This window comes from Haliotis rubra, unplaced genomic scaffold (assembly GCF_003918875.1).
Source record: "Haliotis rubra isolate DU_JTF1 unplaced genomic scaffold, ASM391887v1 Scf1093, whole genome shotgun sequence".
Taxonomy (NCBI): Eukaryota; Metazoa; Mollusca; class Gastropoda; order Lepetellida; family Haliotidae; genus Haliotis; species Haliotis rubra.
Window position 1 is genome coordinate 62,202 of NW_025764996.1, and position 72,089 is coordinate 134,290.

The window sequence follows — 72,089 nt, forward strand, 5'->3', positions numbered from 1 at the left end:
AAATAAAACCTTGGAGCCGGTCTTTAATTACATTTCATTCTTTAGTCAAAGGCTGTTCAACAAGCACAGCAAAGTTCTATTTCACTTTGATAAAAGCTTTCAAGAATCAAATATTGATGTTGAAAGATACCATGTTGAATTTGGGCCAGGGTTTTTTGAAGCAGTGACAAAACCAAAATATGGGATTGAGAGCGCCGATGAGGCTTTTAATTTGCAGCAAGGTCTTCTGGAAATGGCTGATCTGGAAGGTCTTAGAGTAACTTTCATGTCATATTTGTCACCTAATGATAAAGCTGGATTGGCTACACATTTCAATTTTTCTCTCTGGAATAAATCTGGAGAAAAACATGTTTTATGATGCGAATGCTGTGGACAAGCTGTCTGTAGTTGCTAAACAGTGGATTGCAGGCATCCTTAAGCACAGTAAAGCCCTCTTTGCCTTCTGAACCCTACGGTCAACTGCTACAGGAACTACAAACGATCCCTTTAAACCTAGGACTCCAGACTGGGAATAGAAGATCGAGAATCATGTCTTCTGCATCAAGAACGAAGGTCCAGGGAAAACATACTTCGAGAACAGACTTCCAAGGGGAAAGAGCAACATATATCTTGTCATGGCATCAACCATTGCTGCTGGACTGGATGGAGTTGAAAAGAAAATGGAGTGCCCAATCTCGGGGAAACAAGAAGACGCGGAATCACTCCCCTGTTCCCTGGATGAGGCTTTGTGTGAACTTGAACAGGATGAGGATCTGTGTAATGCCTTGGGGAAGGAACTGGTGGCGTGGTTTGTCAAGAGTAAGAGAGATACAGAACTCGCCCTGTATGAAGGCATTGAGACTAAAGAGGAAATGTTTGCTATGGAGAAAGAAGACTATCTATGAACAGGAACATTGGTCATTTTGGGAAACATTGTGGCTTGCGTAAGACATATGACTCTATATATTTAAATCTTAGGTGATTTTGTTAAGCAATAGGTACCTTTGGTGAAATGAAGAAACACTCATTTAGTTATTTAGGGATTGGATTGCATCTTTGGATTTATTTACTACTACACATAATATGCACATACATTTTACGCACTGCAGCCACCCCTGTGAACACACATGTCTAAGTTCAATGCCGCATTTTTTAAGTTGTTTTGATATTGAGTTACATATTACTTTGATGACAAGTGTATATGGTTGTGTAATACTTTACTTTACCTAATTTGCTTATTATTGTTTAAGATTGTTAAGACTATTCTACACAAAAATCACAAAGACAAAATGAGTGAGTGAGTATGATTTTACGCAATATTATCATAGTTCTAAAATACGTCATATTTTCCTCAATCTTATATAAATAATTGTGACTACATAAAATAGGACTAAACAGTACATTTTGTATATTTTATTCAATAACGAGAATACTAAACGCTGTCTCAGTTAGTGTTGATCTTCGTTATCCAAGATGTAGGGCTATATGCATGGTCCGGTCATAAATATAGATAATTAGCATCTAAATGATTATTATATATGTGTTTAACTCAAATGTTCCATGCTACCTTTCATCAACCAATGTTTAAACAATGTACATATTATGTGAGGTTACAATACGGTACACGCAAAACTACTGAGCGCACATAAACCTTGTTGTTTCATTCTGTTGCTCACATATTGCTAAGTTCTCAGTACTGTAAAGCTGTAAGTATGTATATGTGTACTTATTCAATAACATGCCGTTTTGCATATGATCTTTAGTAATTTGCGACAGTCTAGATATTCAGATGTGGTCATATGATTCAACTAGCAGACTGAACATTTATATTATTTGTGTATTCTCATTATTCTGCTTAGGTTGTATGCTGTTGGGATGTAGCAAAGTAACACCTATCATTTACGACTTCCAAAGAAGATTATTTTAGCAATTGATAGCACATGTACTACATGTCTTACTGAACAGTTACCTCATCATTCTCTACGCATATTTCTCAGCTGCGCTACATCACGTGTATTATGTTTCCAATATAATATGAAGTGTCCTCACTTCCGTGTAATCTTGGCAATTGTTTATTGTAAGGTATATTGTCAGTAAGGTTTATGTAATTATTAATTCACATGATTTTCATATTATGTATTAATTGTCCAAGTTTGAAATAATGCTGATGTTTTATTTAATTTGACTCATGAAATGCACCGAATAAAGACTGGCCACTAATCGATGCTTCTCTTGGTAATTTGAAGGTGTTGCGGTCCCAAGTTAATTCCCCGACAACAGATTCTAGGTATTATAATTATCCTAGACCAAATATAAACCCTAAAAAGGTTACTATAAGGTCAAGGTTATTATAATATTAACAATATTCCAACAATATAACGGCGGGGGACACAGGAAATGGGCTTTACACATTGTACCCATGTAGGCAATCGAACCCGGGTGTTCAGCGTGACGAGCGGAAGCTTTAACCACTAGGCTACCCCCACCGCCCCAAAGACAAAATGAAGAAGAAGAATGCAGACTATTGTTCCGTTGAAGTCAACTAACCCCAAAACAAACACTCCAAGCGCAACTTTCGATTCGGTTTCCCGGCCTTCATCAAGCACAACTTCTTATTGCAGTATTTCCTAAAATACAGTACCAAACGAATTCTTCATCCATGCAACTGCATATCACAGGTGTCACAAACATCATCTAAATTCAAACGTGATTTATGTAACCGGACGTACGCCGACAAAGATAAACTTAAATCACGCAAGCAAAAGTATGAAGGGAAAACGTTTCTTTGTGAAGTGTGTGCGAAAGTGTACTTGTCGCACGATTCCCTACCAACACATTTGAAAAAGTTCACACCAATGCTTTCACATATACATGTACAATTTGCACAGGAGGATTCATTCAATTTCAGTGACCATTGCTTTACATTTAAACATGATGAGAGAACATAAGATTCACATTCAATATCTTGGGCACCCTCCTCCCCCGTCCAAGACACAGATGCACCTTGTTCTCATGCTCGTTCATAAAGAAAGCTTGCGGAATCGCATTCCATTCCTCTACTAGAGCTCTGTGGAGTCCTGGGAGATCCACTGGTGCTGGCTGACGTGTGTACACACGTCGACAGAGTTCATCCCAGGCATGCTCAATTGGGTTCAGGTCTGGCGAGCATGTTGGCCATTCCATCCGCTCTACACTCTGCTGCCTAAGGAATTCTGTGACAATCCTGGCCCTATGAGGCATTGCGTTGTCGTCTTGCAGTAAAGACGGTCGACCAAAAAAAGCCCTGCATAGCTAGCACGAATAGTACTGCTATAAGGAGGCGCGAATCAAGCCAGTTTTTCGTGTAAGGGCTTGCCCAACCTTTTTAGCAACAATCTTGTGTAACATAATGGTAGCTACACCCCTGATAAGAGCCAATATCCCGTCCCTATAACGCGGCCCGGTAAGATTACCGTCAACCACGTGCAGTGGAGTACGTCCAATAGGAGTTATCCCTGCCCAAACCATGAGCGATCCCCCGCCAAATCGGTTGTGCGTGGCCACAGTTGGAACTGTGATTCGCTCTCCATTGCGACGATAAATCCTCTGCCGACCATCATGGAAGGACAAATTGAATCTGCTTTCATCTGTGAAGAGCACACGAGAAAATTGACATTGATCCCAGCGGTCATGATGTCTGCTCCATCTCAAACACGCCTGCCTGTGGCGTGGTGTTAGTCGTGGACGAACTGCAGGTCGCCTGCAGCGGACTCCGGCTGCCCTTATGCGTCGACGAACGGTGCTCCTGGATATCCTTACGTTGTTGAAATTGAAGTGTTCTGTCTGAAGATCTGCTGCGTTAAGGAATCTGTTACGTAACGCAGTGTTAAACATGTGCCTGTCATCTCTGACTGTTGTGACCAGGGCGACCTGGTCGACGTGCATATTCCACGGACACATTGGCTTGAAATCTCTGCCACAGTCTTACAACAGCACTCTGACTCATATTAAAAAGCGGACAGCAACCTGTTGCTGAGGTTGACCAAATTCCAAAAGGCTTATAGCTTGACCCTTTTCAGCATGTGTCAAAAAATGTCTCATTTTAAGCTGCGGCTTCAAAAAGGTACCTGAACAGTGAACCATAGTGAAAAAGCATCAATGCTTGTGTATTGAGTGTCCTCCACTTTCCATGGACAGAACACTTGCATGTGGAAACCATTGACATTAAGTGGCAGGTGGATTTCCATATTGACAATGTGAATAAAAAATGTGCCCAAACCATGAGCGACCCCCGCCAAATCGGTTGTGCGTGGCCACAGTTGAATCTGTGATTCGCTCTCCATTGAAACGATAAATCCTCTGCCGACCATCATGGAAGGACAAATTGAATCTACTTTCATCTGTGAAGAGCACACGAGAAAATTGACATTGATTCCAGCGGCCATGATATCTGCTCCATCTCAAACACGCCTGCCTGTGGCGTGGTGTTAGTAATGTGATAGGTGTCTTCCCATTACGCAGACAGCCAGTTCGCACACACCTTAAAACAACAACATTTACGGTTCAGTGAACAGATTATCTACTATCTGTTACCTACACATTATAATGGAATAGTCCAAATAAAAACTCAGGAACAAACTGAAGCTATATTATTTATTTTGAAAGATGGACGAAAAGACAGTAATTTGAATTTTTATTGCTGCAATATGAAAACAGTTTATTTTCATAAACATTTCGGTTTAACCTTCCAGTCTAACGGGAGTCGGCATCATCATATTGAAAACATTAGCTTAGCTATTAGAAATTGCAACACTGTTGTATCATATAAATCAAATAAAGACAAATGTGAACTTAAATATTATTCATATGGAATAAAGAAGTTATATGTTTTGCACACAATATTAAGATATATGACGAGTGCACTTAATAACAATCTATTTAGAATAAATATTTAAAATATTGTATTCTACTCAAAGAATAAACTGTTACAATCTTTAGGAAATATTGTTAAAATTAGAACACTGATTGGTATTAATCGTATCTTACATGGCATTGCAGGTGTCTCATCAATCAAGTTGAGAAGAAAAATCATTTATCATTTAATCACAACAAGTGTCTGTCACCTGGGTGTCTGTCACCTGGGTGTCTGTCAAATGGGAGATAACCATGTGAAATGTGGATAAAAAAGTCATCGTCTGTGAGAATGCATTTCACTCAAAATCGGCATTTAGTTTAGACATTAAAACAGCTGAACAGTCTTTTGTCATCCAAGTAGGAGCCAAATTGAAATACTTCTATTGCCTCAAAAAGCAGAGCTTTCAAAGTTTTAATTTTACCTACTAGTTTTTCACATTGTTAGACGTGTGTTCATTTTTTTTAAAAACATTACTGGTAAAGTGACCCAGTGCATGGCTCGATTTATCATTTTGAATTTGCTCTGGTGCAACCTAAAACTGCAAATGTAACCTCATATTTATCCCTAACTGCACACTGTGCATGTTCATATTTTGCTATCCATATAATTCTGGTATAGTTGTATTAAATAATTATGTAAAATTGTTAGTTTTTCACATCACCGAAAGACAGTAATTTATAATTGGTTCTTTACACTTTGCTAATGCATTGATAGATCCTTAGTGTATTTACTCATAACCATTTGGGAGAGAAAAATACTAATCCTCATATTAGCATATGAAAATGTTTAAAGTTGTAGCCAACTGGGAAACATTAAGCATTGACAAATCTATCATCAGTATTCACCAAGGATTTTAATGTATTCAGATAAATGTATATATCTAATTCAGATTGGTCTGAAGTGATACGTATAAATTTGGCATACATGTAATATAAACGCACAGTTTATTAAATCATCCCTAAGTTCATGAGAAATTATGATTGATGCTATACTGTAGTATATAATATAATACATATGCATCACGCAGTTGCTAATATTTTGTCACAATAAGAAAAGCTTGAATGTTATTTTGAAACACAAATTTCCGCGCACCTGTTGTCGAGGCCGATGTTTGTAAACGTTGTAGCGTCGGACAAAGTGAAAAAGAAGCTTGCATCAACATGCCTCACAATTATATGTTTCTTATCTGTATATTAAGTGTAGAATAAAGTGGTGGTCCTAATATCAACTAAAAGTTCAAATAAAAGATACCGAGAAAATGGTTTGGGGAGTTTTGTTCGACTACTGTTTCCGGGTCAGGGGAGCATACAAGGTCAAACTGATTCCGTGATATGCCAATAATATAGTCAAAAACACAATGTTTTTTCCCATGAGGTATTATTAATCATTTTAAATAGTGATTTGTGTTAAATTTGGGTTTGTCAGTCGAAATATCTGCAAATTTACTGTTAGAATTCAATAACGAAAGATATTTACAAGACAACCCCTGTCTGTGACATCACATCTTGTGACCTTTGCGCTTACCAGAAAACAAATTTGATTTCGCAATCTTAATTTTTGTTTTTCTCTTGTCATATCACACTAAAAATGATAAATAATGAGAAATTATTCAACTTATACATGAAAGTCCTGTAAACTTTGTTCGTATCAAAATACAACATGTGTTATATTTGGGATTGTACGTGCTTCCGGTTTCATCAAGGTTGGGTACATTTACAAATATTGTGATAATTTTTCATGATCTGCTTTATTTAGGTACTGAGTCGCTTTCTTTGAATGTTTTTGAGTTCGGATTCTGCTAATGAACGCGTATTTTCAAACATCCTTCGTGTCTTGTCTCCTAAAAAAGCGTCACGACTGTGAAGAATGTCGGAAGGTTTTATTATCTAACAAAATCATATGGCTGAAATATTGCCTAAGAGACGTTAATTTTTAACTAACTCACTCACTCCAGCGAAATCATTATAAACTCGATAAATATGATAAAACAAAAACATTATCCTAATCAGACCATGTAATTAATTCCAGAGAAAATAGTTGGATCTATCAAAAGGATGGCACAATGTTTTCGGTATCACGATGCATGTGGGGTTGCCATGATCGTTCCTATTCGTCCAATCGGTGATGTAACATTGAGATGCCTGAAGTCAACAATGGCCGATATTTGCGGTTGTGTGCCGAGAAATTTGGCGAACACATTGTTCATTTGCTGGCCGTTTCATTTTAAGATACATAAACTCATTGAAGATTATATATTTAGAAAGCTGAGAATTAGTGCTTTCCATACAGAATTCAAAATGACACGTAAATCAGACTTGTTGAATAATTATTGCAAGTTATATTTGGGGATGTCATTAAGCTGCTCTCCGAATGGGTTCGACAGTAGCATTGAGAGGATTGATGAAGGGTCAAGCTATTGATAACACTATTTCTTAAAAGTTGCAAAAACTTCGTTTTTGTATCAAATATATACAACTGAATGTTTTACAAACTTTCTTAACAGTATGGAAAACACATCAGGTCGCTGAGAGATGTCATTATTATTGCTTTTAACGTCCGATACATTCTGTTGCCAAATGGCACATTTTTATTCACATTATCACATTACTAACTCACCCGCGCACAGGCAGGCGCGTTTGAGATGGAGCAGACATCATGCGACCGCTGGAATCAATGCTATTTTTTCGTGTGCTCTTCACAGATGAAAGCAGATTCAATTTGTCCTTCCATGATGGTCGGCAGAGGATTTATCATCGCAATGGAGAGCGAATCACAGATTCAACTGTGGCCACGCACAACCGATTTGGCGGGGGGTCGCTCATGGTTTTGGCAGTACTATTGGACGTACTCCACTGCACGGTAATCTTACCGGGCCGCGTTATAGGGACGAGATATTGGCTCTTATCAGGGGTGTAGCTACAATTATGTTACACAAGATTGTTGCTAAAAAGGTTGGGCAATCCCTCAATACTATCTAAATATAAAGCTTTCCGACCTTTCGGTCTTACACGAAAAAAACTGGCTTGGTACGCGCCTGCTTATAGCAGTACTATTCGTGCTAGCTATGCAGGGCTTTTTGGTCGACCGTCTTTACTGCAAGACGTCAACGCAATGCCTCATAGGGCAAGGATTGTCACGCAGTTCCTTAGGCAGCAGAGTGTAGAGCGGATGGAGTGGCCAGCATGCTCGCCAGACCTGAACCCAATTGAGCATGCCTGGGTTGAACTCTGTCGACGTGTGTACACACGTCAGCCAGCACCAGTGGATCACCCAGGGACTCCCCAGAGCTCTAGTAGAGGAATGGAATGCGATTCTGCAAGCTTTCTTTATGGACGAGCATGAGAACAAGGTGCATCTGTATCTTGGACGATCGAGAAGGTGCCCAAGATATTGAATGTGAATCTTATGTACTTTCATCATGTTTAAATGTAAAGCAATGGTCACTGAAATTGAATGAATCCTCCTGTGCAAATTGTACATGTATATGTGAAGGCATTGGTGTGAACTTTTTCAAATGGATTGGTAGAGTATCGCGCGACAAGTACACTTTCGCACACACTTCACAAAGAAACGTTTTCCCCTTCATACTTTCGCTTGTGTGATTTTAGTTTATCTTTTTTCGGCGTACGTCCGGTTACATAAATCACGTTTGAATTTAGATGATGTTTGGTGACACCTGTGATATGCAGTTGCATGGATGAAGAACGTTTGATACTGTATTTTAGAAATACTGCAATAAGAAGTTGTGCTTGATGAAGACCGAGAAGCCGAATCGAAAGTTGCGCTTGGAGTGTTTGTTGTGGGGTCAGTTGACTTCAACGGAACAATAGTCTGCATTCGTCTTCATCATTTTGTCTTCAGGGCGTAGGGGTAGCCTAGTGGTTAAAGCGTCCCTTCGTCACGCTGAACACCCGGGTTCGATGGCCTACATGGGTACAATGTGTAAAGCCCATTTCTTGTGTCACTCGCCGTTATATTGTTGGAATATTGCTAATAGCGTAAAATCATACTCACTCACTCATTTTGTCTTTCTGATTTTTGTGTAGAATAGTCTTAGTAACAATCTTAAACAATAATAAGCAAATTAAGTAAAGTAAAGTGGAATAAAAACTTTTATTCCTCCGAATATTACACAACCATATACACTTGTCATGAAATTAATATGTAACTCAATATCAAAACTACTTCAAAAATAGATATGTATGTTCACAGGGGTGGCTGCAGTGCGTAAAATATATGTGCATATTGTGTGTAGTAGTAAATAAATCGAAAGATGCAATCCGATCCCACAACAACTAAATGAGGGTTTCTTCATTTCACCAAAGGTACCTATTGCTTATCAAAATCACCTAAGGTTTAAATATAAAGAGTCATAGGTCTTACGCAAGCCACAATGTTTCCCAAAATGACCAATGTTCCTTTTTATAGATAGTCTTCTTTCTCCATAGCAAACATTTCCTCTTTAGTCTCAATGCCTTCATACAGGGCGAGTTCTGTATCTCTCTTACTTGACAAACCACGACACCAGTTCCTTCCCCAAGGCATTACACAGATCCTCATCCTGTTCAAGTTCACACAAAGCCTCATCCAGGGAACAGGGGAGTGATTCCGCGTCTTTTTGTTTCCCCGAGATTGGGCACTCCATCCAGTCCAGCAGCATTGGTTGATGCCATGACAAGATATATGTTGCTCTTTCCCCTTGGAAGTCTGTTCTCGAAGTATGTTTTCCCTGGACCTTCGTTCTTGATGCGAAGACATGATTCTCGATCTTCTATTCCCCAGTCTGGAGTCCTAGGTTTAAAGGGATCGTTGTAGTTCCTGTAGCAGTTGACCGTGGGGTTCGTGAAGGCAAAGAGGGCTTTACTGTGCTTAAGGATGCCTGCAATCCACTGTTTAGCAACTACAGACAGCTTGTCCAAAGCATTCGCATCATAAAACATGTTTTCTCCAGATTTATTCCAGAGGGAAAAATTGAAATGTGTAGCCAATCCAGCTTTATCATTAGGTGACAAATATGACATGAAAGTTACTCTAAGACCTTCCAGATCAGCCATTTCCAGTGCTGCAAATTAAAAGCCTCATCGGCGCTCTCAATCCCATATTTTGGTTTTGTCACTGCTTCAAAAAACCCTGGCCCAAATGCAACATGGTATCTTTCAACATCAATATTTGATTCTTGAAAGTTTTTATCAAAGTGAAATAGAACTTTGCTGTGCTTGTTGAACAGCCTTTGACTAAAGAATGAAATGTAATTAAAGACCGGCTCCAAGGTTTTATTTTCTAGGAGCTGAAACTCAATTTCATGACCCGAATACAAATTAAATCCCAGATCATCCAACCTCTGGAGCTGTTTTCTTGCTGCGTACCGAGGACACGCTTCTTGAGGGGAGTTGTCCTTCCATCGAGACTCACATACCATTTCAGCATCTTTCACCACCACCACACACACACATACACACACCACCCAGCCCACCCCCATTGTGAAATGTAAACTCTTCACTTATTACAAAACGTAAGTCCCAAAACTTTCAAAGTTAAATTTATGCTTACCCGATTTTTAAACAAAGTATATTTGTTCCTTTAAAATCCGGCTAAACTTTTTTAACAAACGCCAGCGGCTGAAGGGATGGTGTAAAACCAACTAGGGTCCATGCAGATAGCAAAATCACTGTAAGTCCCCATGGACCCTAGTATGGTGATCTTCCTTCAGTTGTTGGCGATCTATAACCTGTTTTTATATTGTATCGTCTTCTATAGTTAAAGTATTTTAGATTTAAATACCAGTTTTAAATATATATCTGTGACAGTCTAGTTGGTTTTACTGTCCTTCGTCGGCAGGTTTTTATCATTTATATATATTTATGGTGAATTCACAACTTGTTTATAGTCACGATATGGCTGAAATATTGCCGATGTGACTTAAAAATTTAACTCACTCACTCACTTATTACAAAAGGGTGACTTCATTTCCCCCCCCAATGGCCTTCGTTTCCTGGGGTCATCACCACCTGGTAGTGATTCATAACATGCTTATAACATAGTCGAAATCATTCTGCCGACTTCCTTTCTGGCTGCCATTTGTTGGGAATATCGAGAGGGTTTTGTCGTATATTTGTACAGTCAGCTAAAAAGGGTCTCAGATATAGGTTCTCGTTGACCCTACCTGCTGAAGCTTTGGTTTTGCTACATAAATTACTTTTATCCCACAGGAGGGATAGGTTTGTCACCGTATCCAAACTGCTAGCTTTTGTGAAACGACAATGCAAATTGTTGATTTGAGCGGTGAAAAACATTGAAGACACAAACCAACACACAATTTGTTTTTTGTGCACTTTCTGTGATCCATTAATACATGCACCGATTACTGCTAGATACTACTGAACCCACGATCTTGATACTTACCCTGAAACATGTCCACACCTTTTTCCAGATATCGCCTAACATGGCGTCTAGCAACCACTTGACCACGACTACTGCCCCTCAGATCGCAGATGGAAAATCGGACGTAGTCATATTTGGCAATTTCTTGCTGGACCTCTTCCAACTTATACATTTTTTACCCAATGGCTTGGACAAGTGTTTCAGTGCTGGCTACCGATGATTGGAAGTAGAGTGGTAAGGAATATCACGTACAAGGACAAACAGGCCTTGATTATTGTTTATGTCAAACAGCAGGAGACTTTCAAACACCAGGATTCCCAACTATTGTACCACGTCCCGTAACAGACTGTTTGTAACCTTTGGCGAGATGGTTTCAACGGGGTTAACTTCCACCCCGGGGCAATGACCTATATTTCTTATCATCGTCATATATCATAAGATTGGGATGTTTTAGAACGCGCGTCACATCTGCAGCACAGGGCCAAGATTTTCGAAGCTCTCTTAGCGATAAGATAGTCGTAAGTGCCATACATTAACATTAATTGACGACTATTTTAGCGCTAAGAGAGCTTCGAAAATCTAGGCCTAGGACAGTGAGTGAGTGAGTTTAGATTTACGCCGAACTCAGCAATATTCCAGCTCTATGGCGGAAGCACAGGACAGTATTATATGGGGTCAATTACGTACGTGGTCGATACACCACGACCACAGCGAGGAACCATCTACCGTATTCGTCCAAGACGAGTAGTGCTAGGCGTCATTTTGATTGATCATCATCATCAGCTGTGACGTCGATGGTGAATGACGCATAGTGAGGCCACAACAGCGATGGAGACGTGCTTGGTTTAGTGACGTCATTTGCTTCTCCGTACGGACGGAAAACGTCTATGTTAAAGTTATCCTCGAGACTGCATACAAGAAGTGTACAGATCTGGTGGCGAGAGAGTAATGATGTGGGAAGCTATCTCCCATATCGGTAGAACAGACGTGGTACACGTCCAGGGTAAGTTAAATTCACAACGTTTCACATATGAAATTCTTCCGCCACATATCCCTTCCATTGTGCAACAAGCAAACGTCATTCTTTAACACAAAACCCGACCCCACAAGACTGACAACCGCATGTTCGAGGAACCATGACATCTAAGTACTGCCATGGAGCTCAAGGTCTCAAGATCTAAACCCCATCAACATTTATGTAATGCTCATGATCAACGTCTGCGATCATGTCAGCAACAGCCAAAGAACCCGCAACAGTAGGAAGAGTGGGTGTACATTTCCCAGGCAATTCGTAATCTGACTGGGTCCTGGCTATGATGTTCTGAAACTCCCATAGAGGCCATACAAGATATGGAAAACAGATGAACGTCACCTTCACTTTTTCACGGGTTGCCATGGTTAACTTTGATCAGTGACAATGATTTGAAATTGGATAAATTTATACTGACGTACATAAGAAAGTACACACCTGGTGTTTTGGGACTTTTCCTATTGAAACCATAAATATGTTGCTAGTAATCTTGTAATAGGGTACAATATCTGTGGATTTTTTAAAACATGTGCACAATGTTTAATACAAGGCATAATCAAAACACTTTTTAAATATTAATGCTGTTTTAAAGAAAATATTTTGCCAAAGAATCAGGTGTGTTCTTTCTTTTGAACGTCAGTTTATTATGATCTGTCTGTATGATCTCCAAAACACTTTTGGGATTAATTTGCGAGTTTACTTACCTTACAACAACATACACGGGTGCAGTTTACTGCTTCTTACACAATCTAAACCTGTACATTCTGACTGCAATGCACAACACAACGCCCTTGCATGGGTTGCGTCATGCGGGTTACTGCTTACTACTATTACCTCCTGCCATAGTTCTGCCATATTTTGGGTTTATCAAAACGATAATGATCATTTATCAAAGATTGTAAATCCGTCAAGGCTCGACATGTTCGGAGACCCCACACAACAACAAAACTCCATTCGTTAGCAGACTGCCCTACATTGGTACAGCCAGCCATTACAGCAGCCTGAGAGACATCTTCTCACACGCGGACATTAATGTTAACACCACACGAATAAACAGCACTTTCCAGTCTTCACCATGCTAAGAAATAAACGTAACATCCGCGGCTCATATGACCAATGTTTGAAATGAACGTATCATTTAGCCGCCAAACTTCCATTTGTTTCGCGAGTAATGAATAAAAGAGCATTTGATAGACATTGATGACACAAGTTCAAATACCCTTGAAATCGTGTACGACAAGGTTTAGATTTACCTTATATTTCATACTCTCCTCAATACTGGGTCATAGTAAATGCATTATAAAATATAGACAGAAATGAGCAGTTATTCCAATGGTTCGCTGATATAACTGGCTAATATTGTCAACAATGGTTCGTCTCCCTGCAGCACCAACGGCAGTGACTTAATGAGGTAACTGGTAACATGCGCCGTGGTCGTTAGAATATGTACACGCAGTCTGAGGGCAAATGAAAACTTGTCAAACCGAAACATGAGCTTTATGAACCAATTCCGACAATGACCTCTGAAGTTTCTTGTGTGAAAGTGAAAAGAGACACTACAGAAAACTCTGGTTACGCTAAATTCCCATTCCTTGTTTCATAAGACTTTGGCATTTACAAATGAAACATATGCGGCAAGTTCTATAAGTTTCATTTGGCCTCAGACTGCAATTTAAGGGGATCCATCACAATAACTACAGTTTCCATTGCCAAGTCTGTGGAAAGGGTATCAACAACTGTGGGATTTCAACAGTAAATGCTCTAAAATCCATGCAACTACGTGGACAGTTACTTCAACGTAAACATTCAAAGCAATGGGCAGTTTAAACACAACTCCATATAAAATGTACAGTTTGGTTTTTAGACGATAACAGAAAAATTACCGATGCATTAAAGTGACTGTGAATGAAGACCTAAAATAACTATATCTAACAACTGACAGCAAAAAAGGTGTGTCTGCTGTTGAGGATGTCATATTTCGTGTTGAAACGATCATTTTCTTTCAACACTCAGGAGGATGCCCTCGCCTAAAGCGCAATTGTAATAAATATAGCGGGTGTAAAGCTATTACAGAAAGATCTGTAACTTTCTAGACCCGTCTGAAAAATGGAAAAACCTGATAAAATTGCAAAATAATGCAAATACGAGGGAAAACGTACCATTTCCCTTGCGCCACGTGTTCTTCTATCACTGTCCAGCGAGGAAATGGAGTTGCTTTTTGGGCAACTCCATATTTCGTGTGGACAGCGCTTCCACCCTGTGATGTCATTTCCAGGATTCGTTTGACATACTAATATATTTATACCCGTGCATGGAACCACTCGTGACCAACTCGTTTTATTCCAGGACAAGCCGAAAGCGACTCGTGACCCCTCTGGAAGGAGTTCATATTAGCGCATGAACATCAGAACTACTTTAAACAAGAACGATAACACCATTCCTATTTGATTCCAATGGTACTTAACATCATGGAAGCACTCGTACATTGTATTGCTTTTTCTTGTTAATTAGCGTTATCAATATATTTCAAAGAATTAATTAAATATCTTTGATAGAACTAAAACATGTACATATTCTAACGTAATTATTACCAGCTGTTCACCTTATTTTTCAAAATGTATATTTCTAAATAGGGTTTCAGAATCACAAATGGAATTAAGCAGATACTAAATAATTACTTTAAAATATTTCTCAACTGTACATTCGTGTAACATTGCTGCTATTGGAATTCTTTTTTAAATACTGTAAAACAATAATGAATGACCCCCTAAAAGTCAGACTAAAATATCCCCAGAGATGTAAAATATATGCCCAATGTTAAAGATTAAAGTTAGTTACATATAGATGTAATATTATTGTTTTAAAACTCGAAGCGATTTATAATTATATTGCCTAAAAATGTTAGAAGCGCACGTACAATCTCCAAAACAAGCCTGTAAGTTCGTCTGAAATTCACTCAATTGGACCCATGAGAGCCTTTACAAACGCACGTGCGTGTATTTGAATCTCCATGGCAGTATTTAAGTACTCAGGATAATTTTTATCCAAGGACTACAATCATTACGCGCGTTCTGATTGGTTTGTCGTCTTATCGCACATAACATCGAGATGGGGACGAGTCTTCTTGGAGGTTACGGAAAGGGGCGAGTGGTGATGAATGGAATGGAACGGCTGTAGTCGTGGCCAAGTGGTTGCCATGTTAGGAAGTATCTGGGAAAAGAAGCTGGACAATAAGTATCCAGACTGTGGGTTCAGTCTTTTCCCTTCATGTACAGTAGGGGGCGGTGGGGTAGCCTATAGTGGTTAAAGCGTTCACTCGTCACCCCGAAGTGAGTGGGTGAGTTCAGTTTTACGCCGCACTCAGCAATATTCCAGCTTTACGGCGGCGGTCTGTAAATAATCGAGTCTGGACCGGACAATCCAGTGACCAACAGCATGAGCATCGATCTGTGCAAGTTGGAACCTATGATATTCGTCAACCAGATCAGCGAGCCTGACCACCCGATCCCGTTAGTCGCCTCTTACGACAAGCATTGGTTACTGAAGGCTCATTCTAACCCGGACCTTCACGGGTGTCATGCCGAAAACCCGTGTTCGATTCCCCACATGGGTAAATTGTGTGAAGCCCATTTCTGGTGTCCACCGCCGTGATATTGCTGGAATATTGCTAAAAGCGGCGTAAACCTATACTCACTCACTCATATACAGTATATAAGAATGACCCTAAAAGTGCATGGAAACCATATCAGTTCTATGTTTCCTGAATACAACTCCTCAATCGGCATTATTCCAGCTAAATGTAACGACGATCTGTGTCTTTCATGTGTCTTCACTAGACAGTACAATGTTGTATGTTTCTGCACTTTCACATCAAAACAAAATATCCCCTACAGGTTTTGCATAATTTATTGCATTTAGTGTGGCAGACAAAGAGCGAAGAGTTTCAACAGTTATGCGATTACAGCTGATGTATTTATAGGGAAACAAAAATCCAACTTCCTTTCGTCTAGTCAGTGCCAGGACGCTCAGCCTCAATTAAACAACAACTTGAATATCGGACCATCAAGGAAGCGAACTCATATATGAGCCAATGTGTATGTATAATTGTGTTTTTCAGAGTACTGCACTCACGTGTACCTATTCTGTTTATAACAATAAAGTCCAGTTAATGAACTCAAGGGGCGGTGGGCTAGCCAAGTGTTTGAGGCGTTCGCTAGTCGCGCCGAAGACCCGGGTTCGATTTCCCACATGGGTAGAATGTGTGAAGCACATTTCTGGTTTCCCCCCTCCGTGATATTGCTGGAATATTGCTAAAAGCGGAGTAAATTAAAACTTACTCACTCGCTCACCAATGAACACAAAACAGCGACGACCCGTATTGTATCAGACACATTGCATACTATACAACAATTACTATTCGGTATGTTTTAGGGTAGAAGTGCTACACTTGTGTATATGTCGTTATTCACTTGATGCGCTCAGTTAATGACTTCATCGAAGTATACATTAGTGGTGGCAACACTCGGATTACCTATACTATGTAAAATATTTCAATAATGTTCACCCTTTTCCGAGGATGTCAAAGATATATAGCAATCAGTGGTTATCATTTTGGTATTTCTCGTGTCTGATGTAATTATTCAATCGAAGCCTGGGTTATAAACAAGTTTGATGGAGTCGAAGGTTGGCATCTGTGGAAAACAGGAACATGTTGTCCTCGCTGATAAGGAAATCCTTCCCGGTCTTCGTCTTCTCCATGGACCTTGGAGGTTGATTTCTTTACGGGTTCTAGGCAGGGCTGGTATCGTCTTTGATCGCTGTCGGTACATGGCGGCTTCACGGGTCCTAGGCAAGGCTGGTATCGTCTTTAATCGCTGTTGGTATATGGCGGCTTCACGGGTCCTAGGCAGGGCTGGTATCGTCTTTGATCGCTGTCGGTATATGGCGGCTTCACGGGTCCTAGGCAGGGCTGGTATCGTCTTTGATCGCTGTTGGTATATGGCGGCTTCACGGGTCCTAGGCAGGGCTGGTATCGTCTTTGATCGCTGTTGGTATATGGCGGCTTCACGGGTCCTAGGCAGGGCTGGTATCGTCTTTGATCGCTGTCGGTATATGGCGGCTTCACGGGTCCTAGGCAGGGCTGGTATCGTCTTTGATCGCTGTTGGTATATGGCGGCTACACAGGTCCTAGGCAGGGCTGGTATCGTCTTTGATCGCTGTTGGTATATGGCGGCTACGCAGGTCCTAGGCAGGGCTGGTATCGTCTTTGATCGCTGTTGGTATATGCCGGCTACACAGGTCCTAGGCAGGGCTGGTATCGTCTTTGATCGCTGTCGGTACATGGCGGCATCACGGGTTCTAGGCAGGGCTGGTATCGTCTTTGATCGCTGTCGGTATATGGCGGCTTCACGGGTCCTAGGCAGGGCTGGTATCGTCTTTGATCGCTGTCGGTATATGGCGGCTACACAGGTCCTAGGCAGGGCTGGTATCGTCTTTGATCGCTGTCGGTACATGGCGGCATCACGGGTTCTAGGCAGGGCTGGTATCGTCTTTGATCGCTGTCGGTACATGGCGGCATCACGGGTTCTAGGCAGGGCTGGTATCGTCTTTGATCGCTGTCGGTACATGGCGGCATCACGGGTTCTAGGCAGGGCTGGTATCGTCTTTGATTGTTGTCGGTACATGGAGGCTTCACGGGTTCTAGGCAGGGCTGGTATCGTCTTTGATCGCTGTCGGTACATGGCGGCATCACGGGTTCTAGGCAGGGCTGGTATCGTCTTTGATTGCTGTCGGTATATGGCGGCATCACGGGTTCTTGGCAGGGCTGGTATCGTCTTTGATCGCTGTCGGTACATGGCGGCATCGCAGGTCGTAGTGGGGAAGTCGTCTGACCAATTCTGCGGTGTCGTCAGTCCAGTCGTGGCCTGACACTTCTTCCTGGTAGATAGTGGGAATCGGGGAGACTTCTTTCTGCTTATCTCCTTCAGAGTGTTCACGAACTCTGTCACTTCAGCCGACGTTATGTCACTTCGATGGTCATGTGGCTGGCCAAGCAAGTCAAAACATTGATTACACAAGAGTCTCGTTTCCTGCTGACTGGGTTCCATCCTGTTGCGCACCTTAGTACTATAACCAGTCCAGAATTGTGAGACCAATTCATTCAGCTGGATACATAAATATTTATCAGTATTATTTGATACATCTAAGCAGTTGTATATTGCAACACTAAGCTCCGCCTAATCCTTGCAAACACGTCGTGCAGCGTGCTCTGTCGTACAACGGGCTCTGACAAACGGAAATCTGGAAATCGTGGAAATCTCAAAACGAGGCTCTGCCGCTAGAATAGTTTGGCGGTCTGGTACGGACTTGGTACATTTTACGACCTCATCAAACAGGGGCAGTATGTGACGTCTTAGTTAAGGTGATGCTGCTTCATCCTCGCCATAAAATATAGAAATACGAAGTTATTAAAGTTTCATATTAAAATTAACTTGTAAATACCATTTTCTTATGAAACAAGGAATAGGAATTCACTGTAACCATAGTTGTTTGTGGTGTCTCTTTTCACTTTCACACGAGAACATTCGGATCGGCCGAAAAGTAGGTCATTGTCTGAATAGGTTAATGAGACTCATGTTTCGGTTTGTCTTGTCAGGACCCTGTTCTCTGTGTTGAGAGTGTCAGGGCATCCCCTACCGTTGTGTCGACAACGCCAGCAGACAGTCTCACTCCTCCATCTAGCTTTCACACTGAATTGATAGTTGTGGATACTGACCGCCTCTGTTGTTGTCTATGAACCTGATGTCTACACATGCATTCGCCATTGTTATGAAATCATTTGGGTAAAGTTTGCCATATATACTTTTAATACCTTCTATGCTGGTAATACTTTCTCAGTGGTAGATCTAGTTGAAACCATTTCAGTGTGTCGTCTCACTTCAACACATATATGAGCAATGTAAAGAAATGCAAATAAAACCATGTCAATGTATCTCAGTTTAATATAAATTTCACTAATCTCACTAATTGAACTTTTTGTTGATACAGACAAAGGCTCATCTGGACTACAGTCTGTTTGGGTCCAAATGATACCGATGAATCACAATCTGACACCAAATCGGTTTATGATTTCTACGCAGAATTATATTAAAAAATGTACATCAATATATATGCAAATCTAAACGATTCCAGTAGTCTTCTCTCTATACACCTTTTGTATTATAGCATTTCACCCTGTTATCTTTCAGTTTTTCTCGGTCTCTGTTTCTAATAATGTCTTGTGATGTTATAAGTTATTGTAAATATTTTCGGAGAGGGGTTTAATAAGTTGAAAGACTTGTCCACGATCCTTTTCACATTGTGAATAAAATATTTTTAAACTAAAACTACGGAGAATTTAATGAAAACAGACCAATTCTGGAAAAACGTTTCATAACGTTTGTCCCCAAAATATAAAAGTTACTTAACAAACTATCATCATTTTGTTTTGATTGGCGTTCACCCATGCTCCATCCAAAAACACTGGTTCGAATCCAGTCTCTTGACGTTTTTGTACGTGTTGCGTAATCGCACGATGTCAGCTCTTTCACACAACATCCACCTGTTTTCCCCACTTACCTTTTTGTAACGAAACCCAAATATATGCAAAAGTTTCCATAACTGATATTTGGATATAGTCAACGAATGTTCTGTATCCATGTACTTTTGCAAAATGTAAGGAAAAGCATTTATTTTAACTATAGCATTTCTTACCAACTCTTTCTGAAAACAGTCAAGTTTGTCAACTTTCAAAAGTGGAGATTTTGATACGACCCCCTCGGTTGTGCCTGACTCGGTTGCACGTTGTCTGACAACCCAGCTGTACATGCAGTACATGCAGTGCGTTTGAACAAATTTACCTACGGTATATTTAAGGCGACCCCTTTCACTTTCGCCATAAAAAATCATAAACATTGGAAATAATGGACTTGATGTCAGAGGTTAATTTCATTGTCTCATGTACCGTGTCAATAAATCGATCGGCTATGCTTCATGTGACGTCACAATTACACGTGCTTCTTGCCCATGAGGCTGTTCCTGCAACAGTTTACTGTTACTTTACCCTCGCAAAACTTTACACGGAAAATCAAAACAAAATGATGATAATTTGTTGCGTAATTTTGGAGACAAACGTTATTAAACTATTTTCCAGAGTTGGTCTGATGTTTTCATTACATTCTGCTTTGAAATGAATGTTTGATCATGAACCGATTTGGTATTAGATTGGGATTCATCGGTATCATTTTGACTCAAACAGACTGTAAGTGTTATCAAAACCCTAGTCAGCCAAATCCCCGTTATGTGAGCTACCTGTTTTGACAGAATCTATCTGAGTGAGAGGACACCGGTTTGATGTGGTGAATGAATTACATCGGTTTAACCGATAATACCTTGATTGATTAATCAGTGGAATCTTGCACTGTGGATATGTCAAAAGCCGAAAGATTGTTCGTTGTTGGCCAAATAAATTGAAGAACCGTGGATAACATGAACATAGATGTCCTGTGTGTTATCTCAGCTGACTAATGAGACATGACACCGATGTGTTGCACCTAAAACAACCTTGATCTGTTCAGAGACAAACATGGGTTACAGTATCAGAGGAACACTGTTATATTTCAAGGCAGTTCTGATAGATGCTATGTGTATTCCCGAAGCACATTCCTAAGGACTTTAAAGTTATAACTGAAAAACTGTTAGGTTTTGTGATATATTATTTTATTCATTAGATCACCGATTTGCATAATCAGTCTTCACGGAGCCATCCCTGTTACCAATATATGACCTGTTGCCATTCATTTGCTGTGGGAGGACTGCGTGAGGCCTCCATTGTTACTGATCCGACATTTCCATACGTAAATATTGTCCGGCATTAAGCGTTATTGTGTTTTTGAATATATAATTTGTAATAGAATGAGGCATTTATTCGATCATTGCACCAAAACTCTTAGGGACTTTTTCAACCCCGAATCACAGGGAGAATTGTGAAACATCCCATTGCTGGTGTCCGTCTTATTTTACGAAAGCGTACAACAGAAATCTTTATATCTACGTATAAAACTATGCTCAGGAGAACAGAAAATACAATTTAAATGGTAAATCACCAGCAACTTTATCACCTGAAGGAGCAACCGCTATTTTAGAAAGTGAGTAGTGCGTATGCGTGTAACTGCTGGTTCTGGACGGGACTAAGGGACCGTTCATAATTTGTGGCTAGAGGGTGGGGGATGTGTGCGTGCGCGTGTACGTGTGTACGTGTGATGTATGTGAGTGTGTGCGTGTCTCTGGTGATCATTTTAGGGGTGGGTGCGGGCTGTCACCTATTATATTCTGGAGATGTATGGGGTCTTCAATTTTGTAAATATATTTTAAAAAATAAACCAAAGAAAGAGGATATTGATACTCATACGTAAGTGAGAGTTTTTCTTAACTGAGAATATAACCAATCAGAATATAATTTAGGCAATTGGCAGTTTCTTTCATGGTAATGGCATTTCTGAGCTAACTGACAAATTCGTGGAACTTCTTTATACCGTAGTTGAACTTTGCATTTTCTGACGGCTTCTTTTCTCGTCTTCTATTTGTTTGGCGTCTCTTCACCAACTGGAATATACTATTTCATGACAACAAAGGATAGCCTCCACATAAACATCCTTTAAACTGCTAGGCATGACCACGCCAGACTTGTTCTGTTTCAAATAGTTTGAATCGATTGTTATCGGGCGTTTCACGGTCTTTCGATGCTGATCCTCCATATTTTGTAACCAACACTTTCTGACACCTTTACTTTCAACAGTGACTTTGTGCCTTCTCATACACATATGCTTCAGCGTAAACTCATTTACAAATAGGCTGTTTCAATCAGAGGCATATTTTTATGACTGTCCAATCAAACTAGAGTCTAATAACTAAAGTGCCAAACGAATTTAAAGGGAATATATAGCTCGAGATTTTAACACATCAGAGATATGCTGCTGTTTCCATAGCAAATTTTTCTTCGTCGGTCTTAACCGATTTGTACTTAGCGACCTCCGAATCCCTCTTGCTCTTGACAAACCATGTCACCAGCTCTTTCCCTAAGGCATTGGACAAATCTTCATCCTTTTCCAGCTCATCCAGAGCTTCAGACAGGGAAAGAGGGAGAGATTCACCGTTCTCTGGTTTGCCCGGGGATGGGCACTCCATGTTCTTAATGACGCCATCCAGTCCTGCAGCAATAGTAGACGCCACTACGAGATACAGGTTGCTCTTTCCGCCTGGTAGTCTGTTCTCAAAGTATGTTTTGGAAGGCCCTTCGTTTTTAACACGAATGCATGACTGTCGGTCTTCAATTCCCCAGTAGATAATTGACGGATACGCAAGTTTACCCAGGTTCCTATAGCAGTTGACGGTAGGGTTTGCAAAGGCGCAGATAGCTTTACTGTGTTTCAGTATACCAGCAATCCATTTCTTGGCAACTTCAGACAGTTTGTCTGGGGAACTTCCATCATAAAACATGTTTTCACCAGATCTATTCCAAAGAGAAAAATTAAAATGCTTGCAGATTCCCATTTCATTATATACAGAATGAGACATGAAACTGACTCTCAGACCTTCAGCATCAGCCATTTCCAAGAGGCCTTCCTGTAGACTGAAGGCCATGTCCGCGCTCTCGATTCCATACTTTGGTTCTGTCACTGCTTCAAAAAGCCCAGGTCCAATTTCGAGATGATACCTTTCAACGTCTATCTTGGATTGTTGAAATTGCTTATCAAAGTGAAATAGCACTTTGCTATGTTTGTTAAATAGTCTGTGGCTGAACGCATCTTCTCCTGTAAACACTGGCTCCAAGGTTTCCTGGTCAAAGAGTTTAAATTCAATTTCATGGCCGGAATACAAATCAAATCCAAGGTCACTCAATCTCTGAAACTGTTGTCTTGCAACATACCGAGGACAAGCTTCTTGCGGAGAGCCATCTTTCTTCCATCGAGACTCGCACAAGATCTCGGCTACTTTCACTCCCTCCGGAGCCCATGGAATCGACCTCAGTGTGTAATGGTCGGGGAAGATCAACATATTGCCAAGGTTATAGTACTTCTCGTGGAATAAGTCCACTAATTCAGATCTTGGGCCTAATAACAATGTGTCTGCAACGAAACCAAGGTATTTATGAATAAACAACGCAATTTTGTCCGTCACAGACTAATACACTTGTGATCCTCAAGCAGGTATAATTGAATATGTTGATATAATAATACCACATTTTTAGAGTGGTTACTCTGTCACAATAGCATTCAAGCGATTGTTAAAACTCTGATAATCTTAGATTGCAAAGAAGAATAAGTTAGTAACCTTGTCTTACCAATAATAGTTTAATAATTGTTTTTGTAATTGATATTTTATTACTGAATCCCTGTTAAAGGTAGGGATAAAGGGACCAGGGAATTTCCTGCCCTCTTGGAGAATAAAAAGAAACATGATGAAGGATTCAGAGTTTTAACAAGATAAAACTGTCACACACATGCATACCGAAAGAACACACAGTATAAACAAACAATACAAAAGGTCTACATGAATAGTGATAAGCTGCTGGTGTGAATACACAGGAACATATCAAGCAAAGCTAAGATAGACATTTTTCACAACTTTCATTCACACTTGACCAAGGAATATGGTAAATATACCAAACATTATAATATAACATTATAAAGGATGGACATATCTGAACATTTAGTATACTGAAATCAGTTAACTGGAGTCTTGAAACTATGAGTGGTAGGACATCCACTGCAAATAAAATGTATTTTGTTCACAGTTGTCAGTAAAGATTTGTTTTTCTATTGAATTTGTATTTTTTTAATTCATATTGGAAATTCTTGAGAGATAGGTTTACCTTTTTAATATACGTTTAAAAATATAAAGCCTTGAAAGAATTAAACTCAAGTCAAAAACCCTATCAGTAATTACATTTTCCTTTCCGTTCTGCACTTCATATTCATATTATAAATATGGTCACAGCTATTAGTTCTCCAAAGAAGTAATTTATTCCAACAAAGCCTTCACTTCATGACATCCCCCAAAAGATGCAAAATACTTTCTTGTTCAGAACTACAGAAACTGCACAGAGGACTCTCAATCTTACCAATTTTAAATAAATATACATTTGTTGCAATTATTGTATAAATGTTCTGCCAGTCAAAATTTTGGAATAAGACAGTGTCATTTTGCCATTTAAGCTGTGATTTAATGAATTTTTTGTAAGAAAGGAATATAAAGTAAAGTCTTTTTGAACCCTTTTTAACAGATGCAAGTTCCTTTAAAACCGAATTTACACTAGGGGAAACAGGATCACTTGGTAAAACAAATACCATTTTTTAAGAAAGCTCTTCGCAGAAATCAACACACACAAAAATTAACATTCACAATATAATATATATTCTTTATAATATTCTTTAAATTCTGTAAAGGACATAAATGTATTACCATCGGTAAGGATATGAATTATTTGAGTTATGCCTTTTTTCACTCATGCTTTTATTGAAGAAAATCTGTTTACATATAACACTATTGGAGTTAAAGAAAATGCTCTCGGCAAGGAAATTTTGAAATGTGCTTTGCCTTATTTGCTTTGCAAAATCACGATATGCTTTTAAGACAATCCTTCCAAAAATGGTTCTTTATTGCTTCTTTCTACAAGCACTCACAATGTAACCCTTAATGACGACATTTCTACAAGAACACACAATATCACCTTTAATGGTGATAGTTCTACAAGCACACAAAATGTCACCCTTAATAACCATATTTCTACAAGCACACACAATGTCACCCTTAAAAACGATATTTCTACAATCACACAAAATGTCACCCTTAATAACCATATTTCTAGAAGCACACACGATGTCATCCATCATGACGATATTTCTACAAGCACACACAATATCACCTTAAATGACGATATTTCTACAAGCACACACAATATCACCTTTAATGACGATATTTGTACAAGCACACACAATGTTACCCTTAATGACGATATTTCTATAAGCACACACAAAATCACCCTTCATGACGATATTTCTACAAGCACACACAATGCTACCCTTAATGACGATATTCTACAATCACACACAATGTCACCCTTAATGACGATATTTCTACAATCACACACAATGTCACCCTTCATGACGATATTTCTAAAATCACACACAATGTCACCCTAATGACGATATTTTTACAATCACAGACAATGTCACCCTTAATGACGATATTTCTACAATAACACACAATGTCACCCTTAATGACGATATTTCTACAATCACACACAATGTCACCCTTAATCACGATATTTTTACAAACACACACAATGTCACCCGTAATGACGATATTTCTACTAGCACACACAATGACACCGTTAATAACGATATTTCTGCAATCGCACACAATGTCACCCTTAATTACGATATTTCTACAATCTCACACAATGTCACCCTTAATGACGATATTTCTACAAGCACACACAATGTCACCCTTCATGACGATATTTCTACAATCACACACAAAATTACCCTTCATGACTATATTTCTACAATCACACACAATGTCACCCTTCATGACGATATTTCTACAATCACACACAATGTCACCCTTAATGACGATATTTCTACAATCACACACAATGTCACCCTTAATCACAATATTTCTACAAACACACACAATGTCACCCTAATGACGAAATATCTACAATCACACACAATGTTACCCTTAATGACGACATTTCTACAATCACACACAATGTCACCCGTAAGGACGATATTTCTACAATCACACACAATGTCATCCTAATGACGATATTTCTACAATCACACACAATGTCACCCGTAATGACGATATTTCTACAATAACACACAATGTCACCCTTTATGACGATATTTCTACAAGCACACACAATGCCACCCTTAATGACGATATTTCTACAATCACACACAATGTCACCCTTCATGACGATATTTCTAAAATCACACACAATGTCACCCTAATGAGGATATTTCTACAATCACAGACAATGTCACCCTTAATGACCATATTCCTACAATAACACACAATGTCACCCTTCATGACGATATTTCTACAATCACACACAATGTCACCCTTAATCACGATATTTCTACAATCACACACAATGTCACCCGTAATGACGATATTTCTACAATCACACACAATGTCACCCTTTTTAATTAATAACGATACTTCTACAATCGCACACAATGTCACCCTTAATAACGATATTTCTACAATCTCACAAAATGTCACCATTAATGACAATATTTCTACAAGCACACACAACATCACCCTTAATGACGATATTTGTACAAGCACAAACAATGTCACCCTTCATGATGATATTTCTACAATCACACACAAAATTTCCCTTCATGACCATATTTCTACAATCACACACAATGTCACCCTTCCTGACGATATTTCTACAATCACACACAATGTCACCCGTAATGACGATATTTCTACAATAACACACAATGTCACCCTTTATGACGATATTTCTACAAGCACACACAATGCCACCCTTAATGACGATATTTCTACAATCACACACAATGTCACCCTTCATGACGATATTTCTAAAATCACACACAATGTCACCCTAATGAGGATATTTCTACAATCACAGACAATGTCACCCTTAATGACCATATTCCTACAATAACACACAATGTCACCCTTCATGACGATATTTCTACAATCACACACAATGTCACCCTTAATCACGATATTTCTACAATCACACACAATGTCACCCGTAATGACGATATTTCTACAATCACACACAATGTCACCCTTTTTAATTAATAACGATACTTCTACAATCGCACACAATGTCACCCTTAATAACGATATTTCTACAATCTCACAAAATGTCACCATTAATGACAATATTTCTACAAGCACACACAACATCACCCTTAATGACGATATTTGTACAAGCACAAACAATGTCACCCTTCATGATGATATTTCTACAATCACACACAAAATTTCCCTTCATGACCATATTTCTACAATCACACACAATGTCACCCTTCCTGACGATATTTCTACAAGCACACACAATGTCATCCTAATGACGAAATATCTACAATCACACACAATGTCACCCTTAATGACGACATTTCTACAATCACACACAATGTCACCCGTAAGGACGATATTTCTACAATCACACACAATGTCGTCCTAATGACGATATTTCTACAAGCACACACAATGTCATCCTAATGACGATATTTCTACAATCACACACAATGTCATCCTTAATGACGATATTTCTACAATAACAAACAATGTCACCCTTAATGACGATATTTCTACAAGCACAAACAATGTCACCCTTCATGATGATATTTCTACAATCACACACAAAATTTCCCTTCATGACCATATTTCTACAATCACACACAATGTCACCCTTCCTGACGATATTTCTACAAGCACACACAATGTCATCCTAATGACGAAATATCTACAATCACACACAATGTCACCCTTAATGACGACATTTCTACAATCACACACAATGTCACCCGTAAGGACGATATTTCTACAATCACACACAATGTCATCCTAATGACGATATTTCTACAAGCACACACAATGTCATCCTAATGACGATATTTCTACAATCACACACAATGTCATCCTTAATGACGATATTTCTACAATAACACACAATGTCACCCTTAATGACGATATTTCTACAAGCACACACAATGTCACCCTTCATGACGATATTTCTAAAATCACACACAATGTCACCCTAATGACGATATTTCTACCATCACAGACAATGTCACCCTTAATGACGATATTTCTACAATAACACACAATGTCACCCTTAATGATGATATTTCTACAATCACACACAATGTCACCCTTAATCACGATATTTTTACAATCACACACAATGTCACCCGTAATGACGATATTTCTACAAGCGCACACAATGACACCCTTAATAACGATATTTCTACAATCGCACACAATGTCACCCTTAATTACGATATTTCTACAATCTCACACAATGTCACCCTTAATGACAATATTTCTACAAGCACACACAACATCACCCTTAATGACGATATTTCTACAAGCACACACAATGCCACCCTTCATGACGATATTTCTACAATCACACACAAAATTACCCTTCATGACCATATTTCTACAATCACACACAATGTCACCCTTAATCACGATATTTCTACAATCACACACAATGTCACCCGTAAGGACGATATTTCTACAATCACACACAATGTCATCCTAATGACGATATTTCTACAATCACACACAATGTCAACCTTCATGACGATATTTCTACAATCACACTCAATGTCACCCTTCATGACGATATTTCTAAAATCACACACAATGTCACCCTAATGACGATATTTCTACAATCACACACAATGTCATTCTTAATGACCACATTTCTACAATAACACACAATGTCACCCTTAATGACGATATTTCTACAATCACACACAATGTCACCCTTAATCACGATATTTCTACAATCACACACAATGTCACCCTTAATGACGATATTTTTACAATCACACACAATGCCACCCTTTTTAATTAATAACGATATTTCTACAATCGCACACAATGTCACCCTTAATTACGATATTTCTACAATAACACACAATGTCACCCTTAATGACGATATTTCTACAATCACACACAATGTCACCCTTAATCACGATATTTCTACAAGCGCACACAATGACACCCTTAATAACCATATTTCTACAATCGGACACAATGTCACCCTTAATTACGATATTTCTACAATCTCACACAATGTCAACCTTAATGACAATATTTCTACAAGCACACACAACATCACCCTTAATGACGATATTTCTACAAGCACACACAAAGTCACCCTTCATGACGATATTTCTACAATCACACACAAAATTACCCTTCATGACCATATTTCTACAATCACACACAATGTCACCCTTAATGACCACATTTCTACAATCACTCACAATGTCACCCGTAAGGACGATATTTCTACAATCACACACAATGTCATCCTAATGACGATATTTCTACAATCACACACAATGTCACCCGTAATGACGATATTTCTACAATAACACACAATGTCACTTTTTATGACGATATTTCTACAAGCACACACAATGCCACCCTTAATGACGATATTTCTACAATCACACACAATGTCACCCTTCATGACGATATTTCTAAAATCACACACAATGTCACCCTTAATCACGATATTTCTACAATCACACACAATGTCACCCTTAATCACAATATTTCTACAATAACACACAATGTCACCCGTAATGACGATATTTCTACAATCACACACAATGTCACCCTTAATCACGATATTTCTACAATCACACACAATGTCACCCGTAATGACGATATTTCTACAATCACACACAATGTCACCCTTTTTAATTAATAACGATGTTTTTTTTACAATCGCATACAATGTCACCCTTAATTACGATATTTCTACAATCTCACAAAATGTCACCATTAATGACAATATTTCTACAAGCACACACAACATCACCCTTAATCACGATATTTCTACAAGCACACACAATGTCACCCTTCATGATGATATTTCTACAATCACACACAAAATTACCCTTCATGACCATATTTCTACAATCACACACAATGTCACCCTTCCTGACGATATTTCTACAAGCGCACACAATGTCACCCTTAATGACGATATTTCTACAATCACACACAATGTCACCCTTAATCACGATATTTCTACAAACACACACAATGTCACCCGTAAGGACGATATTTCTACAATCACACACAATGTCATCCTAATGACGATATTTCTACAAGCACACATAATGTCATCCTAATGACGATATTTCTACAATCACACACAATGTCATCCTTAATGACGATATTTCTACAATAACACACAATGTCACCCTTAATGACGATATTTCTACAAGCACACACAATGCCACCCTTAATGACGATATTCTACAATCACACACAATGCCACCCGTAATGACGATATTTCTACAATCACACACAATGTCACCCTTAATCACGATATTTCTAAAATAGCACACAATGTCACCCTTAATGACGATATTTCTACGATCTCACACAATGTCATCCTTAGTGACGATATTTGTACAAGCACACACAACACCGACCTTAATGGCGATATTTCTAGAATCACACACAATGTCACTCTTAATGACGATATTTCTACAAGCACAGACAATGTCATCCTAATGACGATATTTCTACAATCACACACAATGTCACCCTTAATGACGATATTTCTACAATAACACACAATGTCACCCTTAATAACCATATTTCTAGAAGCATACACGATGTCATCCATCATGACGATATTTCTACAAGCACACACAATATCACCTTTAATGACGATATTTGTACAAGCACACACAATGTTACCCTTAATGACGATATTTCTACAAGCACACACAAAATCACCCTTAATGACGATATTTCTACAAGCACACACAATGTCACCCTTCATGATGATATTTCTACAATCACACACAAAATTACCCTTCATGACCATATTTCTACAATCACACACAATGTCACCCTTCATGACGATATTTCTACAATCACACACAATGTCACCCTTAATGACGATATTTCTACAATCACACACAATGTCACCCTTAATCACAATATTTCTACAAACACACACAATGTCACCCTTAATGACGATATATCTACAAGCACACACAGTGTCACCCTTAATGACGACATTTCTACAAGCACACACAATGTCACCCCTGTAAGGACGATATTTCTACAATCACACACAATGTCACCCTTAATGACGATATTTCTACAATCACACACAATGTCACCCTTTATGACGATATTTCTACAAGCACACACAATGCCACCCTTAATGACGATATTTCTACAATCACACACAATGTCACCCTTCATGACGATATTTCTAAAATCACACACAATGTCACCCTTAATGACGATATTTCTACAATCACAGACAATGTCACCCTTAATGACGATATTTCTACAATAACACACAATGTCACCCTTAATGACGATATTTCTACAATCACACACAATGTCACCCTTAATGACGATATTTCTACAATCACACACAATGTCACCCTTAATGACGATATTTCTACAAGCACACACAATGTCACCCTTAATGACGATATTTCTACAAGCACACACAATGTCACCCTTCATGACGATATTTCTACAAGCACACACAATGTCACCCTTAATGACGATATTTCTACAATCACACACAATGTCACCCTTCATGACGATATTTCTACAAGCACACACAATGTCACCCGTAAGGACGATATTTCTACAATCACACACAATGTCATCCTAATGACGATATTTCTACAATAACACACAATGTCACCCTTTATGACGATATTTCTACAAGCACACACAATGCCACCCTTAATGACGATATTTCTACAATCACACACAATGTCACCCTTCATGACGATATTTCTACAATCACACACAATGTCACCCTAATGACGATATTTCTACAATCACAGACAATGTCACCCTTAATGACCATATTCCTACAATAACACACAATGTCACCCTTAATGACGATATTTCTACAATCACACACAATGTCACCCTTAATCACGATACTCTAAAATCACACACAATGTCACTCTTAATGACGATATTTCTACAAGCACAGACAATGTCATCCTAATGACGATATTTCTACAATCACACACAATGTCACCCTTAATGACGATATTTCTACAATAACACACAATGTCACCCTTAATGACGATATTTCTACAATCACACACAATGTCACCCTTAATGACGATATTTCTACAATCACACACAATGTCACCCTTAATGACGATATTTCTAAAATAGCACACAATGTCACCCTTAATGACGATATTTCTACAATCACACACAATGTCACCCTTAATGACGATATTTCTACAATCACACACAAAATCACCCTTAATGGCGATATTTGTACAAGCACACACAAAATCACACTTCATGGCCATATTTCTACAATCACACACAATGTCACCCTTCATGACGATATTTCTAAAATCACACACAATGTCACCCTTAATCACGATATTTCTACAAGCACACACAATGTCACCCGTAATGACGATATTTCTACAATCACACACAATGTCACCCTTAATGAGGATATTTCTAAAATAGCACACAATGTCACCCTTAATGACGATATTTCTACGGTCTCACACAATGTCACCCTTAATGACGATATTTGTACAAGCACACACAAAATCACCCTTAATGACGATATTTGTACAAGCACACACAAAATCACACTTCATGACCATATTTCTACAATCACACACAATGTCACCCTTCATGACGATATTTCTAAAATCACACACAATGTCACCCTTAATGACGATATTTCTGCAAGCACACACAATGTCACCCGTAATGACGATATTTGTACAAGCACACACAATGTCACCCTAATGACGATATTTCTACAAGCACACACATAATCACCCTTCATGACCATATTTCTACAATCACACACAATGTCACCCTTAATAACGATATTTCTACAATCACACACAATGTCACCCGTAATGACGATATTTCTACAATCACACACAATGTCACCCTTAATCACGATATTTCTACAATCACACACAATGTCACCCGTAATGACGATATTTCTACAATCACACACAATGTCACCCTTAATGACGATATTTCTACAATCACACACAATGTCACCCGTAATGACGATATTTCTACAATCACACACAATGTCACCCTTAATCACGATATTTCTACAGTCACACACAATGTCACCCGTAATGACGATATTTCTACAATCACACATAATGTCACCCTTAATGGCGATATTTGTAAAAGCACACACAACATCACCTTTAATGAAGATATTTCTACAAGCACACTCAATGTCACCCTTAATGACGATATTTCTACAATCACACACAATGTCAGCCTTAAAGACGATACGTCTACAAGCACACACAATGTTACCCTTAATGACGATATTTCTACAATCACACAGAATGTCACCCCTAATGGCGATACTTTTACAAGCACACATGATGTCACCCGTAATGGCGGTACCTCTACTAGTACAACACAATGTCACCCCTAACTGCGGTACCTCTACTAATACAACACTATGTCACCCCTAACGGCGGTACCTCTACTAGTACAACACAATGTCACCCCTAACGGCGGTACCTCTACTAGTACAACACAATGTCACCCCTAACGGCGGTACCTCTACTAATACAACACTATGTCACCCCTAACGGCGGTACCTCTACTAGTACAACAAAATGTCACCCCTAACTGCGGTACCTCTACTAATACAACACTATGTCACCCCTAACGGCGGTACCTCTACTAGTACAACACAATGTCACCCCTAACGGCGGTACCTCTACTAGTACAACACAATGTCACCCCTAACGGCGGTACCTCTACTAGTACAACACTATGTCATCCCTAACGGCGGTACCTCTACTAATACAACACAATGTCACCCCTAACGGCGGTACCTCTACTAGTACAACACAATGTCACCCCTAATGGCGGTAATGGCGATACTTTGTATGTACACCCAATGTCACCCTTAATGACGATACTTATACAAGTACGACGTACACATGATCTCACCCTTAATGACGATATTCTACATGTACACACAACGTCACCCCTAATGGCGGTACTTCTACATGTACACACAACGTCACCCCTAATGGCGGTACTTCTACATGTACACACAACGTCACCCCTAATGGCGGTACTTCTACATGTACACACAACGTCACCCCTAATGGCGGTACTTCTACCTGTACACACAACGTCACCCCTCATGACGGTACTTCTACTAGTACAACACAACGTCACCCCTAATGGCGGTACTTCTACCTGTACACACAACGTCACCCCTAATGACGGTACTTCTACCTGTACACACGACGTCACCCCTAATGACGGTACTTCTACATGTACACACCACAACGTCACCCCTAATGACGGTACTACTATAAGTACACACAATGTATACTCAAGGATACCCTGTCTAAAAGAACATACTTTATAGGGATCAATTGTCATTGCTCAGGAATCTTGTCCATGTATATGTTTTAATTAATGTCTAATGTGCTGCTGTAACTATATTGCATGAGGATTTTAGACGTATGCTTACCTTCGTACATGTCCACCCCTTCGTCCATATATTTGGCGGCATAGCGACCAGCTACCACTTGACCACGATTCATGCCATTCAGGTCACAGAGGGCAAACCTCACATAGTCGTATTGGCTTATCTCCCTTTTTACTTCCTCGAACTTCGACATTGTCACTGTGATAAACCTGCAGAATTAATTTATATAAATATTTATGCTCTGAAGATCATTTTCCGTGTTTGCTGACAGGTTTCCTCCTTGGGCGGGATATGTCCACTGCAACCATAAGAGGCGACTTAACTGGGAACCCGTGAAGATTCCGTGTGAGCATTGTTTCCATGGTGGTAGGAGGGTGGGTCAGGTGTTCGCTGATCGTGATATCAACCACTGGACTGACCGGTCCGGATTCAGTTACCTAAACTACAGGTATATAAGTTTTTGTTGCGTGTTGGCTACAGAACTGCGAACAAGGTTTAGCGGAATTTGGACGTTTTCCACTGTTTATTAACGCCCGATGTCGGGTTATTTCATATTGTCTAAGATTGATGAAACAACCAATTTCACGATATTCAAGATGTAGTTATGAAATACCTAAAACACTAGATGATACCGGAGATATTAATTGGGTTTCATTCGTTAGAACTATTCTTTTTAGTCATGGCTTTGGAAATTTATGGCTCTCTCAAAATGTAAGTAATACACAATATTTCATCGAAGTATTCAAGCAGAGATGCAAAGACATTTATCAACAGGACTGGTATAATGAAATAACGTCATCAACATGTGTCAACTTTTATTCAGAATATAAATATTGTATTAATACAGAAATTTACCTTTCAAAGATTAAATCACCACAACTTAAGCGTACGTTTACTGCAAAATTGAGATGTAACGCTTACAACTTCAAAGTCCAAGCGGGGCGGTGGGGTAGCCTAGTGGTTAAAGCGTTGGCTCGTCATGCCTAGGACCCGGGTTCGAATCCGCACATGGGCACATTGTGTGAAGCCCATTTCTGGTGTCCCCCGACATGATATTGCTGGAATATTGCTAAAAGCTGCGTAAAACCATACTCACTCACTCAAAGTCCAAGCGGCGCGATTTGCCAAAACTTCAAATGCAATAGATATCCAATGTCCAATCTGCAATTTATCGCAAGAAGATGAGTACCATGTATTACTTGTATGCCCGAAATATTTAGAAATAGGAGTTACATATTTGCCTTATTTTTTCTATAACCAACCGTCGAGACATAAATTCTGTATGCTACTTCGCACAGAAAACATTGACTTGTTGTTTAAGCTAGCCCTTGTGTTGTACCACATACTTATATTGAGAGAAAAAATGTAAATTGTGAATGGGTGTTTATGGATCTATTGATTTTCCTATAACTCGCGTATTTACAGGTTGCGCATAAATGCACTGTTATTATTGTACACATGTACTATTGGCCTCAGGGCCACATACAATAAATATGTCTGTCTATATATGCAATGTTGCTGAGGGTAAACGCGCGCACGCACACACGCACACACGGTAACATATGAGGCACATTTCACTCAGCAGCACGTTATACCATTAAGGTCTGTACATTATTTTGGTCGTTCCCTGTTTAACATCACAGTCAGGATTAATTCCAACCAAGTCGTGAGAAGCTGCTGCTTCTTTTTCTGTCATGACAAAACAATTATAGTTAACTGGAAAAGAAATATTTCGGCTGAGACTTAATACCACAAGGGTCATAACTGCATATATCTACACATCACCAACTTTATGACTCGATAAAACGGATGAAGCGTCCACATCTCGTTGCCTCGTGGCAGCATATATTCTCTGCAATATTCCAGTTACATGTAGGTGGTCTGCAAAAGATAGAGTCGGGACCTGATAATCCAGTGATTGACATCATGACTATAGATCTACGCAATTCTGACATAATGCCATATGCCACTCAAGGCAGCGAACCTGACCACCTGATCCGCTAGTTGCGTCTTTCGACAAGCATGGGTTGCTGAAGACCAACTTTAAAGCGGATCTAGATACGGGTTTTAGGTGTTTGTTCTCCCGTATGTATGCGACATCAGAAGTAAATCTGTGGCTGTTTCATTTCAAATGAAAAGTCACTGCGCTGTGGTTTTAGCGCCCCTAAGAACAGTTAAATGTCAACTTCATGTGGGAGAATTGCCCGAAGTAATGCAAGTGTAGATGACTCAAGTTTTAAAAAAATCGAGTATTTCTTTAAATCTGCATAATATAACATATGCTATATTTGGGATTAAGCTTTCTTAGTTAAGTACAGATACTAGCATTTGTGTTGTTAATCGCCAGCACACAAAGTGAGCCGCCATCGCGGCTTCCACAAAACTCGAAGTCGGACAACTGATAAGTGTAAATTGGCACGGCTCCCACGGCCGAAAGCGATGAATACACAATGCCATTTAGAAAGTGTAACGTATGTTATATTTGGGATTACGCTATCTTAGTAAAGTACAGATTCTAGTGCTTTTGTTGGGATGAGTCTCATCCGGGATTCGAACCCAAAACCTCAGAGTCAGGCACCTGGGACTCAGCCCAACAAAAGTATTTTGGTTTAAGGGTTGTCAGTGCACATCATAAAGTGATATCATTTTCAGTGATCAAGAAATACAGTCAGTAAAAATTTGGCATTGGTATAAATACTGATCATTTGTTTGTGATATGTCTGTATGAACTGAATACGAAATATCCAACTTTCTAGGTTCAAGACAAGATATATAAATTCTTAGTTTTATCGGGGCCGTGGGGTAGCCTAGGGGTTAAAGCGTTCGTTCGTCACGCCGAAGACCAGGATTCGATTCCCCACATGGGCACAATGTATGAAGCTCGTTTCTGGTGTCCCCCGCCGTGATATTGATGAAACATTGCCAAAAGCGGCGTAAAACCATACTCACTCACTCACTTAGTTTCATCAGCTCTGTTTTACTGTATAGACTACTTATAGTGTTATGTGGCAGACTATTCATTATAACAATATTGTATGCTATATTTAGACAGAGTTCTGGAATGTGCCACAGCCCGAGTATTGTAGACAGTTCGCGTATATTATATAAAGGGAGCTAACTCTTGTCGCCCATTTCACATTACATCTCAAGTTTCAAGAAGACTAGCAATTGAGTGGAGGTCATTCTTACCCTGTACTCTAAGCCTAGACTATGTTTTGGAAACGTTACCATTGTTGCAATTGCTGTAATCACTGCTCTTGTATCATACTGCCTTTCTCCTTTGTACTGCCACTGTAATACCTGTGAACTTGATTTTGGAATACAGTTGTTCATTTTATTAGGTCTTCAGACGAAAGTCTGGAAGACCTACTGTTATTATCCGAATGTTATTATTATTATTATTTGTGCAGATTTTGTACCCGCTCCCCTGACCTAACCGCTTGGTCGATTTGCATGAAACTTTCAGAGTTGATAGCGTGTATACTGAAATTGATACAATTGATACAAATCCCGACTTCCGGCTTCCGGTAAGGGCAGAGAACCCAAAATGTCGAAATCTTTACACCTGAATAACTCAAAAACTAACCGAGATAAATAAAGCAAATTCACTCAATGTAGACATCATTCTCCATCGATTTAACGCATAGCGGAAGTTGGCCGCCATGAGAGATTTTCCGCAATTTTGGAAAAACTGAAATTTTTGCCGATTTCCTCGTTTTTACGGTGCCTGTGTTTCAGATTCTCCTCCTCCTGAACGGCATTTAGTACAATCGTGTTTGATATATCGTTCTAAAGCCCACACTCCGGACTACATAGCCTGTTCAAGGCATGTCGATATCTTGAATAGTTGTGGAGTTATCACCCTTGAAAATCGGAGAATTTTCTAAGACGCATTTTCACAGGGTTCATAAAAATGTCACAGCTCTGCGCAAACACAATGAATTTCGTTTTTCAAGGTACCAAACTGTAGATAATGGAATGTGGAACATCTTTGCTTCACATTATTATTATGTAAAAGTCAATAGTTACGCCACAATTACGCCACAACCAGAGAGGGACATTAGGATTTCGCATTTTCTTTCAGTTGTGACATAACTAAGTGAAGGAAGCAGCGAGTGTTGCTATATTTTACTGGCGCTTCCTTCAGTTAGTTAGTTATCTCATATCACAGGAAGCGCCAGTAAAATCTAGCACTGCCCACGTCCTGGTTTACCGGTGCCCACAGAAATAGTTCCCTCTTTAACAGTAACTCCGTTGTTCATAGGTCTACATTCAAAAGAGTTAGTGTTCTGGAATTGGAAGGATATAATCTCTCCAGCGGCCTGTCCTTTGCTGTGCTTGGCTGTGCGTTCCTGTTTGTTTTTTTGCAGTTTGTGTCAGCTGCATTGAATCAGCGGCCATGGCAGTCGTACTTTCAAATCATCTTTAAAACCTCCAAATCCCCCAGTGGGTTTCCAAATAGTCACCTATTTGCTACTCCTCAGCAGAGAAGATGTATATTTTCAAAATGTATGTTTTGTAGACAGTTTGCTGTGAGCCTTCATAACATATTTCTTTATACTATGACTGAATATCAGCCTGAACCGGTAAGTCAATTTTGTGATATTTCATGGAATGTTCTTGAATACTGCAAAAGACAGCTTTAATCTGCATTAATAGACATTGTAAGTACAGAGTCAAAATGAGTTTTATTTATAAAACTATCAGATAAGAGCGCTCACGCGGGAGAACAGATATCTCCTATAAAGAGACTACCACTGCAAAGCGTGGTCCACGTGCAGATATGGGAGACGATGTGAATTTCACCGACAGATGTTTTTTACCCACAAGTTTGCATGAATAAACGTTGTAAGTACAGTGTGAGATATGAGTTTTATTTCAAATTGTTTTTGAATGGGTGTTTAACAAATGCACTATATACACACATAAATCTATGGTTGTTTCACAAGTGCAGTATTTGCACATACGTGTATGCGTCAGATAGCTAGGATCACGACGATTCCAGAACACTCATCGTATGGAGCGTAGACCCAAGGACAGCGGATCTACGGCCTGTTCAAGAGAGAACTATATCTTCTCCAGAACTACTTAAAACGTACATGACCCCGCGACCCCGGCTGCATTTCACCGATCTGCTATCGTGTCAAAAACGTGTTCTGCCTGGGTTTTGAACGCTTTCTAGCCCTGAAATACTCTTCAAACACCCGTAACTCCGACAGTTAAAATGGACGCTCCAGCTGACGTCCAAAGAAACGGTACAAGGAAAGGTAGCCACGGGGGGTGTATGGGGGAAGTCTGAAGACCGCCAGTATTGCCCAGGAGGCAATCCTAGTTATTATTAACATTATTATAAGACATTTATATAGCGCATATTCACGCAACTAGTACATTCTCTAGGCGCTGGAGTTTTCCTTGATCAACGGATATCATTTATCTGGCATTCTTTAACCAATTCAGCTCCCTGGGGAGTATTCAACGGATGCAGCCTGTTAGGCGCAGCGAGGTATCACATAGCCTGACCCTCACAAGGTACCCATTTGCAGCTGGGTGGACTTGGACACATAGTCACAGTATTGCGTCCAATGATAATGTACGTTACTATACCATCGGATGAGTTGGTTCTTTTAAGTGCACAGGGTAGTGTACTGCACATAGCTCGCCCATATGGCATTACGTTGTGGTTTGCTGGCTTCAGTTCTTTTAAGGACTGATTCAAAATTAAAGTCTCTACTTACGAACCAAGGCATAACAAGTGTTAAATGAAAACATAATCATTATTATGCTGAATTTGTATAGCTATATCACGGTAGCTTCCCTCTTAAATTGATTGAAACATCTATAGATAAGGAGTGTTCATAAATTGACAAATAAAAAGGTAACATGTCAATGCCAAGGAACAATCATCTTATCATCTCAAGTAACACCACCCACCTATCCATCCCCCCTTCCCCACACCCCCAGCTCCCATAACATACACCATGGGGTTTGCTCTACATGTCTGGCGCAGACGGGTAGCACACTCGCCACTCGATCAGTTTTCATAAAAGAGTAGCTTGTTACGAAATACCGCACAACTTTGAAATCATACCTAAACGACACATAGCTATGTCAAATAGGGTTTCATTTCGAAAAAAGGGATATATAAATATTAAAATGGAAAGTGTAAGAAGGTATTCATCCTGAAACTGCTTAAGTCGAAACTCAGTAGTCAGTCAACCGGATACACACCCGGCTATACTGTGTCTCTTGTCACAGTTTGCCTCACTCACTGTCTGATATGTAGATGTGACAGAAAAGAAAATTTATTTAGAAAGGAATTTTATATAACCACCAGAGCACGATTGTGATGATAATGAGTTGTCTACAGTAACGAACCGTTGCTGTGTTATCAGCGTTGGTGAACATTGTGAGACGGGTGCTTATAGGATTGCATTTGGCCCTATGTCGCTGAGTGACCTCGCGTGACGACAGAGAGAAACAGTTTAGCGCCGACAACAACCTTCTTCTACAAAAGTGATAAAATCTTGAAATAACTGCTGCGGAATATAAACACAGTTCATGTTCTATGACATATACAGAATGTATCGAGCAATACACACGTATCTTACGCTGTTTCACGCTTTTAGCACAGTGATGAACTGAAGTGTAACGGGAGACACCCAGGCAGTTACATCTATAATGTAATTTTCACTTCCAGTTCGCTGTCTGGAGTTAGTCTCCTATGGTAACTCATAACTCTATGATCGTGGGATTATTATGCGCGGTTTATCATCACCATACCCGTTACGTCGGTTTCACCAAAGTGATAACGATCTGTAACAATTAGGGCTTTCCTCTTACTTTACCAATTAAACATGACCACAGGTAAGTACAGACAAACGTTGATACCCAGGGACCACCGGTATAACAACCTTGAATTATAGTTTTTACATTTGACAACCTGGAAATGCGTTCTTCCAGACTACCTCTTCTGGAACCAAAGTGACACTACTCTAGTTAACACTTGGATTATCTGGAAATGTGTTTATCTGGGCGGGTTCACTGGAAACGATAGCGTCCGGATTAACAGGGTTTTTACTCAATGTGTTTTCCGGTATGAGTGATAATAGGCTACTTCTATCTGGATTGACTGATTCATGGTTATATATACTAATTATTAGTCATGGAAAATGTTCCTACCTGCGGATCAGTGATTGAGGAGCTCTGCTGCTCAGGGAAGATTGCAACGTTAGCAGGGACTGGGACAAATAACATAGGAATGTGGTCACACAGGTATGAAGCATAACCACATTGTATTCGTATGTTAGCCCAAGCTTTGTCAGTAACCTAGTTTGCCTCGAATGTCCACGGTGGAGTGCACACGAGCACCACGCACAGTCACAGCTTCAGGGACCTAGAACGTTGGATTTTAAGGGGAACTTACCCACATTGAAGCACTACACAATCAACTAACAGGTAACTGAGATACTGTTCAAAGTTGCGTCTGATCCTTGAGTACTCTATGTATTCTGTTACACAAAACTCAAAAATTTAAAACTCAGATTTTGGTGTGCGCCTATGCGCGCGCGTGCGTGCGTGCGTGTGTTTGCGCGCGTGCGTGCGTGTGTTTGTCTTGAGTCCTTTTCCCAGAATATGAGGAATAAAATTCATTTAAGTATAAATCGCAAAGCATACGTTTAGTAATTTCACTTGACCGTGAGTTACGTATGTTACTCACAAGTTTTTCATATAACAGCCTTGACCATATAGTAAGCAGATGAAAGTCGTTGGGTGACCTACTACCACTGTTACTGCTACTACCTGCTACTACTACTACTACCACTACAACTACTACTACTACTTCTACTATTATTTCTACCAATACTTCTACTAATACTTCTACTATTACTACTACAACTACTACCACTACTTCAACAACAACAACAACAACTACTAGGGGAAATTAGCTTTAGTAGAGCGGTCAAGACTGGCAACTTGAAAAACAGTTTGATTGTTTGTCGTTAATGGTTTGATCGGCAATCTAGATGTTAGGGAGTTAAAAATGGAGCATACAATTGCAACTTTATGGATGACAACTTCTTGTGTCTTTCAACATCAGTCTTGGAATCTTGAAAGTTCTTATCTAAATGAAATGGTTTTGTTGTGTTTGTCCATTAGCTTATGGCAGTATGCGTCAGCACCATCAAAAACTGGCTTCAAGGTTTCATCGAGGATTGTAAATTCAATTTCATGGCCAGAATACAAATCAAACCCAAAATCTTCTTACTACTGAAACTGTTACCTTGCAACATACCGAGGACATAAAGATTACTGTAAAACCGTCTACATCCGCCATTTCTATGAGGTCTTCCTGCAGAATGAATGCTATATCCAGACTCTTTTGGAGACATCCGAAGCACAGGCCCTCGTGTCTTTGCGAGGATTAAAGATTTTAAGAATATAAACTTTTGAGATGATTTGATTTTGACCCTCAACTAAACGATCTTGACACAAATGGAAGACGAGGTGTCCGCACAAAACGGGAGTCTGGTCGAATCAAGCCGTCTGATTGGTCAATGCTTGCAAATCTGCACATTCTTTATAAATTCGCGGGATTTTTCTCCTTTCATCGACTGCTTAATGTAAGAATATTTTTCGAGCAATGGCTTCTCAAAAGAAAGCATCAGTTGTAAATGTCACCTTTCAAGCATCAGCCAACCAGAGCGGTCCGTTTTGTGCGGACACATCGTCATCCATTTGTGTCAAGATCGTTTAGGTGAGAGTCAAAATCGGGTTTTAATCGACTTGCAAAAATAATAATAAAGAATTGTTAGGTGTCATGAGTGATGATCGATAGGCCATTCATCCATGATTATGTTTACATTAAGTTTTAATCGATTGGATGTCATGGTAGCGTAGCGATCGGCAAAGGAGGTGGGTGGGGTACTCCGAAGTGTCCGGCCTTGTCATAATGTATTACACTGTGAAGCATTTCGAGTCGGGGGGCATCTCAAATATTTTATATTTCTCTTAAACTCTTTAATCCTTGCAAAAACACGAGGGCCTGTGATCAGAAATGGGCTTCACACATTATACCCATGTGGGAAACGAACTCGTGTCTTCGGCGAGACGAGTGAGCATTTTAATCACCAGGCTACCTCACCACCCCTCAAAACAAACAGGAAACAACGGAAGCAGAGCAAACCTTAATACTAGTAGGTGATTTTTTTGTTCCGAGTAGCTATAACTCTCCTTTTCAAATGATGTTAACGGCAGTCCTACTGCTTGCTTCCTGGTTGGTTCCCGACTCAATATGCGCTGCGACAACTTTCGACATGTAAAACAGAGCCAAGCTCACACGTTGTCCTACTGTACCTTCACTAACAAATGGTCGTTTGCAACGAAACACCTTTAACTGTTTTGCGGCGATTGTTAGTTTAGAACAACATCGTTTGTTTAATCTCCTTATGCAATACGAATTGACACGATGGTAGATGATGGGAAAAACGCAATGAAATATCGTTATATTGTGATGCCATTTGCTATGTCGGAACATGAGGCAGTGTAGGTCTCGGATAATATGGCATCGATGAAATAATGAAAACTCACCTGATATGTCAACTCTTTCCAACGACAAGTCCTCAACTATTGCTATTGTTGCATTCAAATCAAACAAATATTTCTCATTCTACTACAGACCTAAACGTAATCAAATCGGAGATACGCCTACATCTGAATCCGCTGACGAGCGTTTAACGCCGATTTATAGTCATTATGCATCCGTGACTTTACTGATAATTAAAGAAATACCGTGCCCCGAATTTAACAGTTGGTTTTAAAAATGAATGTTACGTTTTGACCAGCAGTTCACCACACATCTGATTTCATTTAGTTGTATATTCTGACATTATATTTTCAAAGTATACTTAATGTATCATATATCTATCATCCAAGCAGTTTGTCGTTTCCAGCAGACATACCAGTCATCATAGATTGAAAACAAAATATTTACCTATAATATTCTATCACTAATTAAATGTGTCCATCAGTCAATGTTAATAAATATAATAATAAAATAATTTATTAATCCATTTCCGAGGTTTGAAATCATTTCAGGGATAGAAATAGGACTGAATTTGCGTGTTATGGCACGTAAGTTAGTGAGTGAGTTAAAATTTAACGTCACATCGACAATATTGCAGCCATATCGTAACGAGAACAATATTCAAATCAATTCATGTATAACATAAAAACCTGTCATCTAGTAGGTACCATAAAAATGTCACGAGAGATAACAGTACAATATAAGAACGGGCTATAGATCACCAGCAACTGAAGGTTGATCACCATACTAAGGACCAAGGGGACTTCCTTACCTTTGCTACCTACATCGACCAAAGTTGGATTTACATCATCCCTTCAGCAGCCGAAGATTGTAGTCAAATTTAGCCATAATTTATTTGTATATGTGGCCCTGAGGCCAATAGTACATGTGTACAATAATAACAGTGCATTTATGCGCAACCTGTAAATACGCGAGTTATAGGAAAATCAATAGATCCATAAACACCCATTCACAATTTACATTTTTTCTCTCAATATAAGTATGTGGTACAACACAAGGGCTAGCTTAAACAACAAGTCAATGTTTTCTGTGCGAAGTAGCATACAGAATTTATGTCTCGACGGTTGGTTATAGAAAAAATAAGGCAAATATGTAACTCCTATTTCTAAATATTTCGGGCATACAAGTAATACATGGTACTCATCTTCTTGCGATAAATTGGACATTGGATATCTATTGCATTTGAAGTTGTAAGCGTTACATCTAAATTTAGTAAGCGTACGCTTAAGTTGTGGTGATTTAATCTTTGAAAGGTAAATTTCTGTATTAATACAATATTTATATTCTGAATAAAAGTTGACACATGTTGATGACGTTATTTCATTATACCAGTCCTGTTGATAAATGTCTTTGCACCTCTGCTTGAATACTTCGATGAAATATTGTGTATTACTTACATTTTGGGCGATCCATACATTTCCAAAGCCATGACTAAAAAGAATAGTTCTAACGAATAAAACCCAATTAATATCTCCGGTATCATCTAGTGTTTTAAGCATTTCATAACTACATCTTGAATATCGTGAAATTGGTTGTTTCATCAATCTTAGCCAATATGAAATAACCCGACATCGGGCGTTAATAAACAGTGGAAAACGTCCACATTCAGCTAAAATAACCATGTTCGCAGTTCTGTAGCCAACACGCAACAAGAACTTACAGAACTTTGAATGTACCTTTTCAATATTCTTGTTTATGTTAATGCCCCATATTTCAGAGCCGTACAACAAAATTGGTTGAATTTTCCATCAAACAGTTTAAATGATGCATGGATCGGTAATTCTTTATATTGCATATGAATTTCTTCATGACATGTAGGGCTCGTTCAGCTTGCATAGATAATGTTTCACAGGCTCTAGAGAATACATTTCTACACGAAAATATAATACCTAAATATTTGTAATATGGAACCACCTCCAATTTTTGGCCATTAAGGAACCATTTTTCACTTTTAGAGATTTTACCCCCATTTTTAAAAACCATTACTTTAGTTTTACTAATATTTATCTGAAGACCCCATTTCAAACAATATTCATTTAAAGTATCTATCTTGCATTGTAACTGGACAACAGAATCGGTAAGAATCACGACATCATCTGAAAATAACATTATTGCAAGATCTCTGATATGTTCGTTAATAAATACACCTCTCGTGTCATTTAATAATATTTCCTTAACAAGTTCTTCAACATATAACAGGAAAAGTACAGGTGATAGAATGCAACCTTGCCTCACTCCGGCATATGTATCAAATATATCACTCATTTGAAATTTACTGGTTCTAACAGATGCTCTCACATTGGTGTACATATTACGTAAAAGACGTTGGAGTTTGCCATGTATACCTGACTGTAGTAGTACATATAACAGTTTTGACCTATTAACGGAATCAAACGCTTTCTTAAAATCTGCGATAAGACAATAAAACTTCCCCCCTTTCTTCCACAGATATTTATGGATAATACTGTTGAGAGTAAATATATGGTCCGTAGTTGAATACTCTTCTCGAAATCCCGCTTGACACTCAGATAAAAGTTTTCGAGTGGAAATCCAAGCCTTAATGCGATTATCTAATATAGCGGTAAATATTTTGTTTAGTGTATTCAATAATGCAATACCTCTATAATTGTTTGGATCACCCCTTTCACCCGACTTATGCAGAGGTACAATCAATCCTACATTCCAGGAATCTGGAAAAACGCCGCTGTCTAGAACTCGATTAAACAGACTATTCATAAAAGGAAGCAATAAAGAAATACATTCTTTAAAAACTTCAACTTGAATACCATCTACCCCGGGTGATTTTCCACATTTCAGACTTTTTACTGCACACAATATCTCGTTATCAGTTATACGATTACCAAGGTATTCATCAGAAGTAATACAATCCTCACAGTCATTAAAGTTGTGATTACTTATATAGCTAAGAACATGTTCCCCAAAGGAATTATCAATGTTATTCGTATCTCCAGCGAGCCGATTTTTGAAATAGTTAAATAAACAGATATATTTTCCCTACAAAAAGAATATTTCTTTATAGATTTCCAGAAATGTCGACAGTCTTGTTTCTTTGCAGCATCAACAATTTCGTTTAAAATGCTTTTTTCATAATATGATTTCTTTCTATCACAAAGTGTTTTAAAATCCTTCTTTGCCCTTAGATAATGTTTACAATGCAGTGAGTTATTTGATTTTCTGAATCTATTTAGTAAAACAAACTTATGTCTTTTAGCCTGTTCGCATTCACGGTCGAACCACCTGGGCTGTACACGTGTGTGCTGTGTGCTGTGGGCGAGCGCGTGAGCGTGAGTGTGCACGTGTTCTCGTGGGTCGGTGCGTTTGTTCCCTGGGTGCATGCATGGCTCTACGGATAAAGTCATTCAGTGATGTAATAGCACCTTCAACACTGTCATGTAATACACCATGAAATATTATGCTGAATTCATTAATATTATCTGAAATGTATTGAATAAACTCACCCTTACGGCTAGCGTCCCATAGCTCTGTCTCAATGTTGTGTATCTCTGCACGCGCATGCTTGGAGTGATTGCTGTCACGTGTCATGTCATGTGATGTTTTCAAATCTACTATTACAGGCAAGTGGCCCGATTCGGATTGCGCTAGAATGTCAAAGTTCTCGAAATATCTATATAAACATGAGGAAACCAAACAATTATCCACAACACTGTTTCCTTGGTGTCCAATGAATGTAAATTCTCCATTTTTATCGTTCCCGTTTCTACCATTTAAAACGTGTATGTTAAAATTGCGGCATATATCAAGGAGTTTTAATCCCTCTGAATTGACTATTTTATCTTTGGATGATCTAGGAATGTTAAATGGATCACTCTCATAGTCTATATCTGCAATTGGTAAATACTCAGTGGAGTCATGTTCTATATAACACTGTTTGTCGCCTATACGGGCATTAAAATCTCCAAATAAAACAAGCGATGCATCGGGATGTTCTCGGGTTAAAGTATATAGTCTACTCTCAAGGAGTCCGATTCCTGAAAGTCCTACATCAACGGAGTTCTGTGTATCATTCACATATACGAACCCAAATATCGTGGGTTTATTGGCGAGGTCGTTCATAATGTCGCTTCTGAAAAATATACAGTCTGACCACTCGCCGTGTATACGGGTGAATCTTGATGCGATGGACTGTCTCACATACACAGCGATACCGCCACTGAATCGACCGACAGAGTAGATGCGTTCTCGCACACACTGGTAGGAGATATACCCTGGAAACAGAGTAGCAAAATCTACTGGGTTCTTTGCCCACGTCTCCACGAAAGCGATGACATTAAATTGTTGACATAACCCTGTGTGGTTAGCCAATTGACTTAATTTAGAATTAAGGCCATTTACGTTCCAATATAGAAATGTATTATAATTACTTTTTTCACCGTTGTTATCGTTATCATTGCCATTACTGGTTGATATTGTCTTATTGAGTTTTCCATCTATAATGAAATGTGTACCTAGCTTCGTACGGGCTGCTGATGCCCGGCCTCGGCCACCTCGCTAACTATGCTGTGAGTTGCCCAAAGAGTCTCGTCGTCTGCTATACTGGCCCGGCGACTCTCGTCGCGTGCCAGACCGGTCCCGTGCCCTAGAGGGAGTTGGTGAAGCACGGGTCGCTGGGGGGATCCGCCGTCTTCCTACCTCACGCAATGAGTCCTTACCCCAGTCATATGTGTAGACCGTGTTATTAACCACGAGTTTGTCATAAGATATATAACAATCTTCCCCCTTTTCTCTGTATGTTTGCAGAAACTTCCCCAGTTGTCTCCGTGTGTGTGTTCCTTACGGCCTGGGTGAAGTCGGGGGATACCCGAACCTCTCTGTTACCACTAAGTTTTCCTTGGCTATTTTACTGACATATTCTCTATCTTTAAAAGCAGAGAATTTCACAATTATGGCCGTGGGTGTCTCTTGGTGGGTTCAATGGGTATACAGTCGGCACGGCTTGACTCTACTTCAAGTTTAGTTTTCAGAAAGTCTCTCACCTTTTCTTCAGAGTCATTCCAGTTTTCCTTTCCCCCGTCATCTGGTATACCGAAGAAAAGCAGATTTTCTCTCCTCGACTGGGATTCGAGCTGCTCTACCTTCTGTGATAGCGCCGCGTTTGCGTCTGTGAGTTTGTCCATCTCTCGCCACATGTCGCTCTGCTCGTCACGGATTGTTTGTAATTATGTTTCGAAATTAGTAAACCTCGTGTTCAAGGATTTTAATTGCTCTTCTATACCTCGTAGGATATCTCCTTGAGGGTACAGCCACTAACAATCTAAGTTACTAATTTAAACTGTCACGTTAGATATTGAAATAGCATGGATGAAATATTTTCAAAGTGCCCTGGCGGTACTACTGAAATTATAAAAATAGTACAAACCATGATTCATTTACTGGAAAATGTGACCAACTTAAATCACTCAAAAGCTATTTTTGCACCCCATCAAACTGTTTATCTATGACACTCTTAATCTCACAGCTTAACATGGGCGTGGCCATTCTGAATGCCAGTGAGCATAACAGGAAAGCATTTTTGGATGATAACATAGTTTGTGGGTTCGTTCATGGGTCCGGGACAAATGAATCTGAACTATTCGTGCAGTCATGATGGTGTTCAGGATATCCAGCACTCAAGTTTACAGGTTAGACTGAATGCTTACTCTCTGAAAATACAGTGGAAACCGCCTAAGTAAAGACCGCTTAACTAAACAGACCTGATAAGTAAACACTTTTCTTTGGTCCCGGCAAATTTCGTCATTAATTATCACTATTAGAGTCTGGTTAACTAAACTCGGATAAGTAAACAATACCGCTTAACTAAACGTCTTCTCACGGTCCCTGGAAGTAAATTACTTAACAAAAGAGACTGGATAATTATAACTAAATTAGCGATCACCACATAATCCGACATGAGGGGGTTGTAATTTTGATGGTAACAAATATTCCCATTTACATTGAAAAGCTGTCCCAGTAAGATGGGAGAATCAGAACCTGAGGAAAGCTAGTGAGTGGGTGAGTTAAAATCTAAAGTCAAATCGGCAATATTTCAGCCGTATTGTGACTGAAACAAGTGTTTTAACTTCACCATAAGTACAGATAAATCACTAGAAACCTGTCAACGAAGGACAGTAAAACCAACTAGAATATCACAGACACACAAACAATAAAACTGCAGTACTGTCGGAAATAGAACACAGATGTTTTTAGGCTGTTACTCTGTATCCCTAAAATTTACATAACTGCAAATAGCGTATGTCGAAATAACCCACTTCGGCCTAACTTGGCATTCAGTGGGATGCGTAATAGGATATCCAGAAAAGGATGCTTACTCGTAAAATCGGGCAAAAAGTACGAATAGATGCTGAAAACAATAGATCAGACTATAGATGGCAATTAGGTCGCTCAGCCAGGTATGACGACGGACCGTCGACTCGCCTGGCGTGAAATGCATGTGCTCATACTATATATGAAACTGCGTCTGCGCACGCAAGTACACTAAGTCTGCCTGCAGACAAATCATCCTTCAAAATGTCTATTCTACTGTTAACGTTGCAGTACTTCCTCCTTAAAAGGGGTGAGTTTATATCACCTATTTCGTGAGGTAGTTCAGAATTTAGTATAACCCAGAAAGTTCATCCCTTAAAACAACATGCACAGTCAGCCCCCCAATATTAAAGGATTTTACTGTAATAACAAATGTCTTCTTCCCAGTAAGACACCGTGCTGCCTACAGGCACAAGGGGTCATCTAAAAAATATAATGTGCTTTGTCATGTGTTTTGACCATGTTTCATCTATTGATTAATATCTTACGTGTCTTTCTTTCATAAAGTTTATGTTAAGATATGTAAAAGACTATGATATCTGAAAACCATAGAAACGCATCGTATTAAATGTCTCAAAATATATAGGTAGCATGACCTTCCGAGGATCGACAGGACTGGAAAATATAAATTGTTATGACATGCCGTGTACTTCCCCAGTATAATTGCCCTAAAGGATTATCTTATCTTAGCTGATATCTCTATCCCCCAGCCCGACCCCAAACACCGTCTGCGACACCCGTCCAGGTTTTGCTTTTGAGACGACCCCTCCTATTTGTTTCTTTTTCTAGTGACAGTGAGACTCCATGGTAGCTACATCCTTAATAGTTTCAGCATGAAAGTTCTTACTCTTTACGTCAGCTACGTCTAATTTCAAATTGAGCATTTAAAAAGTGTCCTTTGTAATACAATATCGTCGCACACTAATTTGCATAAAGCCATGGTCTGTTCCAAATAAGTCGTTTTGGACTCTGAAAAAACCCGCATTGCTCATTTCTGCACTAATCTCTCCTCAGTAAAGTCCTTGTTCTACGCTTCCTATCTCCTTACCACTTAGACTGTAGTTAGGCCGAACTTAGTTTAACAGATATTTCACACTTTCACATATCAACAACATAAACTGTGAGATAAATGAGAAAACACAGGGGTTTTTTTCTATTTCCAACAGTACATTTTTATAAAACTGAATTTCAAATTAGGACGATACAATATAAAAAAACCGGGCTATAGATCGCCAGCAACCGAATGTAGATCCCCATACTAGGGACCATGGGGACTTACAGTACCTTTGCTACCTGCATGGACACTAGCTGGATTTATACCTAGACTTCGGTCACTAAACGGCTTTAGCATTGCAGAAAGGGCTGGGCAGAATGGAAAATAATGTGGTTCAAGGACTGTAAGACATGCTAGTTTACAGGTTTACATGATACTTACTGACTTATGAACAATAAATTGAAATGATATATTTGTAGTGATGTTTTAAGTTTAACTGGATCATCAAAAGGTATGAGCAGGCTTATTTTCAATAAATGACTGGTGCCCCATGGCCCCTAAACAAAATTTGCATTTCTATCCCTGCATTTATAGCAGACGACTCAGCCACTATTGATTTTAGTTTGATAGCGTCGGCTGGTTTCTTGCCAGTGCGCCGAGTGGTTTCGTGGTTGGTTGCCGAAACCACCTGAGGTAGCCGCGCTACCCATTCAGTCGATCGTTTCCCCGGGTTGGCCATCTCTCTCGCATACTGATGCCCGAATAAGCACTCTGCCAAAGTCCGATTGAATCTCTCAACTATGGCTTGGCTGCGATGAACCCCGGCAGCGCCACGCCTGACCTTGGTATCGTGTTTGTCTAGCAGTTGTGACACGGCACCCATGAACTCCCGCCCGGGGTCGACTTGTAGCTCTGTGGACCACGTCAGGGAACTGCGTTTGTACATGCGTTCGAATCCGCGGGCTACCTGGGCCGAGTCTTTCGCGGTCAAGTGTTTGGCTTCCTTGTAGCGACTGGCTACGTCCACGACGGTTAGGGCATACTTGTACCTCTTGTCGTGGGGTAGGAATAGGAGGTCGGCCTGGTGAACGCTATTGGGTATGTTAATACCGAACTTCCTTCTAGGCACGTAGTCTGGTGCCGGTAAATAGATCTGCCACATGGCTTGTTTTTCAAGCCACGCTTTGGCCTCGTTTGGGGGTACTCGCGCCATTTTGGCCAGCTTATGTACGGCGCTAGCTCCTTTCCAGTACCCACACGGGCTGTACTAAATAGCCTCAAACTTTCTTTGGTTCTGTGACATCCCGACAGGGTATTTATATATACACCTATGTTCTTGGTTCAATTTTCTCATGCCCGTACGGGTACGTGTTGATCCAATCAATGGCTATCCAACGCCTAGTGTCCATCGGCGACAGGGACGTCTTGTTTATCGTCAGTCCGTATATCCTATGCCCATCACTTCTAAGCGTGTTCATTTTATGCCTGAAGGTACGAGTCTTGAACAGGGCTTCCTTTGAATCTGGCGTGTTTGATGTGTTGTTTTTACCACGCACTCTTAACACCCTTCGCCTTTCGGATCTCACCATTGTCGGCCTTCAGGATGGAGTACATCTTGGGTCTCAAACCTATGTACTCAGCTATGGGCATGCCAGCACACTCGTCCTTCATCTTGCCGAGGACCTTTTTATTTACCATGCTGTGTATGGCATGGTCCTTGGGGTAGTCGCTGGTGTCGTACAAATCGAGGCGTTTCTTCATGTCCTCGTACACGCCCTCGGTTCGAATCTCCATTAGCAGGGAATCTGTGTCAGTGTACAGCACTTCAAGCCTGTCGACGTACTGTTTCTTCAGTTCGTTGTAGTAAAAGGCGTACATCAGGTGTTTGGATAAATCGAGGATGCTCATCCCCATGTTAACAGGCTGGTTGAATTTGATGTGGCTTTTCTTCATGTGCAGGGCCAGCAGGTCGTCGGTGAATATCTTGCTCTGGTTGAATGCCGAGCTGGCTATCAGTCTCCTGAGCTTGTCTTCCTCTTTCGACCGAACCAGCTTCACGGACACGCATTTCCTCAGGTTCTCCATAGTCTTACCGAACACCGAGTTGTTCATGAGCTTGTAGAGGTTTTTCTCAAAGTCACTGGTGGCCAGCTTTTGCAGGTCCGTGTTCATTCTGATGTAAGGCTCCATCCAGGGGCTCTGGTTGAACACAAGCGCCCTGTGTATTTTGGTCAGCCTCATACCCAACGACAGGTACAGCTGTAGGTTGCGATAGTGAACGATGTACTTGGTCTTATTCATTAAGTTGGGCACGAGTTTTTCAACGTCTGCCACCCACCCACCTAGCAAGTTATGTTGGAACTCAGACATCCAGTCTGGGTTAACCCTCATACGTTCGGGGGCCAGGGGGTAGCTGTTGTGCGATGTGTGCAATGCCCTGGGGTATTCCAAGTCAACCTCGAGGATATAGCCTTTGTTCGAATCCGACGCGATGCTCATAACATCGATCTCGTGCGATGCCCATTCGAATCCCCCTGTGGGTAGATACTGGCTCATGGCCCAGCCGTACAGGTTGTTGGCATCGAGGTAGAGAATATGATTGGTTGGCTTGCTCGGGTCGTAGCCCTTCACGTATTGATTATTGGCTTTTGTGTATCATTTGGTAGCCCTGGAAATCCCACCTCGCAAGCCTTTCTCAATGAATAGGTGCATGTCGTAATCGGTGAGCAATTCCAACTTAACTCCGGTCTTTTTCAACAATGCATCCCATGACAGACCTGGACTGGTGTAGTACCATGCGGGGTCGACTTGGTACTGCTTAAAACACGTCCTCCTAAACGTACAAACACGTCGGCTAGCAGGAGTACATCTGTCCTCAAGTACAGGTCGTGGTAGTCACCCAGATTCTTACAGCCCAGTTTATTCCATACGTTAATCGCGTGCGAGTAATCGTCTTGAGTGATTGTCGAGTCGGTCAGGTTGCTGTAAAATTGGTTGATGGGGGGTAGTCGGGTCTCGGCGAACTTGGCCCAGCCATCCATGTACTCGTAGGGGTACACACCCTTCCTCATCAGCAGGGGCCGAGTCTCGGCGTCGGTGTATCGGTTGGTGATGGGGAAGGTATCGTTCAACCTTTGACCAGACTGTCGAAATACGACAGGAGGAACTGAACCGAGTTGATGAACCTCAGACCATTCAAGCTGAAGGAGATGTATCTCTCAGTGTTGTTGGGGATGCACGTCAGGTTGCCATCGACTTTCGCGATGGCCTGCATGATCAAGTGAGAGTCGTACCCTCTCAAGTTGTGGAAGACCACGGGGATGTTTATTGTCTTGGGGGTGATTCTAAGCTTGAGGTTGCACGCGTTGTGAGCGGCGCCTCTATACTTACCGGTGACATGGCAGTGATCTCTCACCGAATCCCCATTCAGTGGGCTATCACACACATGACAGTGAGTGCTGCAGCCGTGAGCTAGCCGGTCGGCTGGAGTCATACGCATGGGAGCGACTGTGTATAGTGCATTCCTAACACTTTTCTCTTCCTCCTGCAAACACTTTAGAAACTTTTCAGCCACGTCGGGACCCCTGTACACTACGGGAGCTTTCGTTTCCCCATCACATCGGACGACCATGTATCCAAACCCACAGGCCTCGTGCTCCTGTGTTTTTTTGTGTGGCCCTGCCGACGGCAGCCTCAACAGGTTTAACCAAGGCTTCGAAGTCGGCGTAGATGACATAAGGCACGGACATCTGGTTCTTGTGGTTGGTGAATGTAAGGATATTGTCGCCTTCCTTGGGCATGTCGACTCGTATGGCCGTCTGCCCCATACCTTGTCAATCCCCCTGGTGTGATTCCAGCAGGTCGGGTCGGCTGAACCCGTGCAGGCATCATACACAAAAGTGCAACAGCCTGCTGAAGTGTTTTATCCACGTGTAGTGATACTTATCACCTCACCTGATCATGAATATATTGATCAAGCGGTGGGGGTTCCCCCCCTTCCCCAACAGTTTGGGTTTCCCCAACATTGGACTGACCCTGTGCACGATCGTTGTGTTACCTTCGTGCCCAAAGACGTTTATGGCTATATCATTCTGTTTTTCTATTTTAGTGATCTGGGATATGGGGGGTGTTTCGGTTATACCATCCCAGTTGAGCCCATCGTCTTAGGGATAACTAGAAGGCCTGTTCGAATTAGTGTCAGCTGGAAACAAGGCTGACCTGATAGCTAACCTCATGCAATCGTCTCCTCTATTCTTGATGTTGACCATGGCCTGTTTTGCTTTGTAGTAGTGGGGCAAGTCTAGGTATGACCCGCCTCTTAACGGCACATAGTTAGCTATGTCTAGATAGACATTATCGATTTTATCCATGACCCAACGGGAACCCATGTGCGTGTAGCGATCTAGGTATTCTCGTATCTGCTGAAAACTGGTAACGATTGACTCGTCTATAGTCTCGGTATGAGTCACGACTTCTTGTCTACCTCAGAAGTGAGGATGAAAGTACTCAATGACCCCAGCCCCCTGCTGTTTATCGAGTGACATTTTCACTGTGATTTGAAACTTTATACTTCCCAAATGGTTTAGTTCCTCATTGACTTTATCAGCTATTAGAGGCTTGATATTGGCGATGTCTATGTTCCTATCAACATGCATGCGCCAGCCTCTCAAATAGTTACCTACAGCGCGCTCAGTGTGCATGAACTCTAGGTCAATAGCTCTATTCTGCCGTAATAGTGCTACAAGCTGTGGCTTCCTCATATGGGAATAACCTATTAACCCCAACTGGCGGGCCTCCTGTTTGAGTTGTTTCACAGTGTGGGGCTTTGCTACGGGGTCGTTTAATAATGCGACTAACCTGGCTCTCCTAAGGCGGGAATAACCCGTCAACCCTAGCTCTTTTGCTCGGAGTTTTAGTTGTTTTACCGTGGGAAGGGGTTGTATGTTAGGTAATCTCAACAGCTGAAGTTTCCTCATTCGAGAGTAACCAATTACACCTCGTTGCTCTCCATAATCTGCTTGAGCTCTCGAGTAGTAGACATTTTGTACACACATAACTAGGTCAATCTCAAGGTAACTCAAAAAAATTGTTCACCAATAATAACCGTATCGATTATTGGCTCAGTGTCGTATTCCCGTTTTATTATTTCCAGAAAGTCGCTGATATATGAATGTAAATCAACTGATTCAGTCAAAATATACTCTCTGAAGACATCCTGATTTACAACAATCATCATTTGACAGCTGATGAGTCCCAATTCTTCGAGTTTGTTAATAATAAGAGGCTTGGCAACAGTAATAGATACATGTTCAATTCGCCAGCTATTCATTATTTTTATACTTGTAAATAATCTCTAATTACACCTCTATCCTGAGGAGGGGCCAACGTTCTTTTCTGTAGTTTTTTTCTTCTCGTGAGATAAGATGATGCCTGACTACGTTTGCTCCATTGTATGAGCTTTGCATAGGCAGTAGTGACCTTTCACCCCGACACCACCACACAGAACACGTGTAGTTGATACTTTTTATATGAAAACAACAGTACCCCTCAGTCCTGCATCTCCTACCGCAGGCCTCGGTCTTCCCCATAAGTATGTATTGGCATAGGTACGGGGCGGGTCTCATCTTTGGTATACTTATGTGAGTACTTAGTCTAATTGTTTTACAACCAACACAGTCGCTGCTAGACCCAGCGCGATAAAGACCACTTCCCGGTCCTTTTGCCCCAGGGATGGTGTGTAGTACTGAGCGAGTGTGGGCTTAGGAGGGAGTGGTTCTAGCTGTTTACCGGTTAGTAGGTAGTATTCTCTCGATGCGTCGTCGACATCTTGGAATGTTTTAACTGCATGGTTCTCACGTCTGAGTTGTTCGTTAATGTAATCGAACCTCTGTACACATTTCTTCACGTACTCGGCTTGCGCTGCTTGAAATTTCTCAAAGGCCAGGTCGTGGCGCTTTCGTTCAGCTTGTATCTCGGCCGCATTCGACTCCCGTAGTTTCAAGAAGAGGAATTTACTCCCGGAAAATGCCAGGGCGTTTACTAATGCCCCGCCGACCATCATGGCGATCGTAGCCATCCTGTATATAGTTACATTTACTTCAAAATATTTTCTGGTAGGATCCCTTGTTTTACGAGGATGTCCTTGGTGGCCATCGCCATGCCAAGGTTCATTATGAGCATACCCATATCCTGCAGGTTGAAATCTGGCTTGATAGTCGGTTGTTTAAGCACCATCTTGGTCAACCGGGTGTACCCTACAGCTAGACTGGCGACCACGCTGGCGTGGTATTCGTTGCTGACGAACGTTTTACCCTCAGACATTATGTATATGATATTAAAATATATATTTATAACATGATATGTGGGTTGACCTCTAATTGTGGCTCCTCCCGGGGTGGTTGTTTATTATATAACAATAATGAGAGAGCCGTGGCAGCAGTTGCACCTGCAATCCACAGGAGTGGAGCCTAGCTCCACGTGTAGTTACTCTTATGTTGGTTAGACCACCTTTTTTTTACCGGCAGCTACTCTCTTAGGGTTCTTCTGCCTGGTGACTGTAGGGGAGGATTCTCCTCTGGAGGGTTCACCTCCTGTGTCATTTCTTGGGCAGCATCCATCTTGTATACTATTATTATTATTTTTCCCCTCCTTAAATAGGCAATGCTTTGCTGTGATAATCGCCGCCGTCACTGGGGCTAAAAACATACAGTATTTGTGGTACAGCACGCAGCTGATAGAGCTCAAGGCGTGTTCAATAAACGGATCTTTCTCGAGGTCCTCCCACAGGTAAAGTCGGCGTTCCTGGGGAATGGGAAGGAAGTACGACGCAATACCAGTGTATATCTGGGTCATATCCGATCCCATAGTCTTTGCCATCTCAGCCCCGAGTCTAGCCTCGTATCTAGTGTACAGCTTATTGATTTCTTCGGCTGTCATTTTGTGAATTTTATCGGGAGTGTAGTCCCCAAAGTAATGTTTGGCTTTACCACCAACTGCCAGCGCCACCAATCTCCCTCGCTTGTCGTCACTCACCTGTGGGGACAGTTGATCCGGTGACACCAACAGTTGTTCTAGCAATTCATCACACTCAATCTTAAAATGTAATAAGCAAGATTTAGTTTTAATAATATAATACCCAATGCAGGTGAAACACAGCGAAATGAAGGTTAAGTTACACACGACTAGCACTTCAAAAACAACCATCACCCTATAGAACTTTAACAATTAATTGCTAAGCTTTGCTAAGCATTGTTAAGCATTGCTAAGCTAAAACACCCTATAGGCCACGGGTTGGTCGGTCTTGAGCACGAGCTTAGCATGTTTAGTTTCAGCAAGTTGTTTCTTCACCGATTCCCTATCATGTTTATTCATCACATCGTTCTCTCTCAAACACTCCTCGAACGAATCCCTGTCCTTGCAGTGAAATAAGGCCACCCATCGCATCTACTCCCTGAGGTCTTTCAACACCGAGTTGAACTTCTGCGTTAGCACCCAGACGCTGTGCTTTGCGTGACAGCCGGAGAAGGCCAGGTACGATAGCATGTCTCTCTTTTTTGTTATCTCACTCTTAGCGCTGCAGTCGTCCAGTATAAACAGCGTCGACTCGCCCTTGAATTTGTTGTGATAAGCTCTCAACCAGTCCTACAGACGTGTTCCCGGGTCGACTCTGTGTACGTCCGGGTCCGTCATCACCCAAGGTCTTTCTGTGTACGTTCTATTCATGTGCAAAGTAGGGCACATGATAACGATTAGTACCGGTAGTACCCCTCCAACATATCCAGCACGAAAACGGTCTTCCCACAGCACGTCTCTCCGCACACTATGGCGCAGTGCGGGTCGCGGGGCAAATCAATAGATGACTTGCACGAATCTCCCATCATCTATATTAAGTTGCATGTCCATAATAACGTACAGATATAATTTCAACTTGCCCGCAGATTGAGCCTTCTTGGTAATCTGGATTGTTATCCCCTCGCTGCCATTATCAATGCGACGCCCACTACCGTGCAATTTATCGTCAGTCCCCTGGATCGCATGTCCAACCATAGCGCTGCTTGGTGGTCAGGTATTCACAGATCTGCCCGGGCGGATAGGTCCAGGTCCTTGATGACGTGTTGGTGTCGGGTCGGTAGTTTCGTTATCTCGTCCCACTGCTGGTGTGCCCTCATACTGGCGCTGAACAGCTGGTTGGGCATGCCCTCGATGGTCACTTCCACCTTTTCAATTGCGGGGTTGAAAAACTTCTTGCTGTCCCTTTGAAACGGCTCGTTATCCTCCATCGATCGCGCCAGCACGTTTAGGTTGATATTCCACAGCGTCTCGCTCTTATCCCGTTCGACCGCTCTATGCCTCAGTACCCTATTGTACAGGTTGGCCACCTTCCCCGAGTACTGGTTTCGAAACTGCCTTGCCAGCTCTGGGCTAGTGACCATGTCGAACTCCAGAGAGGTGTTGTCGATGGTGTAACTGGCCTCATCACCGTTCGGCGTATGCACTTTGCTGTAGTCGTTAAACATGAGCTCGTATTCAAGCCTATCACCTAGCGCGGCCTGGTAAAGCGCATGGTCCTGTGAGCAACTCAAGTCAAGCCGCACGCAGAACCTGTTCCCGTATGCTTGGGCGATGGCCTTTTCACCGTCGGAGATCTTGTCTAGCTGGTCTGCCGTGAAGCCGTACCCAACACGCAACCGGGTCGATTTGCTGATACCTTGGTAATGTCATTAACGCGTTCTCCCTCGCTTTTCCAGAGGTCCCTGTAGCAGTGAAAGACGTCGCTGTCATTGATGCTCAACACCTCGTTACCACTGGTCTTGATGGTGGTTTTCTTGATGATGGCTTGTCCTACATTCCGCACTAGCTCGCGTTTGTCGTTGTCGGAGGTCAACGTGAGCTTGAACGTCAGTCAAACTGTGCCTGGTACGATGAGGTCATTCTCACCCAGATTTGGGAATCTAACCAGCAGTGTTCGGTTCTGGTCTATCTTGCTGGGATTGTTGGTGATGGTCACCGACTGGCGCACGGCTCTGACGCCTAGAGGCTCTCTTGATCTTCGGAAAGGATCTAGTTTCCTACCATACATTGTTATATAGATAAAATCTAAAAGTTTAATATAAATAATGGCTGAAGGCGGCCATGAGGACATCCCGATAAATGATATGGGTGCTGGGGATTATGATGAAGACACTTCATTTACCAGCAACGTCTTTAGCGACGAACTCGTCAAACAAACCGTCAATGATTATTAACATTGTTTAAAACGCGATAAATATTACGTCGACCTGCCGTACCGAGACTATTCCAAGTCTGTTATCGATAACAAGGGCACGCTGGGATTGAAAGCTCTCTGGGAGGCAACTGATCCGTGATGAACTAGGCTTCATAGATTATGGTGGCGAATGGCCTAAGCTTCCCCCGAAAGTCGTCCAAGATCTGCAAGCAGCCAGGGCCGAACTCAGCGGTGAAGGTGATATGCCCCAACGTGCTAAAGAAACATCAGACAGTATCGAAAAAATATTGGCCATGTACCATGACAAACCCTTGCCTGGTTTCGAATTTCCTGTTCGAGAAATGCGAGGTCTAGACGAAGCCTTGAAACATGTACGTGGAGAACTCGTAAACAACATGGGAAACTGAACGAAGACGGACTCGGTTGGAATCCGTTTCCTCGAACCGGGAAGCCCTCCGACCCCAGATCAGACGTGTAGGGGAAACCATCGATCGGTTCCTAAATGAGGACACCACGCTAGCTGACAGGATCCAAATCCTCTTCCGAGAGCAAGGGATCACCATTGCCAGCATTCTGACTGCATTGGGCTTCATCATATCAACCCTGGTGGTGTCGCTGAGTGGGGGTACCCCCACACCAGGTGGTACACCCACTGGTGGCGTCAGAGACTGGATAAAAGAACACCTGAAATCACTCTAGCTAAACTCGCTGGTAAGGCCGCCGAAGCCCTGTCTGGAATCCTGGGTAGCATCAGCTCGTGACTGCTTAGCACGCTGGCTAAAACTGTCACGTGGCTCGGTCAAAACCTGTGGGCAGCCATCGTCACCGTGGTAGGGCTGGAGTACGTAGCGGCTAAGGAATTTTTAACCAAATAAGCCCCATCCCGACCGCTACCCGCTAACCACCAGGGCTGTTTTACAGTCGATGTGCTGCTGATTGGACGCGTGAACGTGTGGGGGTTGTGGTGGTTGCTGGTGGGGGTGTTGGTTGAACCCTGGGCTCTTGGGGTGGTACGACTATGCCCGTTTCAACCGTGGGAGGTGGGACGTGACTCACGTTGATGCCTACATTGACACCCAACTTCTGGTCGGACGTGGCTATAACTATTTCGTCGTTGTAACCCACCACTTTTTTTACTCTCAGTTGCATATCGCTCGGAGCCATGTACAGTCCCACGTCGAAGACGTAGTCGACTTTCGACCGGGCGTATTCCAACACGTCTTTGTAGCGACGGATAGCACTCGGTAGATCAACTGGAGCATTGATAACATCCTCGACATTGGACACAAACTGTTTCTGTGCGTCGTAAGCAGTCCCCTTACCGATAATACTTGAACGCGTTTGCGTCTGCGCACCTAACAGCGCCCACACGTACGCTCGAATAAGGTCGTTCAAGCGTTCGGTGCCGGCACGAGTAAACCCTTTCGGCATGTCCAGCATGAACATTTTCCAATCGTCCACGGGCCCAGCTCGAACCTCCAGACTCGGTAATCCTTGCTGGTGTCGGAAGCCATGTAACGGTCATCCCACTCGTTTGTTGTGATATGATACGACTTGTAACCCCAATCTTTCACCAGCTGTTTGCTGACTTCAGCGATGTGCTTATTGTGAGCGATGGGGAAACCCAACCCATGGTTCTAGCCTGGCAAACGCCAATCCGTCTTCAGGTCTAGTTCGAATTCATTGCAAACGCGTTCGTAGGCCCGTCTATCGTATAGGTTGTTTACTGCATTCCATGCTTTGTCCTGTGGGATCGGAGCGCTGATCTCTTTGAGGATACGCCTGACGTGGTAGTACATGTGGTACGTGAACACAGACTGACTTCGCGGCCCTCGCTGAGTGTCGGTTAATGTCAAGCCACACCCTGTTGTAGCGCACCACACGGCGAAATTGAGTTGATTCTGACAGCGTCGACCACAATCTTCATGTGTGGGAAATCTATGTCCAGTGTAGGGTAAAACACTCCTGGTGAGTAAAACGCTCCTTGGTTGACCATTTTTAAAGTATTATAGAATGGGTATATATACTCTAACATGTACGTAACACTTCCAGGGATTACGAGCGGCGAGTCCCTTCAGCTGATGCACGCAATCGATAACACGTCGTGCCAATTCGAAGTCGCACTCTGCGATATCACCTACCTACCGCGATGGACTAACATCAACGCCAACAACAACAAGCTGTTCGTCAGTGGCGCCCGCAACCAGATAACTGACGGCTACTACAGCGTGTGCTCGCTAAGCGATGAGGTCTTCAAGCCTTGGGGGCCGAACTCAAGATGAACGACTCAACCGGCACAGTGGTGTTAATCAACAACGGAATAAACCCCTTGAGGCTCGGCCGACCATTGGTGAGGACACTCGGTATGCCGCCGGACGAGATAAAACCAACAACTAACGTCACAGGCACGAAGTTACCCGACCTAGTACCGTACCGAGAGCTGTGCATTCATCTCGGTCAGCTGAGCACAACGGACAACATTCAAGGTGGTCACCCTTCCAAGATACTGAGAGCCGTATCGGTGAAAACAGAGAAATACAACGACGGCAGAACCGAGTCGTTTTCACCGCGGCAGTATAAGAGGTTTACTCGGAGTAACATGCCTGAGCTGATAATATCGGTGTTAGATATAAATCATAAACCTGTGAATATAGGATACCTCAGCATAACGCTGCACATAAAATGACAAACTGTTCGGGGGCAAACTGTTCGACATAGAAGATGCTGAGAGCACAACCGTTGCCCAAAAAAGGAGTATACGCTCGTCTTCACCGACGATGACAAGTGGGTGTTGTTGCCCGCTAAAGTTGACTGGTTTCTCAACATTAGGCTCGGCTCCCCCTTCACGGAGAACAAAGACAACTACCTAAACAAAGTCGTGAACACCGGAACCCTGCTCGTGGCTTACGTCCCGGCGCAGAGACGTAGTGTAATCATCAGCCCAGTCGCCAGTTTGGCAGCCCACATGCTATCTAGCAAGCCCGGGATACAAAACGTGAGATTGCAGTTGGTGTCTGAATTCGAAGGCGTGGTCAACATCCTGGAGAGTCTACCGGTGAACTCCGCGCTGGTCATCAAAGTCATCAACCATCGCTGGATGAAGTCGAAATCGTGAAGAGGGTCAAACTCCAGTGGGTGAAACGGCACCAGTATCAGGTTTGCACTGTTTACGTGCGGGTGGGTGTCGACTCCCACACCAGTCTGCAGGGGGTCACTGTGACCTTGGAAGACACGATATCACTCACCAAGATCTTCCTACCCGACAACATACACGTCATGGGGGTGAAGTGCACCCCTGAGAAATTATAAGAAAAACAATTGGAAACTGTCTCGTAATAGTATTATAGCAATGGCCAATCATCATCGGCCCAACGCCACTCTTAACGATCTAGGAGACACGGGGGGGGATTCGATCTTCCCGGCGAGGAAGACGCCTTGTACGTCCTACACTTGCAGGACAACGGGTATAGGCGGGTGTCATTATCAGATTTTAAGAGCCTGAATGGTTAGTCAACTTAACCCTCACCTCACCTTATATCTCCTTAAAACAAACCCATCGTGGCGGCACCTATAGTGCTTGGCATTGAGATAACAGCTGGGGTGGTAGGGGTGGCAGGGTTGGTGTTTAAGTTTGTATCCCGCAGACTGCATCTTAAAGCGTTGAAACACGACGAGATCAGGGTTCTGGCCGAAGCAAAGCTGAACATGGTAAGTGAGCGTATTTCCACGGCACTCACTGACAGTAAGATCTCAAAGGAGGAATTGCGTTCAATCCTCTCTGAAGTACTGTAAGATGAAACAAGAAATCCGGTCCAAGTCTGGTAAGTCTGAAATCAGCGAAGACGAGAAAAAGAAGTACATAGAACAGGGGGGTACGAAAAGCCCAGCAAACCTTTATTACGAACACCAAAGAGATCATAGGAGATTCACATTAAACTGTTTCATCCAGGTCAATGCAACATAGCGACACTATTGTGCCACATGGGGTCGGGAAGTTAACTGGGGGTTCAAAAGTAGTAGACAATGGTGGGTGTGATCTAAGGGCCTGACAAAAGCTTTATTTGTGAAATAAAGCTTTACAGAGGCTTTTGTTGGACTTGATCTCGGACCGCTTTTGTATCTACTACTCACGGCCACTTAATTTTGGGCCATTCCAGTCTCCAGCATACACATGGCGCGGAGACGCTGATTGTCTGTAAGCCGTGACATGACGAACGCGCAATTTAGGTTGAAATTAACATGTTAACCACAACATTCATAGGCTGGAGAATGTCAGGTGTGTGAACTTCAGGTTTGAAAAAATGACTAAGTTCATTGTGTACAGAGTGCAAGTGCCGTTGCTACATGTTTATTTATATAACTTTTCAGCTTCTATTTTATGCGGTTTAATGTTATGCACATTTACCTTTTTCCGTTAGTAACGTTGTATACAAAAATATCAGTGAACATTACAACATTCTACAATGCAGATATCAAGTGACGTAAAGAGAAATTATTTGACATTATTTATATATTTTGTGCGAGAAAAATATATTGAACAGCAAGAAGACATAAAAAGCCTGGTCTAAATATGAAATATGAATCTTGTCATGACGATTGTAATCATATGATCCCCGTGACGGGAAACTGCATGTAGACACTGCAAGTCAGTAAAACGTAAACAGTGTCATGATACCTTATTGGACATTATGCCAACTAAGCAGATTATGTCCGTGAGAACTGCAGACCGAAGCAGATTGTTAGTATGTTGTGTGCAAGTTCTTCACCCTGCCCCACAAGTTGTACGTTAAGCAATAAAGACTACCGTTCTTTGTTTACGTTTTCTCAAGAGCTAAGGAGGTGTAACAATTATTTTTTATTTATATTTATATTCAAAAGATATAATTTTCTATTATTCAAAACTTTTTAAATATCATGTTAATAATATATACTTAATTAAAATGCAGTTATTGTAGAAATTTGCAATAGATAACCACCTTTCATCTATACAACCATTTTATACACCATAAAGCCTTACAAATACCAAAAAAAGTTTTCAGTGATGTGCACTCTGTTTTTGACAGACATCATCTATTCTGTACATCAGGCCCAAGGCCAGTGATACAAACAGGATGAAAAGTTAATTGCATGCACATGCAAAGTGCACAGCATTAGCAAGAACACTTTTACGGGGAGAGATACTTTGGATAATATCGGTTTACATCAGTGTAACATGTTTCAGTTGAGGGTATATTTTTTAGACTGCTGTGGCCAAACATTCTCGGTTGGGAAACATCAACAATGCATATAATTCGTCCTAGACATTTCCAAGGTCTCCAGTATTGCAGAATAAACACTGGCATTCCTAAAATGGCGTGTTTGTATGATCGCAACAACATATTACACCGACACATTATTACTATTTTCCGTCGATCAGGGAGACGTTTTCAAGTTGATAGTTTGCCACACTTGCTACAGATTTTAACTGAGAATAAAAGTAGCATTTAGATGAAATGTCAAGATAGTGAAATGAAATATCCCTTTGAAGATGACCATACATGAAGAGATGCAATCACGTGTGGAAGTGTGTGGTCCTGTACATAGAGCTCAGGTCAAATCAGATGAAGTTAAGCTACGTTGAGCACGGAGAGTCCTTGGATGGGTGACCGTGTTTGGCAGCTTGACTCCTGGGAGTTTCTAGGACTTCAGTCCTGCCCCACAACGAAGCACATGTGTACTCACCTTAGGCAAGTGAGTTTGTTCAAAATTGCCTCTGTTCACCCAGCAGAAAATGGGCACCCGGTAAGATAAGTCATGTGGCTATTAACCTTCTAGCGCTTCACAGGCAGTTTGGATTATCCGGGGTAATAATAATAACCAGATTGCTTGTGCGCTTAGAGCATGTTTTGACATGGATATATGCGCAGTACAAGAATGCTATTATTGTCCCCCGCCGTAACACGGAACGGGGGACTATGTATTCAGCGGCGTCCGTATGTCCCGTTTCTTGTCAACGCGATATGTTATGAACTGTTGTACCCAATGTCTTCAAACTTGATGACAGCCTACATTGGGGGACTACCCAGACACATCAGTCGATTGTGGTGGCCTTGACCTCATTTTCACTATGACACTTTGACCACTTTTCAAACTCTTGTTAACGCGAAATCTCATTGACTGTTGTACCCAATATCTTTAAATTTCGTGACAGCCTACATTTGGGGAATTACGCATAAATCAGTTGATTTAGGTGACCTTGACGTTATCTTCAAGGCCACAACGACACTTTGACCACTTTTCAAACTGTTGTTAAAGCGATATTTCGTGAACTGTCGTACCCAATGTCTTCAAATTTAGTGACAGCCTACATTGAGGGATTACACAGACACCAGTGGATTAGGAGACCTTGACCTTATTTTCAAGGTCACCATGACACTTTGACCACTTTTCAAACTCTTGTTAACGCAAAATCGCATTGACTGTTGAACCCAATGTCTTCAAATTTGGTGATAGCCTACATTGGGGGATTACCCACGCACCAGTCGATTTGGATACCTTGACCTTATTTTCAAGGTCACCATGACACTTTGACCACTTTTCAAACTCTTGTTAACGCGAAATCCCATGGACTGTTGTACCCAATGTCATTTCAGGCATCTTGTATGTGACAAAAAAAATAAAAAGTAGTAAATATGATATAAATATTCCATTCTTTAGCGGCGGGGGACATTGCCATGTAAATGGCAAACACTTGTTATTCTATATATTAAGATGAAATATGCAGCAGAGACGATTCGGGTGATCCTGGCACAGTCAGGCTGGTAAGGCCCAGACAGCGAATGGGACTTCTCCCAGGAAACGCTGCACCAACCCACCCAGAACTTTCCGGAGAATGTGTAGACTCCCCAACACTGCAGTCTTCTGCAGGAGACCAGGAAGTACTAAACCAAGGGAACCGGGAACAATGGGGTGTCTGACGACAGTGTACATGGCATGCAATCGAGACATTTCAAAGGCGTGGTCCGCATATTTAGCATGCTTCTCCTGAATCTTGCCAATCACCTTGCTGTGACAAGGAACAGACAATTCAATGATATGAATAAATTTATTGAATTATTTAAAAAGGACAAGATCAGGTTTGTTGGCAGGAATTCTTCTGAGGCTGTATATAGGCCTATTCCAAAGAAGTTTAAAAGCACAATTTTCCATGATGCCCTGGACATGTTAAGGGTCGTACACAAGAAAAAAAATGGTGATTTCCAAAAATTTCCAATTTGGAAATATCATATTTCCAAAAACTTCCAAAATTGGAAAGGTGATGTTTCCAAGGCTTGGAAATTTTTGGAAATTTAGGAAGGATTTTACCACTTCTTCTTTCAAGTTCTCTTTTATCCCAAGGATCCCCGGCCCATGAGTGTATAGACTGAACTATTTCACGAACCTTTTGATCTGTTAGAGTTCTTATCGTTGATATACATAATGTATCTTGCATGTGACATATTTATTCATGAAAACTGCAGGAATAAGCCATATTTTCATATTATCCCTTTGTGCGTGATATCAATGCACGCGTGAAGTGATACTATTTTTTAAAGTTGGGATAATGTTTAGAGTAAGTGTTTACTATTCGCCGTCCTATGCGACCAACTAGGAACCAATTCTATATATGAGTCTTCACTCATCTGCATTCTTCTTGTTCTATGTGTCAAAAATTTATATTGACTGTTCTATTTACCGCTAGTATTGCGAGCATTTTCAAAAGTCAGTTTCAAGTGTATGTTTTAGTTGTTATCCACAAAAGCGCCAAATATATTTATTTTTTCCCTTTCTCAATGTTCGTATGAATACAAATTCCATACACCTACGCTATATGGACTATATAACAGTGTACCAGACATACTGATTGACTGAGTGTATTACATGCCATAAAAGTGAACCCGTGCCATTGCGTAATGGATTCCCGTGAAGTAGGATTTTGTTATTACAGTATAATCTCGTTCATGTTAAGGCCGGTGTTGTTATACGGGATTAAGACACTGGGTGCTATAAAATTCTGAACTTGTTTTGAAATATGATCGAATTTACTGAGTTAATTTACTTTGTTTAGCTCACTGAGATCATAATGATACTGATTCATGTGTTCACTCAACGTCTACGGGGATGATACGTTCTACGTCTCGCCAAAGTTATTGATTAACCTACTAATCTACTAATATCTAACAAAGTGCTAGAGTTTTGGGTGACCTTCGTAGGGTCAGTAATAAGTTGAAATAGGTCATACATGATTTGAAAATTATGTATCTTATTATTACTTGGGGTGTTGGCATGGCAGATTTAAGAAGATCGTTGAAAAGGCCCTCCAAATGATAGTTGAGATATATTTCACATGATATGTTTCATCTGGTGATGAGTAGTATAAACAATGGGGGTACGGGACCAGCCTATATAAGGCAAGGAATCAATAAGTATCTATTCCTAACTCATATTAATTTTTAAAAACCATAACACAACTACTTTTCATCTCCCATGTAAAAAAGTAGTCATAGTCTTACTCGAAAGACTATGTGGTACAGGACCATAAACCCATACAAAAATACTTTTTATCTGACCTGTAAAAAGTAACCATAGTCTTACTCGAAAGAGTAAGACTATGGAGTATGGGGTCATCCTATATAAGGCAATCAATCAATAAGTATCTATTAAATTTTTTTTCTATCACCATTAGAGTGTCACATTTAATGAAGTCAAATCGTATCAAGTCCCTCGATGTATGAAAGGTGTATGTTACGGGTAAGATTACACAATCCTATATCTATAACATCATCTTATGTTTAACATGAAGAATGTTTGCCTATTTAGAGAATTGTTTTCACATATAATATCAACACTGCTGTGTTTGTAACTTTATGATATGTTTACAGTACATGAATTGAAAAAGCAAGCACGAGACCGTGGACTTCGAGGTTATTCTCGTATGAGAAAACATGAATTACTAGATTTATTAGGTTTTAAATATAAAAAAACACCTACTGTGAAAGAACTAACAAAGCAAGCTCGTGAACGTGGAATGTGATGTTATTCTCGTATGAGGAAATCTGAGCTAATTGAATTACTGAAAGAACAAAAAACCTATAGAATTACAATGCACACCTGCTGAGCATGCTGTAGGTAAATATTTGAGAGGTTGGATGATGGCAGTTTAAAGAAACATAGATGTTGAAGACATAAAACCATTGGTATTTGACAAAGTAAATGAAGAACTTAAAGATTTAAGAGGTATTAAATTTCTACTCACGTTAAACATGACACTAGAGAAACAACAGTCGAATGAAACAACTGAATACACCAATGTTTACTTCAGAGGTAATCAAGAAGTTACTACGCAATCAGACACTATCAACTCTTCTATAGACAGATCATTAGGAAAAATGCGAGAAACACTAGAACGTTACACTAATATGGGTTCTGGTTGGGTTGTTGACAAGAATAATATGGTCTGCCTGGATATAGCAAACTCTATACCGTTGAAAGGTGGATCGTACTTACCCCTTTCTGAGTATTTCAAGAAAAAACAAGCTATGGTTAACTTTAAAAACCGAGACAACAATTTATGAGGATAGCGATAAGATCTGCTAAATTTCCAGTTGAAAAACATTCCGATAGACTTTCCAGTTATCCAGAAGATGGCGGGATCAATTGGGAAGGTATAGACGAACCCGACCCCATCTCTCATATCCAAAAAATAGAAAAACAGAATCAAGACTTAGCTATAAACGTTTTCGGACATGGAGGTAAAAACGTAATAGTACACAGGATAAGTCCTTTATTGTATAAGGATTGTCGTAAAATGATAAATATATTTTTGATCCAACAAGGTGAAAAATATCACTACACATGGATAAAGAATTTCAACCGACTGTTGTACAATCAATCGAAACACAGGGAAAAGAAACACTTTTGTGAAAGGTGCCTTTACGGGTTTTCTAGGGCTGATCTGCTTGATTCGCACAGGGTTGATTGCCTAGGTGTGGGGGAGACAGCCGTACGAATAGATATGCCGAGAGAAAAAAACAACATCTTGAAATTTATCAACCACAAAAATCAAATGCCAGTAACATATATTATCTATGCCGACTTCGAAGCTATCATTAAACCAATAGATACAGTTGCTCAATCCACTAATCAAAGTTTCACACAAAAAGTAAAAGAGCATGAAGCGTGTAGGTTCGGGTATGTGGTCGTTCGTTGTGAAGGTCAAACTAACCCTCCAGTTATTTATAGAGGACCAGACGCGGCTGAAGAATTTCTCAAGCGTTTACAACACGAAGAGAAAATGATTATTAAAAAACTATGTAACAAAACACCAATGCATATGACCCAAGCAGACCGGGAAGCCCACAACAAAAGCACACATTGTCATGTGTGCTGTAAACCTCTGAATGGTGATTCATTTAGAGATCACTGCTACATTACTGGTAAATACAGAGGTGCGGCTGACAATGAATGTAACTTGAAGCTAAGAATAAATCCTAAACTTATTTATATACCAGTGGTGTTTCACAATCTTCATGGGTATGATTCACACTTGATTATGCAAGCTATTGCAAAGGTAAAAGACAACATATCCTGTATCCCAAACAATATGGAAAGATATATATCCTTTTCGCTAAATGGGTTGAGTTTCATAGATAGTGTTCAGTTTCTGTTGTCGTCTCTAGACAGCTTGGTCAAGGCTAGTAACCCGAATGACTTAGCTGTAACTAATCGTTACACAGAAGAAACTCGAGCTTTGTTGTTACGTAAGGGTATCTACCCATATGAATACATGGATGACTGGTCTAAGTTTAATGAGACACAGTTACCTCCTATTGACCGCTTCTATAGCAAGATGTCTGACGCGTCTATCACACAAGACGATTACGAGCACGCGAAAAAAAGTATGGGAAAACTGGGTTGTCATAATCTAGGTGATTATCACGATTTGTATTTGAAAACAGATGTGTTATTGCTGGCTGATGTTTTCGAGATATTGAGAAAAAGGTGTTCGAAGCAATATGGGTTGGACCCGGCATGGTATTATTCAAGTCCTGGGCTCTCGTGGGATGCCCTACTGAAGAAAACCGGTGTTAAATTAGAATTATTCGCCGATTACGATATGCATCTGTTTATAGAAAAAGGGTTATGCGGTGGTATTTCCATGGTATCAAAACGTTATGCCAAAGCTAACAACGAGTATGTGAAAGGCTACAACCCTTAACTATCTACTATACCTCGATGCCAACAACCTGTACGGCTGGGCCCTGAGCCAGTATCTACCTACCTGTGGTTTCGAGTGGACATCTGAGATTGATGAT

The 72,089-nt window shown here is 40.8% G+C and overlaps 1 protein-coding gene across 2 annotated transcripts; it reads right to left on the bottom strand.

Annotated features, from left to right (window-relative positions):
- Positions 1-21,024: 21,024 nt before the first annotated feature.
- On the bottom strand, positions 21,025-47,731 carry LOC124283416 (lengsin-like). 2 transcript variants are annotated; one of them, XM_046719482.1, is made up of 3 exons: positions 47,674-47,731; positions 34,633-34,799; positions 21,025-23,449 (listed from the first exon to the last, which is right to left on the bottom strand). In XM_046719482.1, the coding sequence occupies exons 2-3, from the start codon at positions 34,781-34,783 to the stop codon at positions 22,284-22,286; spliced, it is 1,317 nt and encodes a 438-aa protein (XP_046575438.1). In that variant the 5' UTR covers positions 34,784-34,799; positions 47,674-47,731; the 3' UTR covers positions 21,025-22,283. The 2 variants fall into 2 exon arrangements, with proteins under 2 accessions (XP_046575438.1, XP_046575431.1); XM_046719475.1 differs by lacking the exon at positions 47,674-47,731 and adding an exon at positions 41,770-42,021.
- Positions 47,732-72,089: the final 24,358 nt, after the last annotated feature.

What these genes read in the sequence shown, in the direction of transcription:
- LOC124283416 (XM_046719475.1), bottom strand. Translation starts at nt 41,873, where the DNA reads ATGCTTCATACCTGTGTGACCACATTCCTATGTTATTTGTCCCAGTCC. An exon ending in CCTCAATCACTGATCCGCAG is followed by an intron (nt 34,800 to 41,769) that starts GTAGGAACATTT and finishes TTAATTCTGCAG; the next exon opens with GTTTATCACAGTGACAATGT. An exon ending in AGGGGTGGACATGTACGAAG is followed by an intron (nt 23,450 to 34,632) that starts GTAAGCATACGT and finishes GTTTCGTTGCAG; the next exon opens with ACACATTGTTATTAGGCCCA.